Source organism: Acipenser ruthenus, chromosome 34, assembly GCF_902713425.1.
Source record: "Acipenser ruthenus chromosome 34, fAciRut3.2 maternal haplotype, whole genome shotgun sequence".
NCBI lineage: Eukaryota > Metazoa > Chordata > Actinopteri > Acipenseriformes > Acipenseridae > Acipenser > Acipenser ruthenus.
This window is the reverse complement of record NC_081222.1, coordinates 2,389,891-2,449,176: the sequence shown is the minus strand read 5'-3', so window position 1 is coordinate 2,449,176 and position 59,286 is coordinate 2,389,891. Positions and strand designations below refer to the sequence as shown.

General features: G+C 39.6%; 1 protein-coding gene across 1 annotated transcript; it reads left to right on the top strand.

The window, feature by feature from the left end:
• The first annotated feature begins 647 nt into the window (after nt 1-647).
• LOC117966828 (retinol dehydrogenase 8-like) lies at nt 648-21,815 on the top strand. The gene is made up of 6 exons (XM_034913540.2): nt 648-811; nt 14,126-14,287; nt 16,208-16,387; nt 17,105-17,198; nt 17,775-17,958; nt 18,942-21,815. The coding sequence occupies exons 1-6, from the start codon at nt 706-708 to the stop codon at nt 19,167-19,169; spliced, it is 954 nt and encodes a 317-aa protein (XP_034769431.2). The 5' UTR covers nt 648-705; the 3' UTR covers nt 19,170-21,815.
• The last annotated feature ends 37,471 nt before the right edge of the window (nt 21,816-59,286 follow it).

The following is a 59,286-nucleotide window of genomic DNA, read 5'->3' as shown; positions in this document are numbered from 1 at the left end:
CAGTTTCATATCTTTATGTTTGAAGCCTGAAATGTGGCAAAAGGTCGCAAAGTTCAAGGGGGCCGAATACTTTCGCAAGGCACTGTAAATAACACACAGTGCGATATTGTAAAGCGTTATATACAACAGGGGTAAAGCAGCATACAAATAAACCCATAATTGTATATGAGTGGAAAGCACGTACTGTACAGTACTAGATTTAAGTTTCCTTTACCTTTTCTGCTTGTATATATGCGGCCAGCAGAGGGGTCTAGAGTCAAAGTTTTCTTCCACCCCTGTTCACCGCAGTGACCCTCTGTGAGTACAGGTTTCAGATTTGATTTAAATTAATCAAATTAGACTTAACAGTTTTGTGAATTGGGCTTGTGGTGTCCTGTCTGCAGCGTTATTGCAGCGCAAGTACATTGTTAATGTTTCTCCGTCTAAAATACTGCAGTATCAGTTGGCTGAGGAGATGCACACTCAACTCAGGGAGAGAGAAAGAAAGAGAGAGAGAGAGAGAGAGAGAGAGAGAGTGAGAGAGAGAGAGAGAGAAAGTGAGAGGAGAGAGAGAGAGAGTGAGAGAGCACACAAGGTTAATGTTGTGTGTCCCTGAATGTTTAAGCAACAGCTGATTAGACAGGCCCATGTGACTGCCGTGTTGTTCCAAGTTGTGTGATCCTCTTTAGTTAAAACCCCCTCCAGTCCTCTTTCTGTCACACAGTCATGGCAAGCGACGAGCAGAAAGCTGTCCTGGTCACAGGCTGCTCCTCCGGGATTGGCCTTCGACTCGCAGTACTTCTGGCCCAGGACGCTAAGAAACGCTATCATGGTAAGGTGTGATCTCCGTCATGTTACAGATTTACAATTCTTGCAATGCGACAGCCATTCTTAACTCCGTGGGTGCCTGTGTTATAAAGGTATGGCAGCTGACCTGAGACTGAAACCTGCAAGCCAGGGTAGGGTAATAACATGTTGGGTTCAGGCTGATTTATAATCACGCTATTCTTTCGGAGTTGTAAACCCCTTTTCTCCAGAGGCTTGCAAATTATCATCTGAATGCTCGTTTCTAAAAAGAAACCTGCCTGCCAGCACGAAAAGCACTGCCAGTTCCCTGAAAGTCACTCTTCAGATACAAAGCTGCTCTTTGTGAAGAGGGACTGTTTCGCCGGGTTTAATAGCGTGGATAATTGTATGCTTCACACACTGGGCTGAAAAATGAGTGCGGTCTCCCTGATGACAATGATGCAAGTATAATCGACCAGGGATGAAAATAAGGCTCAGATTGCATAGCAGTTTGATCCATTCCTGGTTTTACTAGGAGTTGAATAAGACACACCCGAGCTTGTCAGCTAATCAAATGAAACCTGGAATGGGTGAGACTGCTACAGTTTTATTCCCATCCCTGTAGGCAGAGAAAAACAACAAAACTGTCTATGTTAGTGGCAGAAGAAAGAGTGACTCTGCAATCAATGTGGCACTGATGGGTGTATTTTGATAAAAAAAATAAACATACGTATCTCTCTTGGCCAACTGAACTTTGGTCGCGATTTATCACGGCATCAGTGATAGCGGCAAACAAATAGTTTCTCTCCTGTTAGTTAGCCTCAACTGTGATTAAAATGACAAATCTGTACTGTAGACAGCCTATGATTTAACTACAGCAACACTGTGGAACTGTACAGTTCAACGAATTCAAAATTGCCAGAACAGTACCAAACATAGTAATTAATGTGTAGCAAAACTGGAAAAAGAAAATGTTGATAGGTTTGCACAGTAATTTCATAGGCTGACATGTTTTTCCCATGCAATGTTTGTCTACCAGAATAAAAAGGTTATTTTTTGGGTTTTTTTTAAACTCAGGTGTTCCGATAGCTTGTTAAAGTTTTTTTCCAGTTTATAATGTTTTTTTTGTTGTTGTTTTTTTACTAAGCTTTGCCATACTCTTAAACAGACTTTCACTGGGCTTTTATACACTCTGCTCTGCTTTTACAGCAGTACATAGCGATTGCTAGTTGATAATGATCAATACCAACATGATAATAACGAGTGCATTTGCAGACACTTGGGAAATGATAATTATTTCATTTAAAAATGAAACAAGAAAGTTTCTCGTGAGTTTTGAAAAGGACAAACATTCCCAGGGTAGTAGTTTGCTTTTAACAACAAAGCAATTTGAACTTTGCTTTAAGAGTCTCGTAAAAGTTATGTAAACTCAGAGAGAGAGAGAGAGAGAGAGAGAGAGAGAGAGAGAGAGACGCGCATTGCTCTGTTGCTGGTGTTAACGTTAATATCAACTAGGTAAGCCCATTGAAAAATGTGAGCACTAGTTATTATTATGTATATGAACTGTAAATTTGCTCTGAAACTACTACCTTTTAAGAGATGTCATGTTTTCACTTGATTAGGAACCTCATGCTATTCCTTATTAAAAAAAAAAGAAAACAGTACACACGCATACAGAGGGTTCTCATAATCACATAATAACCGCACAGTACCTGAGAGGTTAAGAATGGTGCTATACAATTGAGAGTTTAGCAGATCAAAGCTCAATGCAATCCATTACATCCAAAGGAGAAGATCAGGATGCAGAAGGCAGTTACTGTGTTCACTGTGTCCAGACAGACAGACAGACAGACAGACAGACAGATGGGTGGACACGACTGGCCCATTATCCGGCTCATTTATTGAAAGAGGACCCTAAAAATGGCACTTGAAGGATCCTTTGAGAAGTTATGTAAAGAACAGGAGCCTATCCTAGCCCACTTTGAACAGATTGCCTCCCCTGCTCTTCACCCACAATGTGACTTCTCTCTCTTTCTCATCATCCTGATAGTCTTCATCTACTTTTGTTTCCTCTTCCAGTTGTTTGTGGAAACTTATTCAGAGTGATAAGCCCTATAATGACAGTCCTAACCCATACAGGAAAATAATTGTAATTCCTTGTTACATCATAAAGGCACCTGACAAGCCCCAAAATGGTCCTTACCCTTGGGCTTCCACAGACAAGCTGGTCCTGAGTGATATTAATTTACAGGCAAAGGAATGTGCAAAATCCCTATGATTATGATCACAAGAACAACAAACCCACAGAGCGGTTTCGGTGATCGCTGACATGACTTTAGGCGTTCTCAATGAGGAAATGCTGAGCTAGAATCAAATTTAAAAGCTCTGTTCAATACATTGGTCTCTCTTATTCCTGTCCCCGCAGATTGACATGGTGTTATTTCCATACGTCAACATGCTGCTTGTCGAATTGATTGAGAGACCCATGTTGTGTTCACTGCAGGATGGGGAATGTTAGCATGCTGCCTAGGGCGGTCTGCTACACAATGCTGACATCGTTTCATTTAACAGGGTGAATTTTGACTAGTTAGGAAGAGTTTTAACAGTATACCAGTAATGCATGCTGAGGTACTGGAGAGACACTACAGCTATGGCCAAATGTTTTGCATCATCCCATAGAATTAACTTTTAAAAACTGTTTGGAAGCATCTTTTTCCTTTCATTTGGGACGCTGACATTTTTACTGCGGCCATAAACCGACGTTAAAAAATACTGTAGCAATCTCTGTTAACGCAGGCAGGCGCATCACACAGGGCGAGGCAATCCACACACAGGTGGAGGGAGGGCGGGTGCGAACCCGGGACCTCTCGCACTAAAGCATAGAGCCGATACCACTGTACAAAAGAAATGGCTCCTTTGCAAGGAGCGTATATCGGGCTTATGTCTCTGTGTGTGATTACATCACCTACCAGCCCTGCTGCTGCCTTCCCCCGTGCACACTACACTACGTTGCAAAACTAACAAATGCAACTGATTGATCACGTTAATGTGACCATTGCATAAACCGAACTCGAGCTACCGCTGTGGACGCTGGGATATGTAGTTCTTTGTCGAGTTTGATCAGCGAACACACCTTGTCCAGGACTACAATCCCACAATTCACTGCAGAGATTTCTAAAGGGAACTAAGGAAAGTGAAGAAAAAAAATCACATCAGAAGGATAAAGGAAAGACAAGTAATAAAATATAAATGAGTTTTAGTTTTTATCACGGCAGGTTCTATATTAAATACACTGCCAGTTTGTTATTGATTGATACTCAATAATTATGCAAACAAGGGATGACAAGGGACCGCATTGATTTGTGTTGAGTAATCAACATGTTTTATTCCAAATAATGAATACCTAAACATTTCAAATTTCTTAAAGGGTATTACTTGGAAAATATGAGTTTCGACACACACCCTACCCGCTACACCTTGCCTCTTTTGTATAGTCTCTGCCTTTGCCTCCCACCTCTCGCTCGATTTCCTTGCTCTCACTGAAACCTGGCTGTCCCCTGATAACACTGTTACTCCTGCTGCCCTGTCCTCTCTCTACGTCCTGTCCCATACCCCGCGTCTCACCGGACGGGGAGGTGGGACGGGTCTTCTCCTCTCTCCCTCCTTACTCTTTTCTGTCCCCTCTGATCTCACCTCCCTCTCTGTCACTACCTTTGAATTTCATGCAGTCCAACTAACCTCTCCCTGTCAACTCCTGCTCATTGTTTTGTACCGCCCCCCTGGGCCTCTCACTCACTTTCTGGATGAACTCGACTATCTACTCTCCTCCCTCCCCTCTCTGTCTACCCCGACTGTCCTGTTGGGTGACTTCAACATCCATCTCTCCAACCCCAGCCACTCTGCTGGATTCCTCCCTCTCCTTCACTCCTTCGACTTCTGTCTCTCTCCGTCCCCTCCTACCCACAAAGCTGGCCGTCAACTGGACCTCACCTTCTCCAGGGCCTGCTGCCCCTCCAACCTCTCTGTCACCCCCCTGGACCTCTCTGATCACTATTTCATCTCTTTTTCTCTGTCTCTCCCCCCTCTCCCTGCTCCTCCTACCCCCACTGTCGCCTCTCGCCGTAACCTCCGCTCTCTCTCCCCCTCTGTCCTTGCCTCCACTGCTCTCTCTCACCTCCCTCCTATCGACTCCTTTTCACAACTCTCCGTAGACTCTGCTACCTCCACCCTCTTCTCCTCACTCACCTCCTCCCTCGACTCCCTCTGTCCCCTCACCTCCCGACCCGCTCGCCCCTCCCCTCCCCATCCCTGGCTCTCCTCTGTGCTCCGCTCGGCAAGAATCACACTGCGATCTGCTGAAAAGAAATGGAAGAGAACCAAACTCCCTGCTGCCCTAGACCTTTACCGCACTCTTCTCTCCTCCTTCTCCTCTACTCTCTCCTCTGCTAAATGTGCTTATTTCCAATCTGTAATCCAAGCCTCCACTAACAACCCACGTAAACTATTCTCTACCTTCTCCTCCCTCCTAAACCCTCCCCCCCCTCCTCCTCCCTCCTCTATCTCCCCTGACGACTTTGCCTCCTTCTTCTCTTCTAAAATCTCAGATATCCGCAAACTCTTTAACACCTCTCCCTCCCCCGCACCCCCTCCTGCTCCAACCCCTACACCCACTACATCCCCTACTAACTCGCCCTCCCTCTCCACCTTCTTGCCCCTCTCAGACTCTGACCTCTCCTCCCTGCTCCAGGGTCACAAACCCACCACGTGTGCCTTGGACCCCCTCCCCACTCACCTCTTTCAAGCTGCTGCTCCTGCTCTACTCCCCTTCATCTCCTCCCTCCTCAACACCTCTCTACTTTCTGGCATCTTCCCCTCTGCCTTCAAAAAAGCCTCTATCACTCCCCTCCTCAAAAAACCTACCCTCGACCACACCTCCCTCCAGAGCTACCGTCCTGTCTCCCTCCTACCCTTCCTCTCCAAAACCCTCGAGCGGACTGTACACCGCCAGCTCTCTGCTTTCCTGTCCAACCACTCTCTGCTTGACCCTCTCCAATCTGGCTTCCGCTCTGCTCACTCCACTGAAACCGCCCTTCTCTCTGTCACCAACTCACTTAAGTGTGCCCGAGCTGCCTCTCTCTCCTCTGTCCTAATTCTCCTCGACCTCTCTGCTGCCTTTGACACTGTTGATCACTCTATTCTACTATCATCTCTTGCTGACCTGGGGATCTCTGGCACTGCTCTGGCCTGGTTCTCCTCCTACCTCTCCAACCGCACTTACCAGGTAACCTGGCGTGGAGCAACCTCCACACCTCACCCTCTCTTGACTGGAGTCCCCCAAGGGTCAGTCTTGGGTCCTCTCCTGTTCTCTCTCTACACCCGCTCCCTGGGCCCCCTCATCGCATCCTATGGTTTCTCATACCATTTCTATGCTGATGATGCTCAGATTTTCCTCTCCTTCCCCACCTCTGACTCCACCATCTCCTCCCGTATCTCTACCTGTCTGTCTGCTATTTCCTCCTGGATGCACTCGCATCACCTCAAACTCAACCTCTCTAAATCTGACCTCCTTTTCTTTCCCTCCTCCTCCCCCTCCTCTGATCTCTCTATCTCTGTTCCTCTGGAATCTACCACACTCTCTCCCTCTTCCTCAGCTAAAAACCTTGGGGTCACCCTGGACCCCTGCCTCTCTTATTCCCAGCACATCTCCACTCTGGCACGCACTTGCAGATTCTTCCTGAGCAACATCCGAAGAATCCGACCCTTCCTCACCAACTATGCTACCCAGCTCCTGGTCCAGGCCCTGGTACTCTCCCGCCTAGACTACTGCAACTCCCTCCTGGCTGGCCTCCCTGCGTCCGCCACCCGTCCGCTCCAGCTCATCCAGAACTCTGCTGCTCGCCTGGTGTTCTCTCTACCTCGCTTCGCCCACGCTACTCCACTACTCCGCTCGCTCCACTGGCTCCCGATCACCGCTCGCATCCAGTTCAAGACTCTTGTACTAGCCTACAGATGCCTTGATCAGACTGCACCCAGCTACCTCCAGACCCTCATCTCTCCCTACACCCCCACTCGACCTCTCCGCTCCGCCTGCACTAGAAGACTGGCTCTACCTCCGCTACGCTCCCCTGCCTCCCGAGCCCGCTCCTTCTCCACCCTTGCTCCGCAGTGGTGGAACGACCTTCCTACAGATGTCAGGACTGCCCAGTCCCTGACCACATTCCGGCGCCTCCTTAAGACTCACCTCTTCAAACAGCACCTGTAGAACTCCTCTGTTGTATCCTGGGACACTATCACCCTTCATTTAAATATGCTTTATTTTGCTCTTATCTGCCCCCTATTTTACTGCATTTAATCCTGTACCTCAGAATATTGTAATCTCCCAAGTGTTTAATCTGTAGTATTTTGTACTTAATCATATCCTGATGTAACTATCACTACTTAATCATATCCTGATGTAACTTTCACTATTATCTGCTGTATTATTGAATTGTGGTTTGTCACACTTGAGAATTATTGTATTTCTTGTTCTTATTGTATGACTTATATTGTAACACTTGAATGTATTTGTATTTGCTTGCGATTGTAAGTCGCCCTGGATAAGGGCGTCTGCTAAGAAATAAATAATAATAATAATAATAATAATAATAGTGGTTAAGACACTCTCTTGCAGTGTGTGTGGTCTCCAGTTGGCCCCAACCTCTGCCCTGTTGTTTTTTAAACCCCCAATGCCTATTGTAGGCCGCTGAACAGTTCTAAAAGAAGTCAGTGCTGTAACAGTTCTAAAGGAAGTCAGTGCTGAAACAGTTCTAAAGGAAGCCAGTGCTGAAACAGTTCTAAAGGAAGTCAGTGCTGTAACAGTTCTGAAGGAAGTCAGTGCTGAAACAGTTCTAAAGGAAATCAGTGCTGAAACAGTTCTAAAGGAAGTCAGTGCTGAAACGGTTCTGAATGAAATCAGTACTGAAACAGTTCTAAAGGAAATCAGTGCTGAAACAGTTCTAAAGGAAGTCAGTGCTGAAACGGTTCTGAATGAAATCAGTACTGAAACAGTTCTAAAGGAAGTCAGTGCTGTAACAGTTCTGAAGGAAATCAGTGCTGAAACAGTTCTAAAGGAAGTCAGTGCTGAAACAGTTCTAAAGGAAGTCAGTGCTGTAACAGTTCTGAAGGAAGTCAGTGCTGAAACAGTTCTAAAGGAAATCAGTGCTGAAACAGTTCTAAAGGAAGTCAGTGCTGAAACGGTTCTGAATGAAATCAGTACTGAAACAGTTCTAAAGGAAGTCAGTGCTGTAACAGTTCTAAAGGAAGTCAGTGCTGAAACAGTTCTAAAGGAAATCAGTGCTGAAACAGTTCTAAAGGAAGTCAGTGCTGAAACGGTTCTGAATGAAATCAGTACTGAAACAGTTCTAAAGGAAGTCAGCGCTGTAACAGTTCTAAAGGAAGTCAGTGCTGAAACAGTTCTGAATTAAATCAGTACTGAAACAGTTCTAAAGGAAGTCAGTGCTGAAACGGTTCTGAATGAAATCAGTACTGAAACAGTTCTAAAGGAAGTCAGCGCTGTAACAGTTCTAAAGGAAGTCAGTGCTGAAACAGTTCTGAATGAAATCAGTACTGAAACAGTTCTAAAGGAAGTCAGCGCTGTAACAGTTCTAAAGGAAATCAGTGCTGAAACAGGTCTAAAGGAAGTCAGTGCTGAAACAGTTCTAAAGGAAATCAGTGCTGTAACAGTTCTAAAGGAAGTCAGTGCTGAAACAGTTCTAAAGGAAATCAGTGCTGAAACAGTTCTAAAGGAAGTCAGTGCTGTAACAGTTCTAAAGGAAGTCAGTGCTGAAACAGTTCTAAAGGAAGTCAGTGCTGAAACAGTTCTAAAGGAAGTCAGTGCTGTAACAGTTCTAAATGAAATCAGTACTGAAACAGTTCTAAAGGAAGTCAGTGCTGAAACGGTTCTGAATGAAATCAGTACTGAAACAGTTCTAAAGGAAGCCAGTGCTGTAACAGTTCTAAAGGAAGTCAGTGCTGAAACAGTTCTGAATTAAATCAGTACTGAAACAGTTCTAAAGGAAGTCAGTGCTGAAACAGTTCTAAAGGAAATCAGTGCTGAAACAGTTCTAAAGGAAGTCAGTGCTGAAACGGTTCTGAATGAAATCAGTACTGAAATAGTTCTAAAGGAAGTCAGCGCTGTAACAGTTCTAAAGGAAGTCAGTGCTGAAACAGTTCTGAATTAAATCAGTACTGAAACAGTTCTAAAGGAAGTCAGCGCTGTAACAGTTCTAAAGGAAGTCAGTGCTGAAACAGTTCTGAATGAAATCAGTGCTGAAACAGTTCTAAAGGAAGTCAGTGCTGAAACGGTTCTAAAGGAAATCAGTGCTGAAACAGTTCTAAAGGAAGTCAGTGCTGTAACAGTTCTAAAGGAAGTCAGTGCTGAAACAGTTCTGAATGAAATCAGTACTGAAACAGTTCTAAAGGAAGTCAGTGCTGAAACAGTTCTGAATGAAATCAGTACTGAAACAGTTCTAAAGGAAGTCAGTGCTGTAACAGTTCTAAAGGAAGTCAGTGCTGAAACAGTTCTGAATGAAATCAGTACTGAAACAGTTCTAAAGGAAGTCAGTGCTGAAACAGTTCTGAATGAAATCAGTACTGAAACAGTTCTAAAGGAAGTCAGTGCTGAAACAGTTCTAAAGGAAATCAGTGCTGAAACAGTTCTAAAGGAAGTCAGTGCTGTAACAGTTCTAAAGGAAGTCAGTGCTGAAACAGTTCTAAAGGAAGTCAGTGCTGAAACGGTTCTGAATGAAATCAGTACTGAAACAGTTCTAAAGGAAGTCAGCGCTGTAACAGTTCTAAAGGAAGTCAGTGCTGAAACAGTTCTGAATGAAATCAGTACTGAAACAGTTCTAAAGGAAGTCAGTGCTGAAACAGTTCTAAAGGAAATCAGTGCTGTAACAGTTCTAAAGGAAGTCAGTGCTGTAACAGTTCTAAAGGAAGTCAGTGCTGAAACAGTTCTAAAGGAAGCCAGTGCTGAAACAGTTCTGAATGAAATCAGTACTGAAACAGTTCTAAAGGAAGTCAGTGCTGAAACAGTTCTAAAGGAAATCAGTGCTGTAACAGTTCTAAAGGAAGTCAGTGCTGTAACAGTTCTAAAAGAAGTCAGTGCTGAAACAGTTCTGAATTAAATCAGTACTGAAACAGTTCTAAAGGAAGTCAGTGCTGAAACAGTTCTGAATGAAATCAGTACTGAAACAGTTCTAAAGGAAGTCAGCGCTGTAACAGTTCTAAAGGAAGTCAGTGCTGAAACAGTTCTGAATTAAATCAGTACTGAAACAGTTCTAAAGGAAGTCAGTGCTGAAACAGTTCTGAATGAAATCAGTACTGAAACAGTTCTAAAGGAAGTCAGTGCTGTAACAGTTCTAAAGGAAGTCAGTGCTGTAACAGTTCTGAATGAAATCAGTACTGAAACAGTTCTAAAGGAAGTCAGTGCTGAAACAGTTCTAAAGGAAGTCAGTGCTGAAACGGTTCTGAATGAAATCAGTACTGAAACAGTTCTAAAGGAAGTCAGCGCTGTAACAGTTCTAAAGGAAGTCAGTGCTGAAACAGTTCTGAATTAAATCAGTACTGAAACAGTTCTAAAGGAAGTCAGTGCTGAAACAGTTCTGAATGAAATCAGTACTGAAACAGTTCTAAAGGAAGTCAGTGCTGTAACAGTTCTAAAGGAAGTCAGTGCTGAAACAGTTCTGAATGAAATCAGTACTGAAATAGTTCTAAAGGAAGTCAGTGCTGTAACAGTTCTAAAGGAAGTCAGTGCTGTAACAGTTCTAAAGGAAGTCAGTGCTGTAACAGTTCTAAAGGAAGTCAGTGCTGTAACAGTTCTAAAGGAAGTCAGTTCTAAAGGAAGTCAGTGCTGTAACAGTTCTAAAGGAAGTCAGTGCTGTACAGTTCTAAAGGAAGTCAGTTCTAAAGGAAGTCAGTGCTGTAACAGTTCTAAAGGAAGTCAGTGCTGTAACAATTCTATAAGAAGTCAGCGCTAAAATAAAAGGAAAAGCCTTTAATTAAGACAGAGGCCCTCTTTGGATGTCGGGCGTTAAGCCTTTCAGTTTAATAAGAAGTACATTGACAACAGAGTTCTGTTGTGGTGCAACCGGGATCAATGGGGTTCTACACAAAGCCCAGATTTGAAACAGAGCTGAGCCTGAAATGGAAGCCCCTCATTATAAAAGATAATTTGAAGCAAAATAAGGGTGTAATTAAAGAAGTGTTAACTTGTGTCTGTTATTTCATCTCGCATTTGGAGTAGTTCAGCCTCCCTTGCATATCCATAAGTTTAGCTGTATTCATTTTTTTTTCATCGGATGCCAACTTTCTCCATATGATTGTGCATCTCTCTCTCTCTCTCTCTCTCTCTCTCTCTCTCTCTCTCTCTCTGGTTTTTCGTAGCTGTCACTGAATTACAAATGATCTTCAGAGTGACAGATTACTCACTTGTCTACACCGGGTGCAAAGTTTTCTCCGCTTTTGTCTAAAAGGGATCAGAAAAGTCAACTTTTGAAAAACAAACAAACAAAAAAAAAATCTTAGGTGCAGATAAGACAATAAACACGCCTAGTTAGTTATACTTAGTTTTGAAACACTGGACCCTATTCACAAAACACCCAGGACTGTTTAAGGAACGCTTTGTTAAGGACTGTTTTAAAATAATTAAATTAATTAACCCTATTGGAGAGGGGTTTTTTTTTTCTCAAAGTACCATTTTTTTTTCGACACCTGTTATTTTCTAGCAGTGTTTTCTTAGTTTTTTTGTATTTTTTCTATTTTACCTTGCTGTGTATCCTCGCCTGGCTGTTACCATTGTTGGTACTTACCATGGTGGTACTGTGTGCTGCAAGCCAGTGAAATAAACCCTGCATGCATGTGTGGTGTGATGCCATTTCATCCTCTGTCTCTGTGCGTGTCCACCGAACAACCCTCACCTGCCCCTACCTCCGGCCCACTGACGTGTCTTCATTCCATTTAGAAGAAAGTGGGGCAAACTTTGGACTTGGTGCACAACTTTAGTAAATGTGTCCAAAGAAGAAGACTTCTCTTGTACTTTGTATGTTATGTGCAACGCATTTTTTCTTTTGAATAGATACTATCCTGGGGAGACAGAATTTCAAGACCACACTCCATAGACCATCTGGACACAATCTAAATATCTCCAAATTCCAACCGCTAAAATTAAAAATAAAAAAACACATTCCACAAGTAATTTGATCAGCTGATTTTGATGAGCTGATGGAAAACCTCTCAGCCAGAACACTTACGGAATATGTTTTAATGAACAGAAACTCACGGGGCAATGTGAATACTGGAAACACGACTCCTGGTAAAGAGGCAAAGCCTGGAGGTGTCATAAGTGAAAGACTTAAATTTAAATTGGGAATGCTGAGTCTGTCAGTATTTTTAAACCGCTAGAGCAGTTTGGAGCTCTTTTGGCTTGCTGTGCAAGGTGTTGCAAGTGAAAGATTCAAAGAGTTCATAAATAGTGCCAGGCTGCACCTGTAAACAGGACAAGCAGGACACACTGCAGCTATGGCATCTATAGGCATCACCCTATAGAATGAAACCTGCTGAATAATGTTACGTTCACATATTGAATTACATACCTCTTTGTAGTTAATGAAAAACTGACACAAAATGAAAAAAACCAGGGATGTCAATAAGACTCCTATTGCACAGCAGTTTCACCCATTCCAGATTTTAATACAAGCTGTCACATTTCGAAATCTAACATAAAATACAGTACTACTATTATGGCTTCCGTTAGACTTTCGCGATATCATTTTGTAGTTTTATTTTTTTATTACACAATGTTAAATAAAAATATATAAATTCTGTTCATATGTTTTTTTTTTAATGATGTCTCAATCCTAAAATTCTAGGTGATGCAAAACTTTTAGCCAGAGCTGTAGGGTTCGACAACCAGAAATGAATGCAGTTGTGTCTCCACTTCGACTTTGATAGGATGTCTCAATTAAACTGAAAAACAAACTCACTTTCATTACCGTGTACAGTATGGGTTGTCTTTCGAGAGGCCTATACCTCTAACTGTAAATACTAGATTCATTCATTCTCGGCTTACTGTGTAATTGATTGAAGCGCTAAGGTCTCAGTGCGCAGCCTTTTAAATCTTGTTTGGGGTTAAAGCAGATTAATTGAGAGAGGTCTGTAATCTCTCTGAAGCGGTGTGTGTGAGGTGTTCTTACACAACAATACAATCTGTGCTAATCTGAGGCTCAGGGTTATTGTTGTGGTCAGTTTGGTGTTAGGAGATGGGGGATGGGGGGTGGATGATTGGGGGGGGGGGGGTTCTGTACAGCTCCTGTAACCAGGGCAACACATGCACCATTATAGAGAATGCCAAAATTAGCCATGGAACTCCACTATTGGTAATCGTCTATTACATCCCTTGGAGGTACACAATAATATGAATTTCAGGGTATTTTTTTTTATTTTTCTCATTAATTCAACAATAATAATTTTACAATACTAAGGGCAACAGCTATTTACTCCAAATCATCATTATAACATTTTTTTTTTTCCTAAAAGGATAAACTCTGCCCCAATAAAGTTGCCACACCAGATATGATATAAACAACTAAGACTTTTTAACTTTGTTGGGATCTTGTAAGCAGTCTTAAGTTGTTTAAAATCGGAAATGGTGTTTTTTCAGATAAAAATAACACTAATGACGCTTTGGAGTAAAACGCTTTGAACCCTTTACTTTTGAACACACGTCATTTTAAAGAGCTGCTTGATATGAATCTGCCATATCAGAGTAAAGGAATGCATTCGTCTTGCTATCTGAGAGTAACTTTACATATCTATGTCTGTTTACAGCCGTCACATCCTGGCGACTTCTAAAACTCTTAAGCAACCCTGTGGCCTCAATAAAGAATCATGTCAAAGCCAGGGATGGAAATAAGACTCCCACTGCATAGCAGTTTGATCCAGTCCTTATTTTACCGGGAGTTTAATAAGACACACCTGTTACCTATGCACACTGTGGCTAATCAAGCTTGTATTAAAATCGGGAATGGGTGAAACTGCTGTGCAATAGGAGTCTTATTGACATCCCTGTAAACCCCAAGCACAGCTGGTACACCAGAGTGTAACCATTAACCTGTCCCCCCTGCAACACTCTGGCTCTAGCGGCTATTATCATTTAATCATATAGACTAGCTGAGTGGATTTCTACTAAACTTTATCGTTCTATCTACAAACATATATTTTTAAACAGGTTAAAAAAATCAGATTGCTTGCTAGCTAGCAGTGCTTTGTGAAACTGGCCCCTGGATCTCATTGAAACGTTCCCTTGGCTTCTTGCATTTGCCAGTTACCGCTACCATGAGAGACCTGCGGAAGAAAGACAAGCTGGAGCAGGCAGCCGGCGACACGCTCAACAAGACCCTGAGCATCCAGAGGCTGGACGTGTGCAGCGACGAGTCGGTGGCAGAGTGCCTGAACAACATGAAGGACAGGAGAGTGGACGTACTGGGTGAGACAACAGCAGCTCATCCATTCTACAAGCTTCCCATAGTAAAAGCACAGCAAAGTGTAATACAGCACAGAGAAAGCATGGTAAAGCATAGGCAAACATGGCAAAGGAAAACAGTGTAGAGCACAAAGAGGTATGGTAAAGCATATTAAAAAAATACATATATTGCAAACTAACCCCTATAAAGGCTTCCCCACAGTAAACATACAGCAAAGGGTAATAAAGCACAGTGAAAGCATGGTAAAGCATAGGGAAGCATGGTAAAGGTTCTGAGTCCTAGCAGAGCTTTGTGAATGACAGGCAGCCCACATTTCTTCTCTAAGTGTGCATGCCAGGGGTAATATAGAGAGGAGAAATGTGTGTCAGACATACAATTGCTAAGTAAATCATATAATCCTGCCAGCACAGAATTAGACTGCTCCTGTAGAAGAATGACTGTGGAGTGTCACAGAGGGTGTTTGCTAAGCATATGTTTTCCTATTTCGAATTCGGAAATGTATACCATAGCGCCATCTCCTGTTCATTAACTACATGCAAACCAACAATTATTTAGAGGAACAATTCATTTGAAACTTTAGTAGAAATAATCATTACAAAAAATAAATGCATTTCTACCCATTTGACAGAAATAGGCAATTTCAAGATGTCTTTTTTGTGGGTCAGTTCTGGAAATGTAGTTTTTATGCCGTTCCTTCCGATGGTGTATACTGCCACCCGGTGTTCAAAGATCAAACTACAACCTGTTCAATACACAAAGGGTCATATCCATGAAGCACTTACCAATTATGCACCTTTTTTTGGTTGTTTTTTTTTTTGTAAAATGAAACAACAAACTGCTACTGTTTTATAACCATGGTGCATTAATGACCTCTTAAAATCAGCCCATGTGCTTTTGATTTGAAGATTTTTACTATCAATATTTTGTTTTCTTTTGAGGAAAAACTGTGCTTTTCAAATGCTTTGTGAATGTCCCAAAAGCTTTACCACTACCCTACTCAAGTGCATAAACTTAGAAGTTATTTAAACACAGTTTTATATTCATTACTAGGCAAGTTTGCCATAGTATTGGAATAGCAAAGTGTAATGAAGCACATTGAAAGCATGGTAAAGCACAGGTAAGCATGGTTAATCGCTTCAGGTACGCAAGGCAGTGAGCGCTTGCTGTTCTTGCGGTTTCTTCTTAAAATGCATCTGAGAGTGACTCAAGAATCACGAGGAGAAAACTGACCATTTGGATGACCAGATCCAACCTGTCAGTACATGTTGCAAAATTAAGAAAATTAGCATTTTTATTTGTGGGACATATATGTCCCTTGTACCTCAAACGGTTAAGCACAGAGAGGTATGGTAAAGCATATTATAAAAAAACACGGCACACCATTATTATTATTTATTTCTTAGCAGATGCGCTTATCCAGGATGACTTACAATTGTTACAAGATATCACATTATTTTTACATACAATTACCCATTTATACAGTTGGGTTTTTACTGGAGCAATCTAGGTAAAGTACCTTGTTCAAGGGTACAGCAGCAGTGTCCCCCACCTGGAATTGAACCCACGACCCTCCGGTCAAGAGTCCAGAGCCCTAACCACTACTCCACACTGCTCCACCATGGCAGACTATGGTAAATGCATAGTATAACAAAGGAGAAAGCATGGGAAAACTACAAAATTACTGTGCAGAATACAGTGGTAAACTTTTATAAGGGGTAAGACAAGTACTATTCTATTCACACTGCATCTCTGCTATTAATAAAATGCTGTTCTATTTAGATTGCATCTGAGCTGTTGTGATCCTGCACATTTACTGTGGTACAGTTTTATAAAAGGTGCTGCTGCATTATGACTTCATTTTCTGAAATTCAGAAGTGAACAGTACGGTACTGCAAGTGCGCGCTCCCGTGTCTTGTTCGCAGTAAACAACGCTGGGGTCGGTCAGATCGGGCCCATCGAGAGCTTGAGCATGCAGGACATGCAGAAGGTGTTCGAGACGAACTTTTTCGGGGCGGTGCGGATGATAAAAGCTGTGCTGCCGGACATGAAGAAAAGGAAGAGCGGCCACATCGTCACGATGAGCAGCGTGATGGGGCTACAAGGTAAGGACTGGAGACGTCACCAAGGTCCCAGTGTTTCAGCAACTGGAATGCTGGGACAGGGGGGCAGGGGTTCCCTTCCTCAAGAACATTTTTTGGACAAATATGATCTAAATGATTAAAATGACATTTTGAATCCATAAAAGATAAGGAAACAACAAGATTGGTTTGTTTAAAATCATTTGCCACTTGAATTCAGAACCCATCAATGAAGGGAGTGTACAGCTATGGCCACAAGTCTGGCATCACCCTATAGAATGAACTGATTTTGCTTCATAAAGTCAAATGAAACCTGCTGAATAATGTTACGGTAACAGACACAGACACTTCCTCTGGGGTTTTCTGTTCATTAAACGTGTTAAACTTTTTAAAACATAAATAAGCTGCATTTTGATTACCCTTTCTTACACCTTAGACTGCAGATCCTTGCAGTCTTTTCCATTGAAAGCCTTAAATGGGACACTACAAAAGAACTGTATGGCAGAGCTCAATGAAGCAATCAATCAAAAACTTTATTTCGTCAACTAAGAACAAAATTTCCATTTACAATGACGACCTGGTAAGAGACCACCAGAGCAAACAACATCAAACACAATAAATAAGGGTTAAGAAACGCATAAAATCAATCATAAAACATACAAACATAAGCCACACATATAATGATGGAGCCAGATTTCTATAGGATCATACCTGCCGGATTACAATGGCCATTTCTTTCAGGTATTGTCTTCAATGACGTCTACGCGGCCTCCAAGTTCGCGATGGAAGGGTTCTGTGAAAGCCTTGCTGTCCAGCTGCTGAAATTCAATGTGAAGTAAGTAAAGGCAGATCTAGCTGTACAGAACTGCTGGATAACAACCTTTGATTGAATTTAAAAGCATGTTTTCTCTAGTGCATCAAAAATTGCTTCTCGAAAGACTGAAATAAGAGGGGGACGCATAAGAGTGTTGCACGGCGCAACACTAATATGCTTCCCCGCCTCAGCCAAGAGGAGCCTTTTTCGAAACAATTTTTGCTGGAATAATAACAGCAATAGTACAAAAAAGCATTAGAGGATATTAAACAGTGAATAAACTGAATAACAGGATACTACAAAATGATATAAAACATTCCCAAAAGTTTCTAATTTTTGTATTCGGATTTTCCAGTAAAATATTCAGTTAATGCACAAATATGGAAAAAAGTTTAGCATCACCCTATAGAATGAACTAATTTTGAAACCTGCTGAATAATGTCCCGTTAACATATTGAATTACGTACTGCTTTGTAGTTTTCCATATACTTAACGGAAAAACTGACAAAAATAAAAGATTTAAATTATCTTCATACATATATAGTATATAGTATTACACAAGATGTGCTGGCTTGCTGAATCTCCTGTTCTCCGCAGTGTGTCTCTGATTGAGCCGGGCCCTGTGAACACAGAGTTTGAGATGAAGCTGATGGAGGAGGTTGGGAAGTCCCAGTTTCCGGGTGCGGACGCAGAAACTGTACGCTACTTCAAGGAAGTCTACCTGCCCGCTTCCCATGAGATATTCACCACCCTGGGCCAGAGCCCTGACACTGTCGCCAAAGTGAGAAGCGCTGTTTGAACCCACTGATGTTTTCAATACGGGACCACAAACTCAGCCGTGGGTTAGGGGCTCAGTGACCAGGAATCTGCGTCAAACCAGAGCTTGAAGAGATTTCATTAGAAATCTCCTTTAGTGCAAGTAGTTAGGGAGCTTTGATATAGAAGCAGTGTGAACAGGTTTCCACAGGTTTCAAGGCAGGAGGAAGCTGGTCTGCCCCACTAGTCCAGGTTTTTCTTTTAATCAGTTCTCTTTCTTTTTATTTATAGACACAGACAGGACAGCAAGATCTACAGCTGCACTGTAGCCACACACTCTTAAAGTCTCAAGTGCACTAGAAAACAAAGCATGCTTAAATATTCACAGAACACACTGTTGTAGATCGCTGAACATCCCGCTCAGTCTAGTAGAAAACTATTGAGTGAAATGGCAGTGAGTTTTCTATTGTAATGATTTGAATGTTAACAGTATATTTTGATCCCCTGTTACTGGATTGGACTCTGTTCTGTTCTGTTTTTACACCACTGCACACTTATTTCAGAAAAGTTAAAACACACCCAATAAAGTTTCCAAAACATAAATAAACAACTCAGGCATTGAATGCTGGGGCTTGTTGGGTATTGTTTTAAGTTTTTATTTTTACATCTTGACCACTTTTTTTCTCTTTTAAATTGCAGTGTTTTCTGGCTGTTTCTAGTACAGCTCCAAGATGGCCTCTCATGTGTTTCTCAGAACTACGTTTTCCCATCATCCTCCTGCTCACTGGTAAATCCATCTCAGTTACATATGTGAGCAGGAGGATAATGGGAAATGTAGTTTGAGAGGTCCATGCGGATACATGTGAAGCCATCTTTTGATTCAGAATTGGTCATTGGTGCTTTTAACCTTAAAGCAAAAAAAGCATGTGCTTATGATTGTTTGCGGGTTTGATAATGTAGCCCTTGATGAACACTGCAAGATCATCCATTTCTTCTTCTTCCTTCAAGGCAGCAATGCAGGTGATTGGGATGAGGCTGCCGAGGCTCCGCTACCAGACCAACCCGCTGTACACGCCTCTGGTGGCTCTGAAGTACGCGGACGAGTCGGGGAGCCTGTCGGTGCATACCTTCTACAACCTGCTCTTCAACTTCGGACCCCTGTTCCACCTCAGCATGAACCTGATCAAGTGCATCACCTGCAACTGCTTCAGGAGGGGGGCAGTGTCTCCCAGCTGAGAGTGGAGCCCGTCAGACAGAGGGAGGCTCTGATGGTGGCCCCAGCCTCCAGAGGGCGCAGCCCAGCCGACTGGAGGACAAAGGCCAGTCCTTATAAACCCATAAACCCGTCTCAAGTTTCGCTGCATTCAATTAGTGTGGCGGGCAGCCAAACGTTTTGCATCACTCTACAGAATTAACTAATTTAATAAAGTCGAATGAAACCTGCTAAATAATGTTAACAGACTGAATTACACACCGCTTTGTAGTTTTCTATATACTTATCGGAAAAACTGGGACTTTTTAAATCGAAAATGAAATACTATACTACTGTCATGGCTTCCGGACGGTAGACTTTTGCGATGTCGTTTTGTAGTTTCTTTGATTACATGATGTTAAATAAAAGATCAATTCAAAACAATGTAACAAAGGTCCACACTCATAGGAAAAAACAAATTAATTCAAAAAAGTCATTTTCATTATTTAGTCTTCATTTCTCAACTTAATTTTTTTTAAAGAACAAACAGATTAAAAGGTCTAATCCACAAAGAAAAATCACAAACATGTTTCAGCCAAAAAGGCTTCATCAGTGTGTATACACACAGCTTCAATACCTCAATTTAAATACACTGAGTTTAACAGGTAATTACAATAAAGTGTTAGTTCATGGACATGCAACACAAATTACCAATTGATTTGCCACACCTGGTATATCACAGATATTTGTTCATCAATTTTCGATTAGGTTATAAATTGCTATCTCAGTGTAATTTACATACAAAATAAAACATTCCAAAAATTGAATTACAGACCTCAATTAATCTTAAAACAAAAATGAGGTATCGTTCATAAAAAAGTACCAAATCTAATTCTTAATTTAATCCATTGGGTACCATAAAGTTAAATAAAAGATCTAAATTATGTTCATATAGTTTTTATTTATTTTTTTTTTTAAATGATGTCTCAAACCTAAAATTCTAGGGCAGTGCTGCCCAAACGCGGTCCTGGAGAGCCCTTATCCAGTACGCTTTGTAGGTCACCCTAAATCGCTAATTTCTAAAGACTGGGAACACATGGAAGTTATTGATCAATTAAGCGAATAACTTGTTCAGTTAAGGGAACTCTGGTCATTGGGCCAGTTTGCATGCTGGGAAAATGTCATGACTTGTTTACTGTCATGACTTATTTATTGTGGTACGGTCTGGATTACAATTTTAGTCAGTTTTGGTTTATGTTTAGTTTATGTTTGAATACAAATGTAATTCATTATACAAAAATCAAATACAACATGAAGTTTCAAAGCAGGAATTGTTAAATTAAATAAACCAAAATTATCTAAAATTATAATTCAGCTCTACCACCTTAAATAAGTCATGACAGTAGACAGATAAGTCGTGACATTTTCCCAGCATGTAATCCAGGCCATTGAGGGCTGAAAAGGGTAGTTCATTTTTTGTACCAAATGATCTCTAAATGACTTCATTTAATAAATCACCTACTTAATTGATCACAATTGAGCACAATGAAATTGTTCCAGGTGTTAAGAAATTGATGATTAAAGGTTACCTATAAAACCTGCTGGATAGGGGCTCTCCAGGACTGGGTTTGGGCAGCACTGTTCTACGGGATGCAAAGCATTGAGCTGTAAAGTCAGTGCAAACCTGCTACCCTGAAGTCAGCTTCATGAAGAGTCCTCTAGATTGGAAGGCAGGGTTGTACCTTGATGGGACCCCTTCGCTCCATCACAGATGTCACCAGACACGGAGCCATGGGGAGCATTTGGAACTGATTGTAGGGTGCCATTGCTGATAAAAAAAAAAAAAAAAAATTAAAAAGTTGGTCGGAACGCGTATTGATGCAACGTTAACTGGAGTACGCAATCTATTTAGCTTTGGTTGCGTGTCTCTTTTCACCTGTGTATTTTCCATAATGACCTTCGTTCGGTTAAGGGAGGAGAGGATTTGATACGTTATTATTGCACAATATATTATTATTATTATTATTATTATTATTATTATTATTATTATTATTATTATTATTAATTTATTTATTTCTTAGCAGACGCCCTTATCCAGGGCGATTTACAATCATAAACAAATACATTTCAGTTTTGATCTTTTATTGAACATCATGTAATCAAAGAAACTACAAAGCGGCGTGTAATTCAATATGTTAACGTAATCAGCAGGTTTCATTCGACTTTAAGAAGCAAAATGTGTTCATTCTATAGGGTGATGCAAAACTTCTGGCCAGGTCTGTAAGGACAATTCACTAATCCAGACAAGGTCAGGTTTCAGAATGTTGATTCAGTGTGAATCTGCAGCACCTGAAAAACGAAGCTACAGTCTAAAAGCTGCTAAGCAAGTTATAGCTAAGAAAGGACTAATGCTGCCTAAATGTTACCCTTCAGCAGATCAGGGGGGGGATTAGGCACCTGCAATTATCCAAATCGCGGGAAACGCACCGCGAAAATGAGTCTCCCTCCCCTCACAATTAACTTCCCATTACAGTAAGTGGAAAAGCATTCCAGATAACATCTTACAGAGGCCTATAGTATGTTTTTATGTCTAATCACATTTCCAATGATTTGTAGGAATGCGCCTGAAGCTAAATGACATTTGTTACGCGGACCTTAGAAAGACAAATAAACATGAATGCTTTGACACATTTTTTCGTGCACTTGTCTTTATTTTTGTTGCTATTTGGTTGTAAGGCGTGTCTGTGAATGAATTCGTATATAATATATTTTGACATGTATATTTTTCGGTTGGAGCTCACTGTGTGTACATTAGTATAGAATTGTTATTACTGGAAACAAACTGACCACTTTGTAAAAACCTTAAAGGGTACTTTTTATTGTATTGTGTTATGTGTTGCTACAACTGTTTACGTGAGGTGTGTGTGTTCCCTGGTCACCAGAGGGCAGTATAGAGCCTCCTTTGTATTTTCCACACTGCTCAGTTCTGCACAGCTGTTAAGACCTGCAGATTCTTCCACCCTACTGAATGTGTGCATTCAAGTGCTGAAGACTATTACAAGCGCAGTGTCTTCATAGTGAACGGTATAGCACCTTTTATCTTTCAGTGACACAGGCGCTTCTTTGTACCATAAGGCAATCCGCAGCATTTTATTACGAAAGGAGAATCGAACTGTTCACGGTGCATATTTGACCAAATAACTTCATGTCTACAAAATAGCCAAGGCCTTTTTGGGTAGTCTGTTACATTTTCTCTCCAGGGGGCATTATCTTGGAAATATGAGTATTGCAAACTAAGGCATGCAAATTGACAGCTTTTCATAATCTAGAACTGAACTAGTTGGAAATAGATTGCATTTTTTTTTTTTTTTATGATAACGGACGCTTGCTGAAACATGTGCTTCTTTCAAAAGTGCATGTATCCTGAGTTAATTAATTAATTACCCTAATTAACTCCAGATGCATCTGCAGCTCTGGCCAAAAGTTTTACATCACCTAGAATTTTAGGATTGAGACATAATTAAAAAAAATAAAAAATACATGATTATCATGTTACCAAAGAAACTACAAAATGGTATCGCAAAAGTCTACCAGGAAGCCATAATAGTAGTAGTACATTATTTCAGGTTAGATTTCAAAATGTCACTTTTTCCAATTTTGTCAGTTTTTCCGTTAAGTGTATAGAAAACTACAAAGCGGTACGTAATTCAATATGTAAGTGCAACATGACTCAGCAGGTTTCATTCGACTTTATGAAGCAAAATGAGTTCATTCTATAGGGTGATGCAAAAACTTTGGTCAGAGCTGTACAGTAATCAATTACCAAAGGGTCATTACAACGGATCCCTCTGGTTCCCGAGTCGTAATCCCCAGCCTGTGTTTGGAGAACCTCCGGTATGTTTGTGTGGGATTCCCGGGATTTGGTTTCTGCATGATCATTGGAAGCGACAGGTCTAATAGAGAGCCAGAGAGCCGCGGACAAGAGCTCTCTAGGGGGCCGCCTGTCCCAATTGACAGGGACGCACAGCAAGCTAGGACAACCGGGAAACCACGAACCCTCCACCGTAATTACCTCTGTGTCTTCATTTCAGCTGTTGTTGCTGATTTTAGAGAGAGAGAGAGGTGTCAGTAAAGAGCAACAGGGTCTGAAATATGAACTTGTATATTCTTGTTGATTAGAACCAATGTCATCTCTCTAAGTACAGCCGGTACCCCAGAGTGTAACCATTAGCCAGTCCCTCTGCAACACTCGAGCCCAGAGTGTTTGAGAACTCGATTGAGGCCACAAGTCACCAGAATGCGTTGAATGAAACTGAAAATGATCTACAAAGTGCTTATTATAAACAAGATGAATAGGTTAGTTAAGATAGCTATGACATTTCAGATCTGTACCAAGTTTGCATCCTCTTTACAAGTGGGCAGCAGTGTGGAGTAGTGGTTAGGGCTCTGGACTCTTGACCGGAGGGTTGTGGGTTCAATCCCCAGTGGGGGACACTGCTGTTGTATCCTTGAGCAAGGTACTTTACCTAGATTGCTCCAGTAAAAACCCAACTGTATAAATGGGTAATTGTATGTAAAAATTAAAAAAAAAATTGTGATATTTGTATAATGTGAAATAATGTATAATGTGATATCTTGTAACAATTGTAAGTCACCCTGGATAAGGGTGTCTGCTAAAAAAATAAATAATAATAATAATAACAAGTAAGTCCTGGGTCCAGCACAGCAGGAAAAACATATACTTAAAAACTAGCATCGCAAACCTGATCAAAAGCGGTCAAACCCCAAGAAATCCAATCCAAGTCTTTTTTTTCTTTTTTTGTGTGTAAAAAATGAATTAATTTCCAAAGCTATGGTGGTCTGATTAGCGTGAGTATTTAAGCACAACCCACTATCAAGTATTTTGCTTTCTAAACTAGAACTCGCTCTGGATGACCTAATTGACAGCACAGCATTCAAGATAAAATGTAACAAAGGGTTAAAGCACCCAATCGTATATATTTTTGAAAAGCAGCACGTTATCAACAGTCACACTTGATATAACTGGCGATTTTGCAACAGGGATTTTAAAAGAGAGCAGAAGAGGAAGCTGCTGCACGTTTAAAAAACCAAAAAATGTTCAGGTGCCAAAAAGTAAGGTCAAAGCCAGTTTGGGGTCAGATATCAGATCAGAAAGAACATTCTGTACGCCGTGAGAAGATATATTTTTAGCAAGCAGTAACGTCAGCACTAAATTCACACCAGTTCTTTTTCTTTCTAAAAATAACACCAAACTATTTTTTGAGCAGTTAACTTAACAGCTCCTACTTTTACATTATTATTATTATTATTTATTTCTTAGCAGACGCCCTTATCCAGGGCGACTTACAATTGTTACAAGATATCACATTATACATTATTTCACATTATACAGATATCACATTATTTTTACATACAATTACCCATTTATACAGTTGGGTTTTTACTGGAGCAATCTAGGTAAAGTACCTTGCTCAAGGGTACAACAGCAGTGTCCCCCCACTGGGGATTGAACCCACAACCCTCCGGTCAAGAGTCCAGAGCCCTAACCACTACTCCACACTGCTACATACAGGAAACCCGAAATTATCACTTTTCAAACTGCTCCATGAGTTTCAGAAGAGTTATGGTGGGTCAGTCATTTACACTTCTTTTAAAACTAGGGCCCTTATTTAGCAACAGCATTTCTAATAATAATCTGAAATCTAGTGAGAAATTGATCAGGAATAGCAATTTACAAGTCGCTGACTGCAACTAATCTGTCTCTTGCTACTCTGATAGCATTAAAATGGTTGTGCGTAGTGATGAGACATGACAGTGCTTTAAACTTTAAGAAAAGCACCAGGATGTGATGATTGAAACATGATGTGCAAGGCAGGGATGGAAATAAGGCCCATTGCATAGCAATTCCATTCCTGGTTTCACGATGAGTTTAATAAGACCTGTCTGTTACCTATACCTAATCAAGCACATATTAAAACCTGGAACTGGGTGAAACTGCTATGCAATAGTAGTCTTATTCCCATCCCTGCAAAGACAAACTTAACAAGAAGAATCCTAATACATCCGTTCAGATGGTATTTCAGACTTGTTCCGAGGTGCTCTTTCGGTTTTATGCAGTAGCTTTCATCCTGTTCTTTCGAAACAGCCTGATCAAAACACTTGTCAAGTTCTCTAAACTTCCTCCCAGGATATAATCTATTCTGCTGGTCTGGTAGCCTTCAAACGTCTTTGCTAATCAGCTCATGTCAAAACAACAGATTTTCAGCGTGAGTGCCGTTAGAAAAACTGCTTGAAAAGCAAGCAAAGAAATCCGTGATTTGGCCATGGCTGTACAACTCTATTACATAAATGGGAAAGTGTTATGTTAATGAAGTATCATGCACAGTAGTAATATAATCTGATAGGAGGCAGCCCGTATGTTTTTGTACTAGCTGTTTTAAAAGTTTACCACAGTCAGTTTTTTGCGGTACTTTGCAGTTTTCCTATACTTATGCAATGCATTTATCATAGTTTACCCTGACTTGCCATGTTTTTTTAACATGCTTAACCATACCCCACTGTTTTTTACAATGTTTACCTAAGCTTTACCATACAACCCCTCTCTTCTCCTTTTACTGAAATACACCACACAGCTTAAATCTCAGAATTGCCACTGGAGAGAGCCTAATTCAATCAGGGGCAGCAAATTGAGCTAATTACCATACTAGATGCAATTAGCAAATCAAAGTAAACCACAATTATCGAGAGTAATTTCATCATTGCTTTAAGGCCCATTAACTTTACAGGAGAAAAAAAAAACCACTTGGTGTAATTACAGTGTGCTGTTTGTGCAATTTATAATGCCTTGAATTTGGGATCGCTTTGAAAATGTAGATTCAAGTTCCAAAGCATGTTAGCAAGGACTACTGCAGGTAAGACTGGTGTGATTTGAGTATACCTTCCAGCAGCAGGGTCAGGCCTGGTCAGTACTGTTTGGACTGTGATGACCGGCTCAACAACTCAGTAAACCTAAGAAGTTTGCTCAAGGTCTGGTCAGTACTTCTTCTCTCAAGTGTGATTTGCTCAGATCTCAGAAGGCTAGCTGCAGCAGCAGCAGAAGGGTCAGGTCTGGTCAATACTTGGTTCTTGGATTGCGATCGGCTTCAATCTCAGAAAAGCTAAGCAGCTAAACAGAGTGATTGCTGGTCAATATTCTTCTAGGGTTGCGATCTGTTCAGATCTAAGAGCTAAGCAGGGACAAAGCCCATCGCTGTTGTACAAATAAAACACAAATCTACAAACTTCAACGCACGAGAGAGGGAAAAAATGCTGTCCGTGTAAGTATGAAACTAGAGGTGAGTCTCAGGGAATCAGACAAACACCCTTTTTCTTGTGAAGTATAAAGAATGTGCAGAAACCATACTCCCCAAAAACTCTGCTACCTCTTGTCATGTCGGGCTGAGAGCTGTTGTATAGGCTTGATAAGAAGCTGTCTTCAAGACCCAAGTGTGTCCAGAGATGATACACAGAGAAGCAGCTATCAGCCACAGCATTCAGGAACACTTAAGGATTGTTTACTTTTTATAAAACAAATGGCTGGTTCGGGATTTATTTAATCAACCAGAATGACAACAGAGTCCAAAAAAGTTTTGCATCACCCTATAGAATGAACTCATTTTGCTTCATAAAGTCGAATGAAACCTGCTGAATAATGTTATGTTAACATATTGAATGACACACCGCTTTGTAGTTTTCCATATACTTAACGAAGAAAAAAAAAAGTGTGACATTTTAAAATCTACTGTACTGCTATTATGGCTTCCGGTAGATTTTTGAGGTATCATTTTGTAGTTTATTTGATTACACAATGTTAAATAAAATATCTAAATTGTGTTCTCATAGTTTTTTTTGTTTGTTTGTTTGTTTGTTTTTTAATTATGTCTCAATCCTAAAATTATAGGTGATGCAAAGTTTTTGCTCATAACTGTATGCATTTTTAAAAGATTCTTTTTATGTTTTAAATGTAGTAAATCATTTTAGGTTTTGTCTTTTTTTAGACCGACGTCAAAGCTTTCATAATTTTGGGGGAGACTTTAGTTTTCACTTTTTAAAATGTAGTATCAAATCCCTTCATGCAGCGTATGCATCTACTTCTCAAAAAGTTATCGTCTGTTGCGTTCAGTTTTATTATTTTAAAAAGGCAAAAATAGAATGGATTGCACACCAACATATTTCAGTCCAAACGACCCATCAGCATCTTCATTCTAAGAAAGCCCAAGTGAGTAGTTCCCTCAACTACAACAGAGCTTGTAGAGGACACTTATAACCACCAGCTGCTGCAGGTAGCCGCAGGAGCACCCTGTTTAGTTCAGAAAGACAAAAAGGCATGAGGGGAAACGATTGTAACCCTGCATCTGAAACTACCTTAAATTCAATCAGGAAACTCATACGATAAATTATTTATTAAAGCTCAGATTAGACAACACTACTACATTATACATATTTATCCACATTCTTTGGACTCTGTTTTCGAGGTACCCCTGCCCATAAATTAGCTTGCAGATAAGTGGAGAGGCTGACCATAGGGAGCCATGGGCTGGGGGGCAGGATAGCTGCCCTCCCCCGTTAGACAAAACCAAAAAAAGCAGGTGGAGGCTGGGGAGGAGGAGGCGAACTTTGGCGCACACAGCAGGGATGCAGTGGATTGAGGTGATATAGAAATCCTTTCCTTGGCGATCATTGGACACGTTGTTTATCAAACGACAAATAAGACACTAGCTATTCGACTGACGATTTGTTCTGGTATTGGAAACGCCTGAAATATGTTTCAGGGACCCAGAAAATAAGGCTAATGTGAGTTCAACCAAGCCTGAACCAGCGCTTTGCTTAATAGAATTGAAACTTCGTCTCAAGTATGTTCAGTGATCAAAAAAACGCGTTATCTGGACCACTTGATTCAATGTCCAGCATGCAGTGTTCTCATTCTCGAACACCTCTCCGTTTTGACAGATCCATTATCTCTGAAGTCCCAAACTCCATGCTTGTGACACAACGCAGATGGGATTAAACGTACGCGGTTCTGACAGTTTGATACAAGCCGCTGCAGATCACCTGACCCTGGGGCACAGACAACACAGTGGCTTGATAAGCTTCCTGTCATTAATGACACGGGAGAAAGGATTAAGCAGCAGAGGGCCAGTGTGTGTCAGGCGGGGCCAGTAAGCCTTCTTCCAATGTGCTAGGATTTGTACGAACAAGGATTTGTCATGTTTAAATGCTTTCAATTTACAACTATACCAGCTTGGCCATTTAAAAATAAAGCAGAACGAATTAAATAATTTCAGTGCCTTATACTGAAATATAATAATAATAATAATAATAATAATAATAATAATAATAATAATAATAATAATAATAATAATAATTGGACAGTTTATCCTGGAGGCAGGGGGAGAGGATGAATGCAGAGGATTATGAAATCTGAAAGTCCTTGATAACCTAATACCTGAATGCAGGTCATGAGCATACTAAAGCACAGTGAAAGCACAGACAAGCATGACAAAATATTGGGGACAGCTTGGTGAAAACAGCCCAAGTATGTGTAAATACATAAATAAATATATACATAAGCAACGGAAAAGCATGGGAAAATGCTAAATTACTGTGCAAGTAAACCCTGATAAACTTTGATAAAGGGATCTGTATGGACCAGAACAGTTCCTAACAAAAAGATTTCAAAAGTACCACAAAACTAAAACTACCACATGGTAATCTACCCCAACGGTATTGACAGTGTCGACCCAGGGAGTTTTTCGACCTGAAAAAAGAAACAAGGACCAGGGGTCACAAATGGAGATTAGATAAAGGGGCATTCAGAACAGAAAATAGGAGGCACTTTTTTACGCAGAGAATTGTGAGGGTCTGGAACCAACTCCCCAGTAACGTTGTTGAAGCTGACACCCTGGGATCCTTCAAGAAGCTGCTTGATGAGATTCTGGGATCAATAAGCTAGTAACAACCAAACAAGCAAGATGGGCAGAATGGCCTCCTCTCGTTTGTAAACTTTCTTATGTTCTTATGTTCTGTATTTGTATCTATTTGTGAGTTCTGCACATACTGTATGGTTCTGCAGAATTAAGAAATATTGTACAAGTAACAATGATGCTTCTACAGACATTTCCCAGTGCTGAATTCATGGTAGCAAGCAGACCCCTATCTCGTCCTGGGCTATATATTCATGTTCACACCAACATCTAGAAATATCCCCTTCGCTCACAAATGTGTTATTACATTTTTTGAAATTTTGAAATGGTTTGTGCAAACTTTATGAAGTTCGAGAAGTTGCCCTGTCATAACTTTGAAGAAAAAAAAAGTTTGCATTATAAAACAGATACATGGATAGGAAACTTAACATGGTGCAACTGTGCACACAACAACTAAAGGGGATGCGGATTGTAAACCTATTTTACTTTCTTAGATGTCCAGCCCAGGATAACCTTTTTTTTTCCTCTTACATTTGCTGTAATACTATTTTAGCAGATCGCTTTGGATAACAGGATTACAGCCTTCGATTCAGAGCATTCCGACCTTCAGTTACTCAGCCATATCCCATTACAGGACCTGCATGTAAAAAGGGGGTGGGAGGCAAGGCTGCCTAATGTTCTGTATGTTTTGTCCGTGCCTCCTTTAGAGCTGGCTGTTTAGTAGTATGTTTTGTTGTTTTCATTAAAGGTTTACCACACATGGTTTGGAACAGTCACGGAGTGTTGGCTAATTGAATTCCGTGAGTGAGTTTGAAAAGAAAGCTGACTAGTTTTTCAGGTCCGCGGAGAAGGGAGATGAAGTTTCAGACTGAGAAAAAAAAAAGAAAAGTTGGAAAAACAAAAGGATTTAGCCTCTAGCCCCCATACTCTGAAAAGTGTTAACGCAGGCTGCTCTGTTGTTTCTTGTCAGTCACTATATACCCAGCTTTAGACCGGCTGTTTTTTTCGGTCAATATTTTTAAGTCAATATTTAAGAACTAGCGGGGTTCCGAAAAAATGTTACACGTCCCCACGTGTTGCTACAACTTTTTAAATAACGTACCTGTGAGTTTCATTGTTAACATCCTGACAACTTTTTATACTTATAACTTAAAGTACCTGTATGTTTCAAAGTTATTTTCAGAATGGCCGCTCTAGTGCACTGGGGTTTGAGATCTGTCCTCTAAATCAGTGGTTCTCAACCCCGGTCCTAGGGACTCACTGTGTCTGCTGGTTTTCATTCCAACTGAGCTCTCAATTACTTAACTAAACCCTAAACTGAACTGATCATTGGCTTAATTAGACCTTTTTTTAATAGTTTTTCAGCTCTTAAACAGTTGCAGAGTTCCAGTTACTTATTAAATGTTAGAGCTATCTTGAAATCTGCAATTGTTGGGGCTGTGTAATGTTACAGTTTTTTGGAACCCCACTACTTAGTCTTAAAGACTTCTTTTATGGTTTAGCCATTTTATACCAAAAATATTGTTTTTATCTATTTTATTTGCTTATTTTTACAACCTTCTGTTTTATCATTCATATTCAATTCCTGTATTCTTCAATTGCTTTATTTAGATTTATTATTATTATTATTATTATTATTATTATTATTATTATTATTATTATTATTATTATTTATTGTTACTTCCTAATTTGTACTGCAGACTTCTTTCTTTTTTTACCAGCGTGTAAAGCTCTCTGAGATACGGTGGTGTGAAAGGCGCTATATATAAATAAAATACATTGAAATAAAATGAAATTTAAAATGTGTCTTTAAAAAAGAAAGAAAGCTGAAAGATATTATAAAATAAAAATCAGATAAACCAGTATTTAAAAACTAATCATGCTTTATTATCCATTCCCCATGCTTCATTCACTTGGCGTTACCATGCTTTTAATACACAATTATCGGCATGCATTTCTCATGCCCTGTCATGCGTTTAACACTTTTCATGTTCAATGTTACAGCATGTTACTATACGTTTCATATTGTACACAGGAAGAAAAGTTGTGCAATGCATCAACTCATTTTTTAAAGGGACAGAATTACAAAGATTGCTTCACCTTTTTTTTTTGTAATACGTCTTTGTTTTTATATACATTGATATTTTTATAACATTTTTAAAAAACATACATGCAATCTTGTAATTCAAGCATATTGTCAACTATTTATGACTTTTACCTTCATACATGTATAAATCTAAACCCACAACCCAGATCCAGACCTTCAGTGAGAATTATTACATCATAGAAACAGTATAATAACCTAACATTATAACATTTTTAATACTTTTATTCTCTTCTCTAGCATCACCTAGAATTTTAGGATTGAGACAGATTTAATTTTTTGTTTGTTTTTTGTTCTTATTTGTTTATTTTTTGGGGTTTGTGGGTTTCTTTCATTTGAGATACACAGCTACTGTACTGATCCAGCAATGAGGTTACTAAATAAAGTACCCTGGGGGTCAAGATTTTGGATCCAAACATAGCCCTCGACCTTCCCCTGGATGAAAGAGGAGGCCGTGCAGAGTTTGGTTGCATGGCTCCTGCGGGGTCCGAATGCAGAAAGAAACAGACAGACAGACAAACTTTCTTCTTAACTTAGATATTATATTTTGCATCATGTAATCGATAGAACCTACAAAATGATATTGCAAAAGTCTACCCGAAGCCATAATAGTAGTACAGTATTTCATGTTAGATTTCGAAATGTCACATTTTTTTAATTTGTCAGTTTTTCGTTAAGTATTTGGGAAGCTGCAAAGTGGTGCATAATACAATATGTTAACATTATTCAGCAGGTTTCATTTGACTTTATGAAGCAAAATTACTTAATTCTATAGGGTGATGCAAAACTTTTGGTCAGAGCTGTACGTGACAGATGAACATAAATATTTTAACTGAGCAAACTGAATCCTGATGTACAGTTTTGAACCTCAATAGATGTTACAAAGTTTACCAAACTTCATAAAATAAAACAAAAGTTTAAATCAACGATAAGATAGGGAGGGGGGATTTAAATGAGTCCTAAGACTAATAATAACCTATAGAGGTCAGGGATATTAAAAAAGGAAACATTCTTGATCACTGCAGTTGAGCTTTAGCTGTAGTTTAATAGCACCTGACCAGAATTAACAATAACAATGTTAAACTGCAGATGGCCCACATCACGCTGTGTTTATATTGTCATTCTTGCCATTGCTTCCCATGTCTGTTTATATATCGATGTAGTATTTTCTTTGCCCTCAGCGCACATCTTTTTGCCTACATACACACATACCCTGAAGCTAGTCGGCCCTGTGCAATACCGGTTTAAAATGTTATTATCATTATTATCATTTATTTCCGGAAAATCCCCAAACTGAAATCGCCAAGCCGCGTTTCCCCATTCAGATTTCTGACTCAAACATTTGTTTGCAGGAACAGATAAAATAACCCACACGTTGCCCATGAGATCAGACCAGTAATTCCCCAAGATATAGCCTTTCGACAGCTCGGCCAATGAGGTGTCAGGGGGAGTGGTGCAGTGACATCACTGTTTTGGTATGACTACGTCCACTGTGACATCATAAGTTCTTTTTACAACTGGATGAACATTCTAAAAGGTATGCAATTCATATGTAGAGATACATATATACAATATTATTAAGTTTTTAGTAGTATTCAGTACAGTGCGCATTTAGCAGCATGAGATTAATGTACATGGTCAAACTAGCTAAAATGAAGGTAACTGCTTATAAAGAAAGGTTCACAGTATTCAGCACAATATTGATTACCCCGAAACAGAACTCAGTGTGCGGGGGGTGGAGTCTGATGTTCATACCATTAGACGCGATGTTGATTACTTTTTCCAGTGGCTCTATTTAGATCGGGCGGTGTTAAAGAAACGAATCTGCAGCAGGTGTGTGTTTGAGATATCAAGTCCCTGCTGAATCCAGCTCCTCCTCAGCCCTCCTTTGTCTGCCGGTATTGAGCGCTGCCCCTTTAAACTCCTGGGTTTCCTGAAACCCGAGCTGCGTGTCAGTACCTGGTGTTTGTTTGCTGTGTTTCAGAGATTGGCAGCCGATAAAAAGTTTTAATCCAGGTATTTTCTTGGCAAACTGTCGGCTCCCACGGCCTGGGAACCCACCCACTTTGGGGAAAAAAAGCCCTCTCTCCTTTTTTTTGGGGGGGGAGGGTTGCTGATGTTGTAATTTTTCACTTCGAATACGGCAATGCTCCAGGCACATCAATGAATCAAGGCGCGTTTTGTTTTCTGCTTTTTTTAAATGTATTTGTTTTTTGTTTACTTTCTTGTACTTTTCTTTATTTATTATTAGCATTAATATTTATAGGAGATCTCTCTTTTTTTATTATTTATACATGATACTGTGGGAGCGCATGCCAATTAAACATTCATGCCTGGTTCAGGCCTACTAGTACTTGGTTAAAAAGCATCCCCATACAAAATTAACCTACTACTATACAATTTAAGAGTGATCCTGATAATCCGGTGGCTTCATCTTCCATGGAAATGATTAGTATTGTTTAAATGGAGAAATGCCTTAGGAAAAAACAGGTCCATTATAAAACTAATTTCCTATATATGATGGGAAAACGAGAGCACACACACATATACATATACATATATATATATACACATTTACAAACAATAACATAGATTTTTTTCTAGTATTATTTTTTTTTTCTGTATTCATTATATATAAATGATCTCTCTCTGTTCCAGTTCATTATATTTACAATACAGAGGTAAACGAGATGCATTTGTGTCGTTTAATACAGTGTAAAATATCAGCAGCACGGTAAAGCTAAACAAAACATGGTGAAAGCATGTGCAACACACAAGGAAGCACTTAGAAAACACAGGGGAGCATGCTGAAGCGAAACGACTTTGCTTGAAACATGCATGCATTGTCTCAGAATAACTACATCTCCCACTTTATAAAATGCTAAATGGATTTGATTTATTTCCTTCTGGCTGCCCTCCAAGCACGCACACACCCACACAATTTTATATCTTTTCATCAGTGTTATAGGTTAGGATCAAGACGTCCCCCACAATTCCTCTGTGGGAACGACTTTTAATGGCTTTATTAATTTCCCTTGCAAAAGCACAAAGGTACAATCGAGCCTTCACGTTTTTGAAAAATGGTATCTGGCAATTCCATGATTGTTACGCTGGATAAGTTATCAACATCAGACGAATGAAAAGAGCGATGCTGTAACCAAAGTGTGCATGGGAAATCTAAGACGGTGCTTTTACACTGGGGATGGAGATGGCTGTCTTCAGGTACAGTTGATGGCTACCTTTACAAAAGTTTCTCACAGTAAAAGCACAGCAGATTGTAATAAAGCACTGAGGTAAAGAAAAGGCAAGCGTTGTAAAACGCAGGGAGGTATGGTAAATCATGTTACAAAAAAAAAACTAAAACAGTAAACTATGGTGAATGCAAAGTACAACCATGGGAAAAGCATGGGGGGGAGGGGTGGACTGTAAACTGAGCGTGCAAATTTACAGTGGCAAACTTTAAATAAATATGCTTATTTATAAATATGCTGTTATTTGACAAGAGCTTTGAATTCATCTAGGGTCCTGGATCCTATAAAAAGTCAGTTTAACGCACTGCTTCCCTTCTGGACTTCAAGAACAGCTCTAAACCAGAACCTTGTGCAATGTGTTTATCCAGACTGTACTGTGTCCTGTTGCTGCTGGTCAGCAGGAATTGGAATCCCAATGAACGGGATTTGACGGGTCATCTAGTTATCAATATTCAAACCTAAGTGCATTGAGATGCACCATCGCCACCAGAAACCCTGGGTTTGCAGTTTGTCATATGTTACTAACTTGCTCAGTCTTGCATGTTCACAGAATTATATTTCTAAAAGGTATTGACAATGTCGACCCAGGAGACTTTTTCGACCTGAAAAAGAAACAAGGACCAGGGGTCACAAATGGAGATTAGATAAAGGGGCATTCAGAACAGAAAATAGGAGGCACTTTTTTACACAGAGAATTGTGAGGGTCTGGAACCAACTCCCCAGTAATCTTGTTGAAGCTGACACCCTGGGATCCTTCAAGAAGCTGCTTGATGAGATTCTGGGATCAATAAGCTACTAACAACCAAACGAGCAAGATGGGCCGAATGGCCTCCTCTCGTTTGTAAACTTTCTTATGTTCTTATTTATATGGTTCATTGCATGCAGCTTGTTTGCATCTCAGTAAATGAGGCCATCCGGGAAAGTATTTATAATAAGTACCCCTGTTTGTGAAATCGAGAAAACCGTGCCTAAAACTCTTGATGGAAGGAGATAACCTCAAAGGTCACATAGCCTCTGGGGTCACCGATCTTCATGACCAGGAGTTTCCATTTCAAGAGACCACGAAGAAGTGAAACTGAAACTGCCTTTAAAAAAAAAACTAAAAAAAATAAAGTCAAATTTCAGTTCTGTTTTTTTTTTGCTTTTTTTCCCCCGTGGATTGTAATCAAACGGAATGCACACATTTTGCTCTGGCTTTAAATCCTGATTGTTCTAGCCAATACTTTTGCTATTTTTTGAACAAATACTAAGTACTTCAGCTAAAAAGGAAGTGGAGAATATTAGTCACTGTTTTTTATTAAGTGGGAGGAATAACTGATGTCACAGCTAAGATAATACAAATTTGTTATGACTATCTTGATACATCACTTCAAAAGAAAAACCTTGGTATGAAATATCACAGTTAACTAATTTTTTTTTGGAATTTTTTTTTTTATCTATTTCAAATGTTACACGCACACACCAGGAAAACCGCATTAACTTGGCACATCCAGCTTGTTTTTCATGAGGGACCCAGGAAACAAAGTAGCCAAACATGCATTTAACATGATCCACTGTCACACACACACACACATCTCGTTAATCAGCGATTGCATATACTTTGAGCAAGAAAGTCATTGTGAATCAAATGTTTAAAATGTATCCGCGGAAGCTGTAGATGGTTCCAGAATTCAGGAGCTCTGTCCAGAATCTTTGTTCTCATAAAAGGAATATTCAGTTTGCATTAAAATATAACTTCAGATGCTGACGTGGATTGGAAGTATCTTTAGACCATCACCATGTCTACATTTGTAAAGCAGATAGACAAAATGAGTCTTCTAAACTAGACAGTGAGAGGTTGAAATCGATTCAACACAGCGTCCAAGTGATTTAGAGAAATGTTTATTAAATTTGTGGTCTTTGGCCTCAACAGAACTCTTAGGCCAGAGACACACAGGTAATGTTTTATTCTCAATTATAGTTGACAACTGAATTGCTGTTGATAAATGTGCCGCACGCACCCTGGGAAACGCATAATTATTTTAAGCAATTTTAAGAGGGCGCCTGTTTTTGGTAAACATGTTTCAGCAGATGTAAAAAACTCGAGACAAAATACTGAGTTTGGAGGTTCTTCTGTTTGTCTTTCACCTCCACTGGTGATTTCCTGAAAATCTTTGCTAATTCCTTATATTCGTCATCTTTTTTTTTTTCATTTCATCTAACATCCCGTAAACATTTTCTATTGTGAAAAAAAAAAAAAAATCGATCGATTGCAAAATGTCCTCCTGCGTCCACGTGTCTGTAGCCACAGTTCCTATTTAGCAAAATGAAGAGTGAAACCAGGTGATTAGAAAATGCGAGTTCATTGTCACACACAGGCATGTAAAAAAAAAATTGACAAAATTTGTCAATTAGTGACACATGATACATTTTTTATTGTCAATTTAAGTTGCCAAGAAAAAAACTGCTTGTGTACCACCGGCCTAAGAAGCATGTCTAATCTCTAAGCACAGCTGGTACACCAGAGTGTAACCATTAACCTGTCCCCCCTGCAACACTCCCCCCAGTGGATGTAAGAAACCCTGTGATTCTATCTGGTATTTCTTACTGGTATTTCTTTTGTCTTCAGTCAATGCATCAAGTGGCTCATTAGATTAACAGATTGGTTCACTTTTACAATACAGTGAATACTTCATTCTCTGAATTCGGTCTGATAAGGTTAGCAATATGAAATCTTGTGCTGAAGCATTTCCTAATGCATGACTACCTCTTTGTTTAACACTGTGGGGGCGAATAATAAAATACTGTATTTTTCTAGGAAAAAAAGGGTCTATATCCTGGGAAAGGTTTCAGATAATAGCCTCACTGTGAGGAAAGAAATATGCACTGGCATTGTGATCACTGCTATTTAGGAATATCTATCACTGTTGCTTGTTTGAGAAATGCGATGTCTGTCAGTTGATGTTCTTGGTTGATATTTAACCAGCAGAGTGTAATGTAACCTACAGGAAACTCAATGCTTCCATCAGAGATTTTTTCTATATATTTTCCCCTTTAGTATATATATATATATATATATATATATATATATATAGGTAGTGGACAAAAAAATGGAGACACCAATGTAGTCACTTAAAAGGGCATTGGGCCACTATGGTATCCCGCTCTTTGGAGTTCTCAGCGGACCATTTTTGATGAAACCGGCTGCTCGCGCCCCAGGTTGCAATTTGCAGTCAATTGATCTGCAGTTGCTCGTCCGTTTGCCTTGCACTTTGAATTAATGCAAGGTTATCACAATCCTAGAGCGCTTCCGCCCACTGTTGCCCTTTGCTGATGATGTCTTTCCCTCGGAGTTCCATGCCGACATTACCTTAGACACCGTTGCTCGTGGAACATCAGCAAGTTGAGCTGTCTTGGTCACTGAGCTCCTGCCAAATGCGCCCCAACAATCACCCCTCTTTCAAAGTCACTGAGGTCTCCTCTTGCAGCCATGCTAGCCATAATTATAGGCAACCAGGCCTGTCCAGCATTTTTATACATGACCCTAAGCATGCTGGGATGTTATTTGCTTAATTAACGCATGAGCCACACCTGTGTGGAAGCCTTTGCTTTCAATATACTTGGTGTCCTTCATTTACCCAGGTGTTTCCATTTTTTTGTCCACTACCTGTATATTTACAAGTAGCTGTAGACTGCATTGAATAGGGGGTAGTGACAGTGTGGCTGTCGCATTATATGAATTACTTTAGAAATAGCTCTGGAACAGTGAAGTAGGGTAAAACACACAGAATTCTGCACAGCACACTAGGTAAATAAATACCCTTATGACTGCATCATTGAGTGACATTATCCGAATAATCAAAGTAATCGATAAACTCATTAAACACACTGATATCCGTTGCATGCAGATCTCATGAAGACAGGAGATGGGTAAGTACTTGGGAAAAGTAACAGTTCTAGCCTTTCTACTATACAGTGCAAAGTAGTTTATTTACCGGTATTATCCAGTATTATTTAATGCATTTATTATACACTTGAATGCATGTAGTCATTTATTTTAAACTCTAGTTTGTTTAAGTTTTAACTTTGAAATAGTATAGGAAATTAAAGCAACTTTAGATAGCAAAACAATCCTATAGATCTTAGCCAGTTTGCATTTCATTAGCTAGAAATGTCTCAAATGTGCAGTTTTGAAAGAAACACATGCTATAGCACACATGCATTTTAATATAAAACATGATATCTGGTACTTCTTTAGGTTCAAGGAAGCTCTCAGTTTCTTTGCCTTATTCTCAGGTTATCTGTTTGCACTTCTACTCCCTGGGTCATTTCACCTCAGGAGTGACTTCTGGGTCAAAGCACGCTACTGGCTTAAAGCATGTCAGTCAATAGGGTAAGCAACGGATTGGTTACTGACAGTGAAGGGGTGGGACAATTTTACTCCCCAGGTGACCCAGGAAGTACAAGACAGTCAAAAGCATGGCTTCCAAACAGATTTCTTTAACCTAGTGTAGCAGCAGATATCATGTTGAAATGTGTGTACATGTGTTTCTTTCAAAACTGCACATTTGAGACCTATAAATTGAATAGATGTGCATGTAAGGGACATTTTGTTAGCTTCAATTACTTTAAACACCCTTGCGTCCCCCTAATGACCCGCTGACAGAAACTGATGCATGATAGGGCACCCACCAACTGTTTGAACAAGCCTCACATGTTGCGAACATACAAGGCATTTTAACCTCCTGGTTACCATGGTGTATTCGAACAAAACAGACAGCAAAGCTCCTTGCATGACTCCCGGAGAGTTACGACACGTCTCAGATCTATTGCATCAAATGGCCCCTGGAAACATTTTCCCATTTCAAGTCCTTACAAGCAAATAGTAAACAGATGAGTAGTATGGGAACTGCGCCCAAGAGTCAGCAGCAAAATTAAGTTCCCATGCCCGGGATGGGACGGGAAGCAAGCCTCGGCCTGAACACCAGCCCACGGAGCAAGAAAAACTGGAAAGACGATACCGGCATATATCCATCCCGACCCACAATCACTCTACCTGCCCGTGGCGGCCCTATTTTGGCATGGATCAGTGACAGGGCTATCTTATCTCATTCCGAACTGTCTTTTGGGGGAGACAAAATCCCACATTTCCCACCTGCATCCCTTTTGAGTTCTACACACCAACCCTCGTGGAATTATTATATTTTTTTTGTAAAGATGCAGCAGATTGTGTGTTTTGTTTTGCACAAGTGTTGGGAAAGGGGGTGTCATGAAGCAACCCTATAATGTGATCTTTTCTTCCCATGAATGGATTGTTATTGTTATTGAGACTGCATGTAATGTGGGTTGAGATTTCGACCCCCCCCCCCCCAAAAAAAAGTGAGTTACCCGAACAGTTCCCAAGAAAGACAGCACTGTATCTGCTCCCCACTGTGACAACGCATTAGGAATTACAAAGCAATCACCCCATTGTTTCTAATTGAACTCGTTAACTAGAAATAAACTGACAGCCTGCTCCAGTTTGTATCTCTGGTTTGAATTCTGAATGGATCACCTTCTTGTTTTTTTTTTTTCTACCCTACGGTTCTCTGTGTGTTTTAACCTCTAGGAGCAAAAAACTATTTCGCAAACTTTTCCCTGGAACACATTTTGCCCATTGCCCTGCAGATTAAAAGTTTTTAACAACAAAAAAAAAGTACTTACAATGCCAGCATCTCATAACGGTGCCCCCAGTGTAGCGATTCATTCTCAACTCACTGACACTGTCGAAATTCAGCCGTCTCCTGTTTTTGCCTTTTCCAGCGTTACAGTATGAAATTCTGGGGGAAAAATAAAACCGACAAAAACTTAAATAATGTCTGAATATACTGTATTTATAGGAATATACAATCGTATATTACATTTAGCATCGAATGTTACTTTAATATATACCAATCTGTAGTTTTAGAATAAATTAAATTAGGTGAATGTACAATACAGAAGAATGAAGGGAGAAAAATGGATACTCAATACCCTGATGTCTGATGGTTTATATAGAAAGGAATAGTAGACTGTTACAATTCACTATGTAGTAAATCACATCACAAGCACATTAATAGATTTAAATAAAAATAAGTGTGTGTAATTGCCGTGGCATCAAAAGCCTATAAGTACCTCCACTGTTTGTTTTCAAACACACTTTCCCTTGACAAACGTATGTTAAACACGCCGAAACGTTGGGGAAGTTTGGCTCTTAGATTTCTCTTACTATTTTATGATGATTGCAATCACTTGTGTTGCTCTGGAAAGCTGCGGAGCTGGGCAGATTCAGAGAAACATTCGAATAATTCAATACTGGAGCAAGAACCACTCAGAACGATTGCAAACACCCTAAAATAGAAAAGGGAAAGTAACACAAATCTATTACAAAGCTGCTTTCAAGGTCCACTGAACGAAAAAACCCAACACCAAATTAAAACAAGGAACCAGTGAGTTTCATTGTAAATCAGGGGAATATGCCTGAACTTGATTTGTATGAAGAGGCCCTGCCAGGGAGAGAGAGAGGAGCCTCGCTCTGCCAGCGGTGCTATAATGCCCGTGGAGAATCTGTGCACAGCACTGCCAAGCCTTCCCCTGCCATGTATCATGAGAATAGAGCAATGCTGCACCCACTGCCAAATCCAGCCATCTACCATCTGCTTCAAATACATGATTGTTCCGCAGGGAGATGAGATGTTGGGGATCAAAATAGCTTATCTTTGGGCTCAATTAAGAATCATAGGGGTGTTTATATTGTCGTTTATTTATTTATTTATGATGCACAGTCGGATTTGATTCCCCAAGTCTGTCTGTGGGAAACCAGTTGTCACAAATGTGTATTTTGATTTGAGGGTTTTTTTTTTTTTTTTTTTAATATAAATAGCTGGCTTTAAAATTGAAACTATTCTTTCTGCTAATGTATTTTCCAAAATATTTTGATTTAACAGTCTCCAGTGAAGTCTGGTTTGCATCTTGCTTGTCTTCATTGCTGTGTTTCAGATCTCCTCCTCTGCCTGGTCTTTCTCCAGGCCAGGCTTGGCAATGAAACAGTTAAAAGTGGCCCACATTTCATATCAACGGGACACCCTGTCCAGGACGGACAGCACTGAGAGCTCCAATACCTAATCAACTCCAGTAGAACTTTTATTGCCCAGCTTATCATCGTAAATTCCAGCTTTTCGTTTTCGCCTTTCGAAAACAAGGAGGAGAAACAGAAACACAGACCAACAAGCTATTCCACTATTTCCACTGCTGGCCACTTTTTCGGGCCTGGTTTGCTATATCGTACCCGATGTGGCCAGACCTGACCACAAAGGAACCACATCATCTCGTGGCAGGGAGGAATAATGTGCTGGGTAATAAGCTGACACAGGAATAGCAGGCAGTGTGTAATGATCGAAGCAGAGACCATTACATGAGAGTGGTATATAAGACAGGTAAGGAATTAAATATTAGGATAATGCATTTGATATTAAGCATGTAGAATTTACAGTAGGTGTAAAATAAATTAATAAGGACACTTAAATTAAACTGTGTGTATGATGGGATTGTGATGCGATCCAAGAATACGTACTAGGGTAGAACAGGTCAAACAGTGCGTTTGATAATGTCTGGTGCTCTGTTTGTGAACACGCTGTTTTGGAACTCTTTCAAGATTGCTAAGGATAGACCCCTAGCTATATGGAACAAGGGGCCAAGGGGAGCTGAAAAAATATTATAGGACTACTAAAAGTTCTTCATTGTGTGGGATAATGTTAACAAATGTTAAGCTCAAGCAAGTAACAGATCACCACCAAATCCTCCCAAATGGGTTGCCTGTGGAGCAGTGGAACCCACTACTGAGTGTGAAGTCTTGGACAACAAGTTTTCTAAGAGCAATGACCCAGTGGGTTATGCAATTTTTTAAAATTAAAAATGTGTTTACAGGTGTGAAAAGTACTATACTGCTGATGGGCTGCATTGGAAAAGTGAACACAATGGCTCCAGTACCTGCAGGCATTTTCGTTATGTGAACCACACCTGTCCATTTAACAGGCAAGCAGAAACAGGTAGAGGACGTTCTCACGTCTGAGTCAGGCGACATCATGAGTGAAACAAATCACCAATTTAAATACAGCTCCTTACAGAGCAACAGGTTCGAGTCACTGCTTGCCCGTTGAATTTAATGCATCTGAATTATTGCATTGATTCCAGCTATATTCTTTTTTTCCCTTTTATAAACATTTTAGCAGCAAACAAGTACAGTTTTCAATAGGGAGAAATCCTGCAATATGATTGGTTGTGGGAATGTGTACACATTGAATTAATGCATTAACTGCATTGACGGCTTTTGGTACCATATATATATATTTAGGCCAATAGCACCTTTTAGGGAAGGAGATATTATACAATGAGGGGGCAGGTACAGTATAAGAGTCCATATGAGACCTCACCAAGAAGGAGAAAGCCTTGGGTCCAAGAATATCCAGTACAGAGACGATAGGGAAGAAGTAATCTTGGTACAAAAATAAGCTACGACACACGGGAAAGCCAAAAAAGACACTTCAAAACCACTGGTGCCATTATTCGATGATTTCTGTGTGTTTCTTAAACTGGCATGTCACTGTTAATGAAGTCTTTCGGTTTGTGACGGTTGGCTTGAAGCAGACTCATGCCGCGGTTACCAGGAAGCCTTGCCAAGCCATAGCGGTACGGATGTGCATTCATTAATAAAGGCTGTGCCCATCACATGTCTTGTAGATTTCTATAATTTCTATACTGTGTCTCTCGTGATGAACTGTAGCAACTTGCCAGTAAGCAATTTCAATTGGAAACGGTTATCAAGAATACTGCTTATCCCCTACAATATCAATAATGTATATCTATATATTATATAGTCTACCTACATCAATCTGCCTGGCTATTTCTACCATGCTATGGAAGCCGAAAACATTGGAGCTAATTATTAAAATTGTGAGCTTTCAGTTTAGCAATACCGCAGAGAAACAATGGACAAAAAGGAGAAAAAATTGGTTTTTCTTGTCTGTACAAAACAAGAGCCACTAATGGTTCCCATTGTTTAAAATGCATGCGATTCAGGCTTGCCTGTTTACAAAATGAACTTATGGTTGCAATTTAAAGATAATTATTTTAGTTATTCTTAACATGTAGGAAGTAATTAAGCTAAAGAGTGGAAAATCATGACAATATTCTGCCAAGTGTGTGCTTTGGATGTATTTTCAGAAAAAGGCTTTGGAGACACAAATATGGTTGGGTCTCCAAAGAATGGAGAAAAAGAATGCTGTGTTTCTTTACTCGGGTCATTTTAAATTTGCGATCCCTTTGAAATATCTCAGGGATTCAGAACCCTTTACATTTTACCACATGCAGCGATTCTGTAATGTGGGAACGTCTAACCACAAGAACCATGATTACTGCAATGAAGTATCATATGTTTTAAACAAGCCTCTCAGTGCTTTGCAATGCTTGGGCTTAACCATGCTTTCACTGTGCTTTGTTATACACTTGGCTGTGATTTTACTATGGGGAAACTCTTATAAGGTCGAGTGCAGACAGTGGGGGCTGTCAATATCATTTTATAGATGCATCAGACCTTCAATGCAGAAAACAACACCCAGGTCCTGGATTCAGCACTGCATATCTGATACATGTCTAGGAAAGGTATAGGAAAGAAAACAGTAGACCAGTTAAATACACTATTATGTATAGGAATGCCATTTGTTTTATGTATCCGTATAAGAACCTATTATATTGGCTATGCCAGGGCGATCTTTTCTGTAAAGTTACTTAGCGCTAATATTCCCTGGAGTGGCTAGTCCTGCTTGACTGCTGGCTTTTATTTTTCGCCTTTCTGCTGTTGCCACGGTTAGTTATCAAGACAGGATTTAATGCTGCACCGCATACTGATGCCCAGTCCAGAGCATGCTTGTTCTTTTTCCTCAAAGGCACATCAGCTAAGATCCGGTGCACCTAGAAAACTGTTCACAAGGAATAGCTGAATGCCAGCAATCTGAGCAAGCAGGCCCATGCACAAATCTGAAGCTGGTTAAGGTGAACCATCCTCTCTCCCTGGGTGTCTGCATCCACGGCTGGTTAAAGGAAGGTCTCACTGGACATGCATGTCAGTAAGTGCACAGCTATGGCCAAAAGTTTTGCCTCACCTTATAGAATGAACAAACTTTGCTTCTTAAAAGTAGAATGAAACCTGCTGAATAATGTTTACGTTTTAACATATTGAATTACAGATACTGACACATTTTTTAAAAAATGTAGCATTTCTAAATCTAACATGAAATACTACTGTACTAATATTATGCCTTCCGGTAGACTTTTGCAGTATCATTTTGTAGTTTATTTTTAATTATGTCTCAATTTTAAAATTCTAGGTGATGCAAACGTTTGGCCACAGCTGTAGAGTCAGATCCGAGACTCGCTCATTACTCGGCACACTTATTGACACCTTCCACACAGGTAACAATGAAGGAAAACCAGGAATGGCTCAAAACGAGATTGATTATTCCGTCTCGCTTGGGAACTCTCTCTGGGTTCTCGAATAGGAGCCCTGTTCCTGACACACTTTCCCACAGCTCCTCTCATTCCAGCTGTGCTCTGCACTGTGCTGGGAGCCAGGCTGGGTCACAGCTGGCCCGCCACGTCGATCAGATAACGCTTGTGTTTTTCATGCTGCAATCTTTCTGATGGACGGCAGCAGTGGTCTGGAGAAGAGTAAAAAATGCCGGCCAGTTGTCGTGATTGTTCGTGAATTAAATAAAACGCTTGTTTCTTCTAAGAAAGATGGTGCATTGTGTTGAAGCAACATGCTTTCATTTCTAGTAGCAATTCACATTACATGATAAATCAAGCATGATAAATCACGGTTTAGGATTTCTCAAAATTCCGGTATAGATGTCACCCTGCGCATATAAAAATGACAGTGCAGTTAAAAAAAAATGTAAAAAATGTAAAAAAAAACACCTTTATGATGCTTACTAGTAGTTCCTGAGTAGAATCTTTGTTTTTTGTGTGTGTGTGTGTGTGTGATTTAAATTAAGGTAACATGTTCTGTGTAAGGTGTGTCTTACTATAACAAATGCACTTTCACCCAAACTACACCTTGACATCTCTTATACAAAAACACCCTTACAGACAACATATTAACTTCACCTGAAACAACAGCCACTCAGATGGGAATGAAGACTGAACAGTCTTGTGTGTACCTTCTCAAAAAAAAAAAAAAAATAATAATTATAATAATCTGGCCTGGTTTATTAAACAACTGGTTCTCAATTTCGGTTAGGTTGCCAAGAGCATTTCATCAGCATTATTTTTTTAATAGGAAAACATCTGTAATAACGATTACAGCAGCACTGCTTCGGGGAGACATGTGCATTGGTTAGCTTAGCAGTCCTGTGACTTTACCATAACTCCTCTGCTATGCTGCAGGCTCCCTCCAGCTTGTTTATTTACACCTCCCTCAAGCTTCACCGACAACTGCGCTCCATTGTTTCATAATAGCAAAATAAACAGATATAATCTAGCCGGGTTGCTGTAGATCCCTATGGAGAAAGGCAAGTGCGATTCTCATAAATGCAGATGGAAAAAATAACCTCAGAATAAGCTCAGTTAGACACCCTTACTGGCTCCATCTGCAGAAAGAGACAAACACAGCTTTGAAAGGAGGTATAAATGTACAAAAATGATTTAAAAAAAAACAAACACACTTTACACAGCTGATAAAGAGCTTTTATCAGAAACATCCTGAAATAAATAATGTTTTAATCATTTAAATCTTTTGTGTATAACAAAACAAGTTTCTTATGTATATATATATATATATATATATATATATATATATATATATATATATATATATATATATATATATATATATATAGCATATTAACCATAGTGGTCAGATCTAGCAATGACAAGAAAAATAATTCTAATTATACACACAACAAGAAATATCCCAAGTCACTGATACTCTATTTAATGTGCCTGTGGCATTCCATATACTACTTCAGGAAACACAGTGTGGGAAAATGGTTTCCTTATTTCCTTTTTGTCCCCCCTTTCAAAAAAAAGAAAAAAAGCAGCTTTCTGACCCTGAGCTTTAACATTTCCACTCGCTCTGTCGTATGAAGATCCCGAGGGGGTTACAAAGGGTTGCATTTTTCCGTTTGGAAAGTTTGGCATTTTTGGCCTTCACTCCAGAGGCATTGAACCCTTCTGTTTACACTACCTATTAGCCCAGGAAGCGGATAATTTCTCATGACTCTCTGCGTCTCTGCTGAGTGGCAATGAGAAGGGGTGTCTGTATTACAGTAACACAGCAGTGACTCATCTACTGAACGAGAAACCTGGTGTGGGAGCTCACGCTGCGTGTTGTGGACTCCTTTATAAAAGAAATAAACACTACAGAAATCATTCTGAACACAAACTTTCAAAATGTTTTGCGCTTTATTGATTTTTTGTTGGAGTTTCTCGACTGTTAAGAACCAGTTTATTAAGATGCCAACACAGAAGTGTTTCAGCAGTTTATAAACAGGTTCCTTGCTGTGCTTCCGTTTGCTTTAGCCTTTACTGGCAAATGGAAAGACGGCTGTCTTTAACCTGATTGGTCAAACGCAGGCCCCTAGTGGCTTGCCAAGGAACTTGAACGTTGTCTTGAAAAGAATTAACGTTGCAAATCAGTCAAAGAATATGGAATTCTACAGATTTTGTATCGCGTATTCAACTGTATTCGAAATGAAACCAAGCGACACATATCAGCTCCTTAGTCTAAACTGATACCATAAAAGTTCATTTCAATTTCTCTGTCATGGTTTGGTGAGTCAGCCCAGATACAGTTTGCACAAGAGGAAATTCAAATGAACAGTAAAAACAACGATGTGTATTTGGCTTGACGTACCACTTAAGCATGAGTCAGAAACAGTAGAAACAAACAAACTCAGACAGAAAGCTGTGCATTTAAATCTTGTTGATGAGTTTGTGTAACAGGGCAAGAGACTGGGCGTGAACCGGCGACCTTGTGCGTCACAAGCGAGCGTCTTAACCGGAATACAATGCAGCAGTCAAAAAACCCCCTCCACCCCCCCCCTCCTTCTCTAAATTTTTTGTTCCCCCTATCCAACATCCTCATGCAAGGGGACACTTTAGACTGCTGCACACGGACGTGCTGGTCAGCTCTCAAGTTTAGATACTTGAAAATTACCTATATTAGGAATACATCTTTAAAATGTACTAAATATGGATTTCTCTTCAATTACAGCCCTGCAATATAGACATTCCTCTTAGAAATAACAACAGCTGCTGGTGTGACTATTTTAAAATTCATCTTTCAGTCGTTTGCTAGGCTTGCATTCAACTTTTAATGACGTCTAGTGTCAAATAACATATTGCTGACATACAGCAGGCTGTGGGAAATGTATTTATTAAGAATGCTGGAGATTGGGACATTTCGTTGCCTCATCTGGGGGGGCTACTTCTACAGAGAAATGGGGAACAGAAGGTAAAATAAGCTGCTCGCTTGAGACTCCAATACTGTTTCAGCTAAAGGTAACTATTTCATTCAACCAATATGTGGCTTCATCATTAAAGTATTAAAGTATTAATATCTTGCTCTTAATTGTATTGTATTGTATCTTGTAACAATTGTAAGTCACCCTGGATAAGGGCGTCTGATAAAAAATAAATAAATAATAATAATACCTTTGCTTTAATATCTAATTAGCTTTATTAACATCTCTACTGTTCCCCGTTCTTTTTTCTTCACTTGATTTGGTTTTTTAGTGTTGTTTCGCTAGATACAAATACGGCATTCTCTGTCCTCCGCTGTTGGTCACATTGCTCTGATAGCAGTGAGACCAATGGAGTGAGTCTGAACTGTAACACATGATCACTAAGGAGTGACTTTCCATTCGCAGCGCTGTCTTTGAAATATCAAACTGAAGTATAAAACAAAACAAGAGAAACAAAAGATCCTTATTAAAAAAAAAAGCAGGACCTGTGATAATATTACTCATGTGAATAAGAAGTCTTGGTTTGTGTGAATTAACAAGGGTGTAACAGGACGCAGGCTAGGCACGAACCGGTGACCCCACACACCGCAAGAGAGTGTCTTAACTGCTATGCAAAAGAGCCGGCCTCACCTGCATACATGGTTTTAGAGCTTTTAACCTCATTTTGTGTCAGCGACAAGGGGGACAGGACAGAATCTGTCACAGCGGTGTATCACACAACAATGCCTGTTACACTAGTGCTAAGCAGTAATTATGAAAAAAAACCTTGGCTAGTGTGCATTAACAAGGTCACAGATAAGAGCCAAGCCTGGGTAGTCCATGAATAAATATGTTTGTCCTAAACCCCACCAAAACAACTGTTCCCTATTTTGCCTCACTGCGCACTCGGAGACACACAAAGCGAGAACTGGAGGGACAGATATAGCCAGCATGCTATGGGAAAACAGCTTACTCTAATCAGTAACATATCGTGGGTTCTGGCAGCAGCGTGAAACTGAGCCGAGGGTTCAGTTTCACAAAGATAGGATGCCCGGCTTTGCAGGGACAGTGGGAACTGTTAATATAATAAAAAGAAATCAGGATAGGGGTAGTTAATATGCAGGATTAAATCTTCCCAGGATCTAGAGGCGTTTTACCTTCCCTGCTGGAATATTTGTAGGTCTTTTTTTCCCTTGTCTGTCATAAGATGTTATCAGTACTCATATCTGGCACAGCAGGTTTTACCTGCTAGTTATTTGCCCCTTAGGCAGATATAAGCATTTAGGGATCTATAGGTGTTTTCATTTCCATAGCCTTCATATACTAGTATTGTATATTGTATGTTTATAAGCAAAAAAAAAAACTATTGAGCATAAGGTCTTACAAGGATGATGGAAGGTGTTAACTAGGGTTTGAGAAGCCAGACTCAGAGAGTAACAATAGCTGGATTCAAAGCACATCTGAAATGTTGAAATGCTGGAAGACAATGTGTGAAAAACAAGGCGTCATGTGGAAGTTATTTGGTTGTTTGGGTCTGGTACGCTTTCAATTACCTCTCCCTGATATTCAACACAGGGCTGGGATTTCTGGAAAACAAACACAAAAACTTTGTTCAATTAATTAGCTTGTCTAAATTGCACTGTAACCAAAATACACATGTAAAAATACACTCACTAGAAAAATTGTACTTATTCCAAATAACTCTAGTCTCATAAAATCTGCACAAGAGTAGAGGATAAAGAAATAAAAAATAAAAAAAACTGGAACAGATGTCTGTCTTTGCCGTTATTTATATGCTTATTAAACTGGATGAAAAAAAAATGAAAAAAAGAGGGCAACAGCTTCAGCTGTGTCTTTCACTCAAGGCCACACAAGGTTTCAGAAAGTGTTTAAAAGTTTAAAGACAGCAAAAGCCATCGGATTCTGACTTTCTCAGCGAAGAATGGATATGTTTCACGCATAACCACACACACACACACACACAATAAACTAGCATATTTGTCAAAATGCATAACTGTAATTTGTGACACGGTAATGGAAGTATTGGGGCCCTAAGGCATGTCTAATGGCATGGGAAAGTTATTAAAACGAATATCGGGTATGACACTGTGTACTTGAATGGAAGTGGTACAGCCTCTACAATAGGCAAAAGACCACATTCCACAAGGGACTGAAATCAGACCCTTATAAGGCAGCATTTTAAAAAACAAATAAAACATTCCCTTTGGGGTCATTATACTGGAATAGCCTAGTATGTCCACTGTCTGATTTACAAACAGAGTTACAAAAGAATCGGCTGTCTACAACTGTTACAAATAGTCCATTTTCGAGCATGCAAAGTATCCGTGACAACCCGATCCCAAGCAGTGACCCATCTAAAAGTTTCCCCATAGTAAAGTGTAATTAAGAATTGTGAAAGCATGATAAAGACCAGAGAGGTATGGCAAAGCATGTTTTTATTATTTATTTCTTAGCAGATGCCCTTATCCAGGGCAACTTACAATTGTTACAAGATATCACATTATTTTTTACATACAATTACCCATTTATACAGTTGGGTTTTTACTGGAGCAATCGAGGTAAAGTACCTTGCTCAAGGGTACAGCAGCAGTGTCCCCCACCTGGGATTGAACCCACGACCCTCCGGTCGAGAGTACAGAGCCCTAACCACTACTCCACACTGCTGCCCATTTCATCATTAAAAAAAAAAAAATAACATGGTAAACGATGGTAAATGCATGGTATATGGGGAAAGCATTGGAAAACTGCTAAATTACCTTGCAAATTTACTGTAGTAAACTTTTATAAGCACACCACTGCAGATGCCCTCCAAATGCCACTAAATATTTATCAGGCAACTTTCTGTTTTGTACCCCAGATAAAGAAAGTTTAAATGTTGTTGCTTAGGTTTTTCAACATGGTGCAAACTGCTTAAAAATGTCACCTACAGTAAAAAAACATATTTTTTTTTTTTTTACTTTACTTGTGTTTTGAGAATCTTAGCTGTAGTGCCACACAGGCACGATTCGTTATACATGCAAAAAAATACATACCGGAATAAAAAAAAAAAAAAAATTAAAACATGAATCCCCTCCACTCCATAACCAGCAAACCATGCATGCAATCCAAACAACGATATGTCACCCATGTCCCTAAAAGCACATCCTTGTTACATCCTTGTCACTGTTAAAACTGTTTACTCCGTTAACATAGACCCACCCCCCTCAATGCGTTGTCTGACCCTGCACTAGACTATGGTAAGAAGTGCATCGAAGCATTGTGGAAAGTGCTTAACCATGGTAAATCAGTCTCTAACTACACTGTAATTTAACATGTGGTTACAAAGTCATTGCATATGAAATACAGTATTGGGAAACCAAGTAAGTATATCTGAAAGCTTGGTACTGCTAAACTACTGTGCAAAACTACCACTGTAAACTCTTTTAAAGGGGAGGTGCATTAGTGACCGCTGTCCGTGCACAGGCCATGCTGTCCTTTTGCGTGCATTGCTGGGATCTAAATCTCTGAGAAGAAGCCCATCTGGCTGCGTTGCTTTGTAATATTATGATGAACATGTTAAAAAAGAATTCTGCTGGTGTTCCAACACTAACATCTGCCCACAAGCTTCTAAAAGAGCTGGAATATTCAGGACCTGACATCATCGGTCATGGACTTGGAGAAACAAGGCTATTCAGCCGCCTAATATGGTTCCAACACCCATGGAAAAATGAGACTACGCAGCCAAAGATGGTGTAAAAACATACCCTCTCATTGCAGGGATTGTTATGCAAGAAAACATATTGAATTACATACAGCTTTCTTGCAGTTTTTTACATACTTAATGAACAACTGACAAATTGGAAAAATGTGACAAAATCTAACATGAAATACTGCAATACTATTATGGCTTCCGGTAGACTTTTGCAATATAATTCTGGAGTTTCTTTGATTACATGTTGATAAATAAAAGATCCAAACTATGTTCATATAGTTTTTTTTTTTTCTATTAAATTACGTCCCAATTCTAAAATTCTAGGTGGTGCAACGCTTTTGGCCAACGCCAGCAATTGACATATTTAATTGACTCGCTTCCTGCTTGTGACACATGGCCCCAGCTAACCTCCATGTCAAGTTGTTGAGATGCTGAAATAGAAACAAGCTGGAAAAACAACTCTGATTGGATGTGTAATGGGGCAGGACTGCCGTGGCAAACTATAGAAACGGATGCATGGCTTTCTGGAGAATGAACGCTTCATTTATCCTGATTGCACAGTGGCTTGTTGCACGGGATGATGATCATTCACATCCACGTCAGGGCTTTAAGTTCATATTTAAAAGACAATGTCCTCAGAGAGGCTGGGCTTGTTTTCCGCTATGCCGTAATGATAAGGGCATGACTTATTTCATTTAGTATGGCACTATCTGAAATTATAGCTGTTTTATATTTTCCCTTTTACTCAGAAATTCTAGCTGTTTTGGGCAGCAGTGTGGAGTAGTGGTTAGGGCTCTGGACTCTTAACCGGAGGGTCGTGGGTTCAATCCCAGGTGGGGGACACTGCTGCTGTACCCTTGAGCAAGGTACTTTACCTAGATTGCTCCAGTAAAAAACCAACTGTATAAATGGGTAACTGTATGTAAAAATAATGTGATATATTTGAAACAATTGTAAGTCGCCCTGGATAAGGGCGTCTGCTAAGAAATTAATAAATAATAATAATAATATATTTCCTTTTACTCTTAAAAAACATTAATTGTCACATTGAATGCCCCTTAAACTGGCACACACAACTTAAACGAAGAGGCCTTTACAACACCGCTTAATAAGGTGAAGTGGGGAGACTAGGCTATTTTAAAAGACAACTTCCTGCCGTCTAAATAAATTATTTTGCTAGGATAATACATTTAAGCAACCTGTGGCAAATTATTAAGATAACTTACTCTAATTTTGTTAACCGCAAAAAAAAAAAAAAGTTAAGTGTAAATGCAATGTATCAACCAGCTGTTATTTTTATGAGCTTTTCGTGTTACGCCAATGAGCCGCTACTGTACTGAGAGAGTACCCACTTGTGCATTCCTTGTAATCTAAAATCTGTTTGTGGTATGCACAATAATAATGTGTGCAGGAAAAAAATAACACGCTTGTTACGAATGCAGACCAAAACCTGTAACAAATTGAAAAGCAGTGGCTGAAAATTACACTGTTTACAGAACCATCATCAACACAACAGATTTTTATTTTTACATGTGTATGTTCTTTTATCCTGTTCGCTGCCCCCTAGACTAATTACACATTATTCCTCGTTATTATATATATTATTTGCAGCTGTAACGCGGAGACGCACAGTACAGTATCTTCTGCTCGGCTGCTTGATATTTGGTGATTGTTGGGTTGGAGGTTCACACAGCGCGTGTCGAGGCGAGAGTTCTTCAAAATCACTGCGATACCAAACTACGAGCCTTTGAAGCCTTCATACTGACAGACGTGCCACAGGTGTTACACGCTGACAAATTAGAGGTTGACAGAAAACATAGTGTGCATACTTCTGAACTCAAACATCAAGAGACTGAGGTGTGGGCGATAGGTAAAGCACGTCAGATGACATCGGAACGTGGGTGAAGACAAATCAGGCCCATTGCTTTTGACTTATGATTGCGTATTGACAATTTGCTGTTGGAACTGGAAATAGATGAGCTATCATCTTCTGGTTTAGACTTACTTAATTGATGACGATACTTCGCTATAACTGCAAAAAGTCCTACGCACTAGGGCCCGTTCCATCGGCACCCCTTTGCTGATAAACTAGCACGCTGTTCTCCCTTTGCCTGTGGAACCTGTCCCCCTGCTCCCACATCAGAAAGTGATTTTGAACCTTTTAGCCCATCGCTCTCACAATGGCCTTTTCAGGATGGCACTGCTGGCTGCCATGGCAGGAAGATTAAAGATATCATTATGTTACTAAAATAAACCAATTATCTGGCTTCGGGTTTGCTCAGTGGAATGTGGCCTGGTCACTTTCAAGGTCCTTTTCATTTTTTCTTTTTTTTTTTTTTTTTGCAGCAACACTTTTTCCGGTTCATGACGGAGATATTAAAACTCAAATAACCTGCGCAGTCGTTTATTAGAGCACCCCATTTGCTTCTCTTGTTTGGATTTGTTGCGCGTATGAAATCAAACCACTGGAACTGGAAATCTTGGATAATTCTCAAAATAGGCAAATTAGTGATTGCCTCGTTAAATTGATGACTTTAATAGGCCACAGATGCAATTCATTTAAAATAGCCAGCCACACATGGAAAACAGCCACACATGGTAAAATGCATGAGACTTTTTAGAAGTTGTTTAATATGCCAAATCGAAGCACAAAGAGGTTTTACATTTTCTTCACACACACACACACACACAAATACCTATTGTTTCTATAACACTGATTACTGAACAGTTTTTATGCAGGTAGGTATATAAAGGATATAAATGACGAATCTTGAGGTGTTCTAATACATTTGCACACGGCTGTATTTCCAGCTCGCCCCTCAGTGTTCTTTGTATTGTTTTGTACTGCTCTGCTGACAACAGCAAAAAATGTATCTTTACAAAGCGACAAGCTGAACTAAAACTTAAAATACTTGTAAAGTATGAGAAGAACAGGAGGATTGTCTGGAAGAAGAAAGGAGTTCAAATAAAAGTCTATTCCCTACATGTATGATCTCTCTACCAGCAAGAAAACTTTCAATGACTTTTCTGAACTTACTTGTATGTTTCTAAGTGTTGCCTCTAATCAAGTTGAGTGTGCTTCTCGCGCACTCTTTGCTGTGTCTCTAATACAGGGGATGATTAGAGGTAGCCACCGAACACTTATAAACATATTACAGAAGTCATTCAATCAACATAAAAAAACAGACTAAACGCTATTAGCAAACTTAATCTGTTTCTGCAGAACCTGCTGTGGTTTAAAAGTTAGGAGTGCTTTGTCATTCACATTGTTGGTGGGAGATCTACACTCTCAGTGACATTATAAGCGTAGCTGCTGGTAATGGTTTCCAATGGGTCCATAACTTACAATGCATGTTATGTGGGTTTGCACAGTGATTCTAAGTGATTATGCATGTAGTGACTGTATACAGGGTTACAAAGCCTTTGGGTGTTGTGAATGCTACTCACTGTCCAGTTCAATCCTGAAGCCCCCTGGTTCTTCTAGTGGGGGACACAGTTATCTGTGTTTAGAATCAAAGCGGAACTACCAAGGGGGAGTCAACACCCCCCACCCCACCCCCCCCCCGAGCTTAATATAAACATAACATATCACAGCTATCTTCACTAAATGTATAAGGCTTATTTCACTGCAGGTCTTTCAATATAAAGGTAGTGGACAAAAAAATGGAAACGCCTGGGTAAATCAGGGACACCAAGTACATTGAAAGCAAGGGCTTCCACACAGGTGTGGCTCATGCATTAATTAAGCAAATAACATCCCTATAATTCTGGCTAGCATGGCTGCAAGAGGAGACCTCAGTGACTTTGAAAGAGGGGTGATTGTTGGGGCGCGTTTGGCAGGAGCTTCAGTGACCAAGACAGCTCAACTTGCTGATGTTTCACGAGCAACGGTGTCTAAGGTGATGTCGGCATGGAACTCCGAGGGAAAGACATCATCAGCAAAGGGCAACAGTGGGAGGAAGCGCACACTCCAGGATCGTGATATCCGTGCATTAATTCGAAGTGCAAGGCAAAACAGGTGAGCAACTGCAGATCAATTGACTGCAAATTTCAACTCTGATATTTCATATACGCAGCAAGTTGCTCTTTAAGGAAAGCCTGAGCTAAGGACCAGCTAACCAATGATACGACTCTCAATCAGTGCCTCCGATCAATAGACTCCACCTTATTTCCTGTTTTGCATGTTTCGGAACAACCTTGAGAAGATCTTAGTCTATGTTATCAGTATCGCTGACTCAGTCAAAACTTAAACCAAAACTGTGACAAAGCCCTTTCCGCTGGCCCCGCCACCTCATCACAGTTTCAGTGTGTAAGTCACAGTCAAAACACTGTGCGATATTCTCAGATTACACAAGAGTCGTCAAAAAAAAAAAGTGAGTCATCACAGCCACGCCCAGCCATGCAAATCAACATCATGTTGTGATAACGGCTGTGTACCAAAAGGAGCAAAATCAAAAAGAAAAAGGTAATGTAGGTAAAAAAATCAATTATATCAGGACTTTTCGGACTACAAGTCCTTCTTCAGCTGGATGGAAAAGGCAGTGCCAATTATATATAGCTGAGCCTTCCAATGCTAGTTAGAACCCTGAAGGAAAGTTTGTTTCAAACTTTATGTGGGAGTTAGGTTTTTGTTTAGATTTTCTCTTTTATTTTTGTTAATAATAAAATTGCACATAAGTGCTGTAAAAACTTCAATTTGTGTGTCTGGGTCTGTTTAAAAGGGGCAAAACGAACCAGAAAAACAGTGAAATCTTTCACAGTATATAAAAACTAAAGGCTCAATTTTAAATGAGTTTTAATGTTTAAAGCTGGTTTCACACATCCATATAGCACTTGTCTCTAACTGCCTTACCCAAAGAGATATTGGATAGTCCAAGATTAGTGTGAATCAGGGTCTGTGAAACCATCTGATAATGATCTAGACTATGATCAAGTGTTTGAAGTTATGGATGAATTTACATTCTTGCACTAGGTCATAAATTACTCGGAACCTGAAGCACATTTTCATATAACACTGATTATTCAGCAGCGTACAACGGGCTCAGTAAAACCTGTGTAATGATGAACCTTGCTGGCACCGGGCTGGCACAGTGGGTGTTCCTATGTCAAAGACATTCCCTCATACACCTTGGGCAAATCAAACTGACATGAAAGAACTTGTTGCGTTGTCAAATGGATTACAGATACATGGCATTCATGTCTCCAGTGGATTAATGATCGTCATTAAGGGTGAACCCTGCCCTTTCGGCAGAAAAACGATTATTATTTTCTTTAAACCCTATAAATCATTTTTGGTGAAAACTAGATATACAGCAATGATGATCTTCTATTGAGGGAAGATATTGAGTGAGCAAGGAGTCTGAGCGAAGTGACAAACTTCTCATCCCCAGCTGTGCTGCTTTCCTAGAAAAAGGAGAAGATTTCGGGAGACCATTCTACTTGTGAGATGTCTTGCTCATTCAAATATTTTTTAAACAGGAGGCGATTATCGATTCAGAGACACCAGGGTATTTAGTAAGTAAGGGGTTGGAGTGAGAAAACATGGGCAATACAATCCCCACCCCTAGTCTTGCTGTAAATCATTTGCTGTTTCCAAACTGTTGAACACTCCCGTACATATAACACATAGAGCAAACACAAATGCAAAGGAATGATCCTCTTAAAAGTACATCATTATAACTCATGAACGAGTTGATCGAATGCAATGCATATTCACTGTGTCAGCAACTGATCTGAAAAGTGCATCTCTTCATCTGACCTGCCTCCCCTTTTTCTGTCACTCGAATGCAATTTAAATTCAAGTGGCATACAGAAGTGTTGCTTCAGCGATCATTACGCACGTCTCCCATGAACTTGCATCTCAATGCAAGCTTCCCTCGAGGCTCATTAATTCGATGACTAAACATATACAATTCGGAAATGAAACACAGTCATATGCTTGCTCTACTATATACTTAACGCTCTGGTATAGTTCTTTTTTTATTTTTCATTATTATTTTTAGAATTAAAATGTTATCGCCTTTTAATTTTAATTGAAATTATGAACACGCCGAATCATGCAATGGAACATTATTATTATTATTATTTTTAATTAAGAGTAGATTAGTACCTTTAAAGAAAATGTAATAATTAACAATAATTATAATAAATAAATAATTGACAAAAAATGGAATAATTGTGTACATATACAGTACATTATATTTAGTGTATACAGCTATAGCCAAAAGTTTTGCATCACCTAGAATTTTAGGATAGAGATATAATGTGTGTATATATATATATATATATATATATATATATATATATATATATATATATATACATACATATATATATATATATATATATATATATATATAGATAGATAGATAGATAGATAGATAGATAGATAGATATTTTACTTAACATCATGTAATCAAAGAAACTACAAAATGATTTTGCAAAAGTCTACCAGAAGTCATAATAGTAGTACAGTAGCTCCCTCCCCCTGTCTGCCTTCTCAGTCACTAAATACACAACCCCTGCTGTTACATGCTGCAGACGGTACATTCAAGCTCTGTTCTAGCTCAAATAAAAAACAGGATAAATGTAACTCTTTTTCAAGCACTTGACTAATTGTATTACTTATTTTCAGGGGTTCATTTCTAAACAAAAAGGTACAAGATCTTATACACCTAATATATCCTTGTTTGTTTTTTTAGGTGTTTTGTCATTTGGGGTGCCCCTTATTTTCCCAATCCAGTGTTTTGAAAATGTCTTCTAGGTTGACCGTGAAAAGCTTTGGGGAAATTATATCTCCTTGACGAACTCCTTTTTTAACCTTGATTTTGTCGCTGTTTTCATGGAGTCTTACTGTGGATGTTGCATTCTTGCATATGGTGCTGATCAAGTCTCTAAGTTTTCTCAATTCCTTGTTTTTTCAGAGAGCTTAATACAGATCTTGTGCAAACAGAGTCAAAAGCTTTTTCATAGTCAATGAATCCCAAGCAAAGTACTCGTTGCTGATTTGAATCACTTTCCGTACAACTTGAAGATGATCCATTGTGCTAAATCCACTCCTGAATCCTGCTTGCTCATTTGATTGTGCCGAGTCAAATTTATCTTGAAGTCTGTTGGAGAGTATCTTGGTAAAAATGTTGTAGATTATAGGAAGTAAGTTAATAGGTCTGTAGTTCTTGAGGTCTTCTTTATCTCCTTCTTTATCTCCTTTCTTATGTAAAAGTATCACTGATGCGTTGTTCCAGTCGTTTGGCACTTTCTTCTGCTAAATACAATCTGTTAAAATACGCAATAGTATTTTTGTCAGTTCTTCACCTCCTTCTTTCATGATGCCGTCTTCTCCGGGTGCCTTTCCTGTCTTCATATGTTTGATAGCATGTTTCACGTCTTCCGGTAGAAAGTTTGGAACTTCTTCCTCGGGTTGCGTTTTTTCCGTCTCGTCTTCGCCATCTGCTATGTTGCTCTTTTCGTCTTGATATCATTTTCTGTAAAAGTCTTCGACTCTCTTTAAAATCAATTTGCGGTTCTTGATGACAGCCCCGTCCTCTTGTTTGATTGCTAAAATCTGTTTTTTCCAGACAATCAGTCTTTGTTTTGCTCTCTTCACGCTTTGGTT

Bases quoted from the DNA above. Each gene is read 5' to 3' on its own strand.
- LOC117966828 (XM_034913540.2), top strand. From the start codon at position 706: ATGGCAAGCGACGAGCAGAAAGCTGTCCTGGTCACAGGCTGCTCCTCC. The intron at 17,199-17,774 runs GTAAGTAAAGGC...TGTTCTCCGCAG, and splicing joins CTGCTGAAATTCAATGTGAA to TGTGTCTCTGATTGAGCCGG. The intron at 17,959-18,941 runs GTGAGAAGCGCT...TCTTCCTTCAAG, and splicing joins GCCCTGACACTGTCGCCAAA to GCAGCAATGCAGGTGATTGG.